Source organism: Meles meles, chromosome 16, assembly GCF_922984935.1.
Source record: "Meles meles chromosome 16, mMelMel3.1 paternal haplotype, whole genome shotgun sequence".
Taxonomy (NCBI): Eukaryota; Metazoa; Chordata; class Mammalia; order Carnivora; family Mustelidae; genus Meles; species Meles meles.
The window spans coordinates 386,515-458,603 of NC_060081.1; positions in this window are offsets into that span (position 1 = coordinate 386,515).

A 72,089-nucleotide genomic window follows, 5' to 3' on the forward strand; every position below is an offset into this window, starting at 1 on the left:
AAGTGCTCCACGTCACTTGGCATCAGAGAAATACAAATCAAAACCACAATGAGATATCACCTCACACCAGTCAGAATGGCTAAAATTAACAAGTCAGGAAATGACAGATGCTGGCGAGGATGCAGAGAAAGGGGAACCCTCCTCCACTGTTGGTGGGAATGCAAGCTGGTCCAACCACTCTGGAAAACAGCATGGAGGTTCCTCAAAATGTTGAAAATAGAACTACCCTATGACCCAGCAATTGCACTACTGGGTATTTACCCTAAAGATACAAACATAGTGATCCGAAGGGGCACGTGTACCCGAATGTTTATAGCAGCAATGTCTACAATAGCCAGACTATGGAAAGAACCTAGATGTCCATCAACAGATGAATGGATAAAGAAGATGTGGTATATATACACAATGGAATACTATGCAGCCATCAAAAGAAATGAAATCTTGCCATTTGCGACGACGTGGATGGAACTAGAGCGTATCATGCTTAGTGAAATAAGTCAATCAGAGAAAGACAACTATCATATGATCTCCCTGATATGAGGACATGGAGAAGCAACATGGGGGGGCAGGGGGATAGGAGAAGAATAAATGAAACAAGATGGGATTGGGAGGGAGACAAACCATAAATGACTCTTAATCTCACAAAACAAACTGGGGGTTGCTGGGGGGAGGTGGGATTGGGAGAGGGGGAGGGAGCTATGGACATTGGGGAGGGTACGTGCTATCGTGAGTGCTGTGAAGTGTGTAAACCTGGCGATTCGCAGACCTGTACCCCTGGGGATAAAAATACATTATATGTTTATTAAAAAAAAAAATTTGGAAGGGGAGGCGAACCATAAGAGACTATGGACTCTGAAAAACAACCTGAGGGTTTTGAAGGGTCAGGGGTGGGAGGTCAGGGGAACAGGTGGTGGGTAATGGGGAGGGCACGTTTTGCATGGAGCACTGGGTGTTGTGCAAAAAGAATGAATACTGTTACGCTGAAAAAATAAATAAAATGGAAAAAAAAATAAAAAAAAATCTATTAGCAAAGGAATAACTGAACTGATAATTGCCTGTCTCAAAGTTTTAATGGGCAATTGTTAAAGTAGCTTTCAAAATCTTTGGTAACTGGAAACTTTAAAGGTTTGCTTGGATAACAAATGGAATTAAATTTGTTGGATATCTAGGTCTTAACCAAATAGGATAAAATACTAAAGCATTAATTACTGGAACCAGGTTTGTGCTTTAAAATTTTTACTGCAAAAAAATTTAAGTCTGTTGGTAAACATGTTTTGTGCTTAACTGATTAATAAATTTGCCATCTATGGAATTCTATTGTAACTGTTCACAATTGGTTAATACTTAGCCGTCACTAAAAACTAAAATGTTTCTAAGAATAAAAAATTCTGCTAACTGTAACTAAGACTGAGGGAAGTAAGAAAAAAACTTATATGTAAAAAAAGGTAGGAAATACATGAAAAAATAATAAGAAATGGAAATATATTTTGTTAAAGATAAAAGGTACTTTTTTCCTAAATGAGAGAATTATTTAGAAAAAAATGACTTGGGACAAAACCTAGATGCAAAAAAATCATAAAATGTTTGTAAAGGAAAATCTTCAAAAAAGAAATTTAAGGTATGGTCAGGACAGACTAAGATTAAAATGAATTTTTAAATGTAGCCTATCAGAATGATAAATGCACATAAAATGATTCCATTTATTCTAGACTACCCAAAAAAAGCTGTTAAGATTTTTATTAAAAGTTTTAATGTTGTCTAAAAAAACAGAGGAAAGGCAATTAACTGATAACTGATAGTAAGTTTAGAAAAACTACACACACAAAAAAAGAGGGCCTAAGAGAGTAAATAGGTTTGTCTTAAAATAAAAATATCTGGTTGCACCAGAACTTGAAAGGAAATAATAAAAAAATAAACTTGATGGTATTTAGTAAGTCATAGAAGGCTTGGGGAAAGTGAACTTTATTTGCCTTGGTTTATAGGTTTGATAGAGAACAATAAAATATATTGGAACTTTAACCATGTTAGATCAGTTTTGATGGATATATTCATGAAAAAGAAAAAAAAAACTAATAAATCTTTTCCTGTAAAATGTTTCTGTACAAATGAGACATAGTATTTTTTTAAAAAAAGAAAGACTAATTCCCTGTGTCATGGCAAATCTATACTGGTGATCCACTCAAGTAAATATTGACTATCATGTATACTAAAAAAAAAAAAAAAACTGGTATAAAAAAATCTGCTTTCTCTCTGTTCAAAAAGACAAAGTTTTCTTAGATTAATTGATCTGCTGTGAAGAGAATATAAATGGCTTCTCTTTGCCTGCTGGAGAATCCAGTTTCTATGTTTTCTTTCATACATAATCTTATTTAGTCGAGTGCTTTAAAACTTAGATCTTGGGGCGCCTGGGTGGCTCAGTGGGTTAAAGCCTCTGTCTTCAGCTCAAGTCATGATCTCAGGGTCCTGGGATCGGGCCTCACATCAGGCTCTCCAGCCTGCTTCCTCCCCTCTCTCTCTGCCTGCCTCTCTGCCTACTTGTGATCTCTGTCTATCAAATAAATAAATAAATATTTTTTAAAAACCTTAGATCTTAACATTTGTCAATAAGATTTAAATTGTAAATGAGATCTCTTTGACTCATAAGGCTCTTCCTTTGTATACTAAGTTACTCAGAAAGTACTGCTAAACCAATAAACCTTGGGTTACATTTGGGTAAATACTATAACTATTATAAAAATTCTATGCATTTCCTGAAGTTTTAACCTTTTGATAAGGTTATCCCTTGATATTGCAATTATTGAAATGTTATGTATCACAGAAGTCACCTGATTTTCTTTCCAGTTAAATTGTAAAACCACATCTATTCTGAGTTTTTGTCACTTATAATTGTTTTAATTCTCTTGTAAAATAAGTTTTATCTTAAAGGAGATTCATAAAAAGGACTTTCAGGACAAATACAGGTATTTAATATGTTAAAAATCCTAGAACTAAAGTGGGTAAGAATTTCCAGAACTAAGTAAAAACTGCATTCAGACTAAACCAGAATCAGTAACATGGAACTAGACGAACTTATATTTGCTCTTCCAGACTAGGGAAACTTTTTCTTAAGTTATCTGTAACTTACAGAGATGTAAAAATATTCATTTGTAAACAAATCAAAGCATTCAACTTTTCCCTTTATCTGAACCCTCTAAAATTCAAAAGGTCTCAGCAAGTATTCTTTCTTCCATGGCAATCAGTCATTTGCATAAACTTAATAAGAATCTGTTCTCCTTGTAACAGGACACCGTTGGAAACACTGGAATTTTACCAAGGCTATGACTGGAATATCATATTTGAGAAAGACTCAGATATGATCAGACAGCTTAAAGGAACTAAGGTTGACTTTATAAAACCTGGAGGCATAAATCCCCTTGAAACTGTTGGTCTGATACCTTACTTACAGAGTTCCCAGCACCCTCACCAGGTGAGTAAAGAATGTCACTTCCTGGTAGGATACTTTGGGGACCTCAGGAAGAAGAATTCACCCAAATCGGCAAGTATTGCAGGCATGTCTGATGGCAAGTATATGGCTTGGCTTCTGGCCTGAAGAGGTTACTAAAACTTCAACCTAGAAGATTCCTTATAAGAAGTTCCAGCAAAGCAGATTCTAAAAAACCTATATGATCACTCACTGTTCTTGCTGAGCTTATGTAAATAATTAGGCCACATTTGTTAAAACTGGACTTGTTTTTCAAATAAATTAGTCCTGATTTGACTATCTCTGAAAATGAGGGTTATTTTAGAAAGAAAAATTATGTTTCAGTAACACACCTTTGTAAATATTGAGTTTTATATTTTGTTGTCTTTAAATGTTTGTTTACCTAAACTAGACAACTTGAGATAGACTTCAGAGAATTTACACAATAGCTCACTTAGATGATCTTGCCTAATATTCTGTAGGGATAATAACAGAACACATTGGACACAAATATATGTTAGTTTTTTAGATACCTTTTCAGGCTGGGTAGAGACATTTTCCGCCAAACATGAGATGACAGAAATAGTACCCCAAAAAAGCTACTAAAAAAAAAAGTTCCTAGGTTTGGGTTGCCTCTCACGACCAGGTCAAACAATGGCCCTACCTTTGTGTGTTCAGTCTCACAGGCACTGGCCAAGGCCTTGGGCACTAATTGGAAGCTGCACTGTGCCTACCAGCCCAAAGTTCTGGAAAAATAGAATAAACCAGATTCTTAAAGAGACCTTCACTAAGTTAATTCTGGAAACTGGTGGTGGATGGATGGATCTCCTTCCCTTCGCCCTCCTTCGGGCACGATGTACACCCTACTAAAACAAGGTTACCCCATTTAAAATAATGTCAGGAGACTCCCCCCACAGCTACAAGAGTTTGCCTAGTGGAAATGACTGATCAGTCTATACTATAGTTACTTCAGGCACTAAAGTCTGTCTTAAAAAGAGCTCACACAAGGGATCCAAGCTGCCTACACTGAGATGGAGATGGAGATGGAACCTCATCCTTACCAACCCGGAAATTTGGTTTTGATACACTGTCACTGAATAAAAACTTGAAGCCTCTCTGAAAAGGACCATTCATTCTCATCTTGACCACCCCATGGTAGAAAAAGTAAAAGACATCAGGACCTGGATTGATATATGTCACACCAAACGAGCTGAAAGCAAGAACACCCCCCCAAAATAGGAGCTGCTGCCCATGGATCCAACCAACTGTGTACTAAAACTAAGGCTCAAAAGAGTTTCATAACTTTTAACCCTGCTTCTACTCAGCAGCAACCAGAAAACACCTCATCAGCCTAAAACAGCCCAATGGACCATAATAGTCCCTACTGTCTTCACTAACTTCCTTAAGGCCCCCACCAGAGCCTGGATTGCTTGCAGTTCACAAAATAAGTCAAAGAATTGACTTATCTCCAAAGAAAAGTGGGGAATGTTGGGGCTGATTCCACATTAAAACCTCTAAGGCCTAAGGCCTGCCTGGGATTACTTAGCCATAGTGACTCCATGTTGCCTAGGTAGACATTTTGTTGTTTAATAAATGCCTCAGCAGTTACTGATATCAGTTCCAGGTAACTGTTGCTAAAACACATACCTAAAACAAGGCCATTTTGTTGTATCGGTTCCGGGTAACTGTTACTAAAACACACAGGTAGGAGACCTCCAATCAGCCAAACCCACATATGTAGAGTTCTGCAGTTGTGCCCTATAAAACTAGCCTGTAAGACCAAAGGGGGATCACTCTCTTCAGAGGCGGCCCTGACCAGTCAAACAGAATTCTAATGCTTGGCATAGAATAAAACTTTACATAACTTTCACTTTGTCTCAGACTCTTTCCTTTGATAACGGACCCAACAGGAGGAGCAATTATTTTGACATTTTCAATAGTACTGTAAGGACAAACGAAAGGTAGAAGCCACTGGAAAATGACAAAATTAAAATACTCAAGAGTTCAAACAATGCATTTCTTTCTCAGATGCTGGGGACATTCCCCATCAGTTCTTGCAGAGAAATTCTGGAGGAATGGCAAGACCCATGACCTTGTGTTTTGGCACCTCTGCTCTTCATCTGGAAGAGAGCCTTTTGTCCCATTGATCCTGAGTGGAGGGGGGTGGAAGGGTCTGCTGTAATGCTGGTTCGATTATAGTCCCCAGTCAGGGAAGGAGGAGGATGCCACTATACAGATACTCTGGGGATGCCTGGGGTTTCCCCAAAGGACCTCAGTGTGGTTCTAAGGCAAGGAACTGGTTTCAGTCCCCCTGACCCCTTTCTCTTTCCACTTGTAGGTGTGCAGAAATACCAGCATTTTGCGGTTATCCTGACGGCTTATATGAGCATTGGCCTGAGCCTATCTAGCATACTGTGGAGGTGTTTGTGGGTGAGACTGGTATGCTCCGGGTGCCACTCCCTTCTGGGAGTCCTGGCCTACCTCTCTCAGGGGCCTAGCACCATGCCCTTGTTGCCATTCAAAGGCAGGGAAAGAATCAAGATTAAAGCAGAGATCAATGCATTAGGAACTAGAGATACAATAGAACACATAATGAAATTAGCAGGTGGTTCTTTAACAGAATCGAGAACATTGATAAACCACTGGCCAAAGTATTCCAAAAGAAGAGAGTGTTCCCAAATTAAAATTATGAATGAAAGGAGAGAGATCATGACTAACACCAATGAAATAGGAACAACCATCAGAAATTATGACTAGCAACTATATGCCAAAAAGTTAAGCAACCTAGAGGAAATGGAAAATTAATCAACCTTAGCAAAGGATCGGATTTACATCCTTTGGATCATGGATGGTCCCAGGGGGCATACACTAAAGTGAAATAGATAAGAGAGGTGGGACAAACACTATAGGATTTCACTCCTAGCTAGATTCTGAAAAGCAAACCAAACGAATAAACAAACAGAAATCAGAATGCCAATATAAAAGAATCATTGTACTGGGTGCTCTTGTATGTTCTAACTAATTTAGTTTTCCTATTATCTCCCCAAATGTAAAGAGTGAAATACATAGGGTTGCCACCCTGTTTTTGGCCTAACCTATTTTTTAAAAATAAATTTTAATTTTGAAATAAAAAAAAAAGAATGCCAATATAGATAAGAAAGAGATGGTTATCAGAAAGGAGGTGAGAGGGACATGGGAGAAATAGGTGAAGGGGTATAGGAGACACAGTCTTACCATTGTGGGTTGAGTAAGTCATGGGGATGAAAGGCACAGCATAGGGAATACTATCTGTTGTATTGTAATGGTGTCTCTGGTGACAGATGGTAGCTACACTTCTGGTCATTGTAATATAAGGGAAAAACTTGTCCAATCATTATAATGTTCAACTGACATTAACAAATTATTGTGTGTCAACTATGCTACAAAAAAAATGAGTCATAAAATATACAAATATAACAGGAATGGGTTTTTCTGAGAATGACAGAAACCCAAAGGCAATCCAGCTGGAATTATACTCACTCAACCAGTCTAGGGGCGAAAGGTAACTGGTCTCTGGGGAGACCCCACTATTCACTTCCGTGGTGATTTATTTCTAGTTCAGTCTTTTGCAGATTTCTGTTTCAGCTTCTGTTGCAAATTTTTCCTGTGTGCCACTTTGGTTGGTGTTCAGTCCAAGGCCACATGCTCTTCTATTCTTCATGGACTACACAGGGGCGCCCATCTACTCCCATTTTCCGAGGGTTCCTCTCTGCTCTTATTCATCTTTCCCCTGAGCTCTAGAGCCTGTGGATGGGCACAAGGATGGGAGTTCTCCATCTGGCAGCTTGCTCTTTCAGCAAGTAATTTATGGGACTTTCCTATGTGCTGGTGGGGAAGAGCGATGGAATTCTCCTGAAAACATTATTTTTTTTTAAGTTTCTGGAATACAATTTAGTGTTGCAACAGTTCCATATAATACCTGGAGCTCATTCCATCAAATGCCCTCTGTAATGTCCATCACCCAGTTTCCTCATGTCACAGCTGTCTCTTCTCCAGCAACCCTCAATTTTTCCCTAGTGTTGAGTATCTTTTTTTTTTTTCCATTTTATTTATTTTTTCAGCGTAACAGTATTCATTCTTTTTCCACAACACCCAGTGCTCCATGCAAAACGTGCCCTCCCCATTACCCACCACCTGTTCCCCCAACCTCCCACCCCTGACCCTTCAAAACCCTCAGGTTGTTTTTCAGAGTCCATAGTCTCTTAAGGTTCGCCTACCCTCCCCAATGTCCATAGCCCGCTCCCCCTCTCCCAATCCCACCTCCCCCCAGCAACCCCCAGTTTGTTTTGTGAGATTAAGAGTCATTTATGGTTTGTCTCCCTCCCAATCCCATCTTGTTTCATTTATTCTTCTCCTATCCCCCTACCCCCCCATGTTGCTTCTCCATGTCCTCATATCAGGGAGATCATATGATAGTTGTCTTTCTCCGATTGACTTATTTCACTAAGCATGATACGCTCTAGTTCCATCCACGTCGTCGCAAATGGCAAGATTTCATTTCTTTTGATGGCTGCATAGTATTCCATTGTGTATATATACCACATCTTCTTGATCCATTCACCTGTTGATGGACATCTAGGTTCTTTCCATAGTCTGGCTATTGTAGACATTGCGGCTATAAACATTCGGGTACACGTGCCCCTTCGGATCACTATGTTTGTATCTTTAGGGTAAATACCCAGTAGTGCAATTGCTGGGTCATAGGGTAGTTCTATTTTCAACATTTTGAGGAACCTCCATGCTGTTTTCCAGAGTGGTTGGACCAGCTTGCATTCCCACCAACAGTGGAGGAGGGTTCCCCTTTCTCCGCATCCTCCCCAGCATCTGTCATTTCCTGACTTGTTCATTTTAGCCATTCTGACTGGTGTGAGGTGATATCTCATTGTGGTTTTGATTTGTATTTCCCTGATGCCGAGTGACGTGGAGCACTTTTTCATGTGTCTGTTGGCCATCTGGATGTCTTCTTTGCAGAAATGTCTGTTCATGTCCTCTGCCCATTTCTTGATTGGATTGTTTGTTCTTTGGGTGTTGAGTTTGCTAAGTTCCTTATAGATTTTGGATACTAGCCCTTTATCTGATATGTCGTTTGCAAATATCTTCTCCCATTCTGTCAGCTGTCTTTTGGTTTTGTTAACTCTTTCCTTTGCTGTGCAAAAGCTTTTGATCTTGATGAAATCCCAATAGTTCATTTTTGCCCTTGCTTCCCTTGCCTTTGCCGTTGTTCCTAGGAAGATGTTGCTGCGGCTGAGGTCGAAGAGGTTGCTGCCTGCATTCTCCTCAAGGATTTTGATGGATTCCTTTCTCACATTGAGGTCCTTCATCCATTTGGAGTCTATTTTCGTGTGTGGTGTAAGGAAGTGGTCCAATTTCATTTTTCTGCATGTGGCTGTCCAATTTTCCCAGCACCATTTATTGAAGAGGCTGTCTTTTTTCCATTGGACATTCTTTCCCGCTTTGTCGAAGATGAGTTGGCCATAGAGTTGAGGGTCGATTTCTGGGCTCTCTATTCTGTTCCACTGATCTACGTGTCTGTTTTTGTGCCAGTACCATGCTGTCTTGATGATGACAGCTTTGTAATAGAGCTTGAAGTCCGGAATTGTGATGCCACCAACTTTGGCTTTGTTCTTCAATATTCCTTTGGCTATTCGAGGTCTTTTCTGGTTCCATATAAATCTGAGGATTATTTGTTCCATTTCTTTGAAAAAAATGGATGGTATTTTGATAGGGATTGCATTAAATGTGTAGATTGCTTTAGGTAGCATAGACATTTTCACAATATTTATTCTTCCAATCCAGGAGCATGGAACATTTTTCCATTTTTTTGTGTCTTCCTCAATTTCTTTCATGAGTACTTTATAATTTTCTGTGTATAGATTCTTAGTCTCTTTGGTTAGGTTTATTCCTAGGTATCTTATAGTTTTGGGTACAATTGTAAATGGGATTGACTCCTTAATTTCTCTTTCTTCAGTCTTGTTGTTGGTGTACAGAAATGCAACTGATTTCTGTGCATTGATTTTATATCCTGACACTTTACTGAATTCCTGTACAAGTTCTAGCAGTTTTGGAGTGCAGTCTTTTGGGTTTTCCACATATAGTATCATATCATCTGCGAAGAGTGATAGTTTGACTTCTTCTTTACCAATTTGGATGCCTTTAATTTCTTTTTGTTGTCTGATTGCTGAGGCTAGGACTTCTATACTATGTTGAATAGCAGTGGTGATAATGGACATCCCTGCCGTGTTCCTGACCTTAATGGAAAAGCTTTCAGTTTTTCTCCATTGAGAATGATATTTGCGGTGGGTTTTTCATAGATGGCTTTGATAATATTGAGGTATGTGCCCTCTATCCCTACACTTTGAAGAGTTTTGATCAGGAAGGGATGCTGTACTTTGTCAAATGCTTTTTCAGCATCTATTGAGAGTATCATATGGTTCTTGTTCTTTCTTTTATTAATGTGTTCTATCACATTGATTGATTTGCGGATGTTGAACCAACCCTGCAGCCCTGGAATAAATCCCACTTGATCGTGGTGAATAATCCTTTTAATGGACTGTTGAATCCTATTGGCTAGTATTTTGGCGAGAATTTTTGTGTCTGTGTTCATCAAGGATATTGGTCTGTAGTTCTCTTTTTTGGTGGGATCCTTGTCTGGTTTTGGGATCAAGGTGATGCTGGCCTCATAGAATGAGTTGGGAAGTTTTCCTTCCATTTCTATTTTTTGGAACAGTTTCAGGAGAATAGGAATGAGTTCTTCTTTAAATGTTTGGTAGAATTCCCCTGGGAAGCCATCTGGCCCTGGGCTTTTGTTTGTTTGGAGATTTTTGATGACTGTTTCAATCTCCTTACTGGTTATGGGCCTGTTCAGGTTTTCTATTTCTTCCTGGTTCAGTTGTGGTAGTTTATATGTCTCTAGGAATGCATCCATTTCTTCCAGATTGTCCAATTTGTTGGCGTAGAGTTGCTCATAGTATGTTCTTATAATTGTCTGTATTTCTTTGGTGTTAGTTGTGATCTCTCCTCTTTCATTCATGATTTTATTGATTTGGGTCCTTTCTCTTTTCTTTTTGATGAGTCTGGCCAGGGGTTTATCAATCCTATTGATTCTTTCAAAGAACCAGCTCTTAGTTTCATTGATTTTTTCTATTGTTTTTTTGGTTTCTATTTCATTGATTTCTGCTCTGATCTTTATGATTTCTCTTCTCCTGCTGGGTTTAGGGTTTCTTTCTTGTTCTTTCTCCAGCTCCTTTACGCGTAGGGTTAGGTTGTGTACTTGAGACCTTTCTTGTTTCTTGAGAAAGGCTTGTACCGCTATATATTTTCCTCTCAGGACTGCCTTTGCTGTGTCCCACAGATTTTGAACTGTTGTGTTTTCATTATCATTTGTTTCCATGAATTTTTTCAATTCTTCTTTAATTTCCTGGTTAGCCCATTCATTCTTTAGAAGGATGCTGTTTAGTCTCCACGTATTTGGGTTCTTTCCAGCTTTCGTCTTGTGATTGAGTTCTAGCATCAGAGCATTGTGGTCTGAAAATATGCAGGGAATAATCCTAATCTTTTGATACCGGTTGAGACCTGATTTGTGACCCAGGATGTGATCTATTCTGGAGAAGGTTCCATGTGCACTAGAGAAGAATGTGTATTCTGTTGCTTTGGGATGAAATGTTCTGAATATATCTGTGATGTCCATCTGGTCCAGTGTGTCATTTAAGGCCTTTATTTCCTTGTTGATCTTTGGCTTGGATGATCTGTCCATTTCAGTGAGGGGAGTGTTCAAGTCTCCTACTATTATTGTATTATTATTGATGTGTTTCTTTGATTTTGTTATTAATTGGTTGATATAGTTGGCTGCTCCCACGTTAGGGGCATAGATATTTAAAATTGTTAGATCTTCTTGTTGGACAGACCCTTTGAGTAGGATATAGTGTCCTTCCTCATCTCTTATTATAGTCTTTGGCTTAAAATCTAATTGATCTGATATAAGGATTGCCACCCCAGCTTTCTTCTGATGCCCATTAGCATGGTAAATTGTTTTCCACCCCCTCACTTTCAATCTGGAGGTGTCTTCGCGTCTAAAATGAGTTTCTTGTAGGCAACATACTGATGGGTTTTGTTTTTTTATCCATTCTGATACCCTGTGTCTTTTTATTGGGGCATTTAGCCCATTAACATTCAGGGTAACTATTGAGAGATATGAATTTAGTGCCATTAGTAGCCTGTAAGGTGACTGTTACTGTATATTGTCTCTGTACCTTTCTGACCTACTACTTTTAGGCTCTCTCTTTGCTTAGAGGACCCCTTTCAATATTTCCTGGAGAGCTGGTTTGGTGTTTGCAAATTCTTTCAGTTTTTGTTTGTCCTGGAAGATTTTGATCTCTCCTTCTATTTTCAATGATAGCCTAGCTGGATAGAGTATTCTTGGCTGCATGTTTTTCTCGTTGAGTGCTCTGAATATATCATGCCAGCTCTTCCTGGCCTGCCAGGTCTCTGTGGATAAGTCTGCTGCCAATCTAATATTTTTACCATTGTATGTTACAGACTTCTTTTCTCGGGCTGCTTTCAGGATTTTCTCTTTGTCACTAAGACTTGTCAATTTTACTATTAGGTGACGGGGTGTGGACCTATTCTTGTTGACTTTGAGGGGGGTTCTCTGCATCTCCTGGATTTTGATGCTTGTTCCCTTTGCCATATTAGGGAAATTCTCTCCAATGATTCTCTCCAATAGACCTTCTGCTCCCCTCTCTGTTTCTTCTTCTTCTGGAATCCCAATTATTCTAATGTTGTTTCGTCTTATGGTGTCACTTATCTCTCGAATTCTCCCCTCATGGTCCAGTAGCTGTTTGTCCCTCTTTTGCTCGGCTTCCTTATTCTCTGTCATTTGGTCTTCTATATCACTAATTCTTTCTTCTGCCTCATTTATCCTAGCAGTGAGAGCCTCCATTTTTGATTGCACCTCATTAATAGCTTTTTTGATTTCAACTTGGTTAGATTTTAGTTCTTTAATTTCTCCAGAAAGGGCTTTAATATCTCCAGAGAGGGTTTCTCTAATATCTTCCATGCCTTTTTCGAGCCCGGCTAGAATGTTCAGAATCGTCATTCTGAACTCTTGATCTGACATAGTACCAATGTCTGTGTTGATTAGGTCCCTAGCCTTCGGTACTGTCTCTTGTTCTTTTGTTTGTGGTGATTTTTTCCGCCTTGTCATTTTGTCCAGATAAGAGGATATGAAGGAGCAAATAAACTACTAATAGGGTGGCAAAGACCCTGGAAAAATGCGCTGTAACCAAATCAGAAGAGACCCCAAATTTTGGGGGGGAGAAAGGGGATAAAAACAGGTTCTGAAAAAAAAAAAAAAAAGAAAAAAAGGAAAAATTTAAAAAATAAAACAAATAAAAAAATATAAAAAAGAAAGAAAAAATATATATATTTAGATGAACTAGTCAAAAAACGCTAAAAAAGAAAAGGGTAAAAGTTTTTAAAAAAATTTAGCAGAAGAAGAAAAAAGAAAAAAGAAAAAAAAATTGAAAAAAGAAAAAAAAAATTGAAAAAAGAAAAAAAAATTGAAGTAGCCGCAAGACTAAAGAATCATGGGGAGAAAGCCATGAGTTCCGTGCTTTGCTTTCTCCTCCTCTGGAATTGCTCTGCTGTCTTAGGAATTGAATCTGCTTTCTCCTTGATAGATGAACTTCGTCCTGGCTGGATATTTTGTTGATCTTCTGGGGGAGGGGCCTGTTGTAGTGATTCTCAAGTGTCTTTGCCCGAGGCGGGATTGCACCGCCCTTACCGGCGGCCGGACTAAGTAGTCTGCTCGGGTTCGCTTTTGGGAGCTTCTGTTCCCTGAACACTTTCCGTAGAGTTCCGGAGGACGGGAATGAAAATGGCGGCCTCCCAGTCTCCGGCCCGGAGGAGCCGAGAGCCTGGGGCCCCACTCCTCAGTGCGCCCCCAGAGGACAGCACCCAATCACTCCCGTATCCCCAGCCTCTAGCCGCGCTCCGAGCTCACCCAGCCCGCGACCAGTTCAAGGTAACCCCGAGCTGAGAGTTCAGTCCTCGGCTCTGTCTTTGCAGCCGGTTTCTCCGTTCTAATACCTGCAAGCTCTCCGACACTCTGACACCCCCGATCCTTCTGTGACCTTGCGGGGCCTGGGGCCACGCTGGCCCCGCGTGGGCTTCACCCCGGTTTAGCCCCTGGAGCAATGTCCCTCAGTGGAACAGACTTTTAAAAGTCCTGAGTTTGTGCTCCGTTCCTCCGCCGCTTGCCGGGAGCCGGCCCCTCCCCCCGCGGTCTATCTTCCCATCGTTTTAGATTCACTTCTCCGCCAGTCCTACCTTTCAGAAAGTGGTTGATTTTCTGTTTCTAGAGTTGCTGTTCTTCTCTTCGCTCTCCCGTTGGATTTGTAGGTGTTTGCAATGTTTAGATAAGCTATCGAGCTGATCTCCTCTTACCTGATGTAGTCTCAGGCTGCTACTTCTCCGCCATCTTGACTCCCACTCTAGTGTTGAGTATCTTAAGGTTTGCCTCCCTCCCTATATGTATCTTGTTTTATTTTTTTTTACTCTCCCCTATGTTCATTGGTCTTGTTTCTCATATTACCTTTATGATATCAATCATATGTCATTTTAATTTCTGTGATTGACTAATTCCCTTAGCATTATAAACTCTGGTTCCATCCTCATCCTTACAAATGACAAGATGTCAGATTTTGATGGCTGAGTAATATTCCATTGTATCTATGAACCACATCTTCTTTATCCTGACTTTAAAAGGTTCTGCTTTTGCACCCAACTGTTTATAATACTTTGTGGCATCTTTCTGAAGAAGACTCCCTCCCCTCCACCATATCCTCAGCTATACCACACCATATTCAAGTCTCCAACCTCTTGCCTTCCAAATTGTGGTCACTTTTCTACTTGTAGCCTTGCAGCATTTACATGATCACACCTTTGATTGATTTATTGAGTGTTCAGAATGATTTAATAAGTATGTAGTTGTATTTGATGGAGGAGAAAAAATTAATTCTTCCCCCCAGAATTCTCTGATTGGATGCTGGACATGAAGATTGTGAACCTGGTGACAGGATGGATTTTGTTGTTCCCCTTCTATGAGAGCTAAATGCCACTATGATATTGGCAAGCAGATCCTTACTGGAGACACAGATTCATCCCTTCCAGGCTTAGGTTTACTGTGGGAAGATGTCCTAAACATAATGTCTATCATATTCTCCACTTATATTTAAGCTTTGATTGATGAGCTGGGAGTAATGATTTCTCTATTGCCCTGTTGTCTGACTTAAGTACAACTGTGACCTTTCATGAGGTCTAATGGCCCATGTCTTCATTAATATCCATGTCAGTGTTTTAATTAATGGTGCTTCTGTGTAGCACTTTTACTTTGCAGTATTTATGACCAGCATTGTAAATACAATGCAAATATTAATTTTCCCTCTTGAAGCACAGTTTACCTCTTTTCTTTTAAAGCATGGTTTAAAGGTGATGATATCAGTCAGGGGTGTCACTGAGAAATCCATCAGTAATTGGCCAGCTGACCTGTCTTGTGGCTGGTCACCAGAATGATGCCAATCTGAGAAATCCCTGGTGATTGGCCAAGGCATAGTGGTGATATACAATGCTGGTGACATCACATGAAGAAGACATTCTGGTGTCCCAGGGATGTTAAAAAAAACTTGGCAACAGCCCAGGATCCAGTGAAAATAGAAATGACAGTTCAGTCACAGTCCTTCCTTCTCTCCCTTGATATCTCTGCCCTGTTCCATGCCCCTGCCCTTGGCAGGCACACTGCCCACTCCTCCTGCCATGGCTCTCTCTCCAATAATCTACACACCACCATCATGTTAGAACCCACATTTCCCCTGCTGTGGTTTGGAGAGTCTTCGTACCCATGCACGGCAAAACCTAGACCCATTCCACACTATGAGACTGACCCAGGTCCTCAGGGAGACATTATCATTTGGCACGTGGGAGTGGGACACTTGGCTATCAGAATACCATGGATTCTCAGACAGCTGGGTCCCACACCCCTGGGGTCATGTTTTTCTTCAGTACAGGAAAGCTGAGCCCATGTCTTGAGGGAACATTTGGCACACTACTACTCTGAAGCCCTCCAACCTGACACAGCACAGGGCACATGAGTACTCTGAAAATCCAGCCAACCCAGATGCGCACAATGTGTGGAATATCTGGAGACATCAGGCAGAGAGGGAATTTTACAAAACAAGTAGGTACTGAGAAAAGGAATCGCCACATCTCTGCATGCAGTGTTAGTCCTTGGAACACTGGCCCTCCGTGCATGGACTGTCTGAAACAACTCAGCAGTGGACAAAACAATTCCCCAGAAATATGGCTAACCCAGAGCCCACAGACCATCAGTTCTCAAACACAGCCTAACAAAGAGACATTCAGACCTCAGGACAGAGCACCTCCCAGGAAACCAAAGACTGGAAGGCTTCTGATTCCATTCGACACTGGGCAGATGAGTCACACAGACTCTGGGTGGAAATGGAGCCTCCACACCTCAAGCTGGCCAGCCCTGTGAAGCAGAAGACAAGGAATCCCAGAGAACATGCTTGCCAAGTGCCAACAAACCATGGGTCCTGCATCCCAGCCATATCGGTAAAATGATTCAACTCAACAGAAGCCTTAACATGAGCCTTTGTACCCAGTGGACAAATACTCAGCTTTCCACTAGGCCAAGCAGGCACATGGAAACCAGACTCACCATGTGCCCATGGACCAGAGACCTATAATTCAGATGTCTGATAGGCCAAGCAGGCACCTTGAAGAGCCATCTCACCATGTTCCCATGGACATGGAGACTGACAAATATGCTCTCTATTACAGCAAGCAGGCACCTGGGCAGCAGGTCCACCATGTGCTCTTGGACCTGGAGACTGAAAAATGAGCTCTCTGGTAAGCTAAGCAGGCACCCTGACAGTGGGCTCACCATGGTCCCTTGGATATTGAGACCAAGAAAGGAGCTCTGGTCTAGGCCAAGAAGATAACTGGACTTGAGGCTCACCATGTGCCCTTAGACCTGAGAACCAGCAACTCAGCTCTTTGCTTGGCCAAGCAGGCACCATGAGAGTGGGCTTACCATGTGCCCTTGGACAAGGAGACCAACAACAGAACTGTCTCGTGGGTTAAGCAGGCATGTTGACAGTGGGCTAATCATGTGCCCTTGGACCTGGAAACCAACAATGCAGCTCTGTGATAAGCCAAGCAGACGACATCACAACTGGCTCAACATGGGCCCATGGAATTGGAAACCACAGAATCACCTGGACAGCTGGTTCCCCATGTGCTCTTGGACGTGGAGACAATAATGGAGCTCTGGGCTTGGCCAAGCAGACATATAGACATGTGGCTTACCATGTTCTCTAGGACCTTGAGAGCAACAACTCAGCTCTTTGCCTGGTAAAGGGGGCACATTGACAAAAGGCTCACCAAGTGCCCTTGGACCTGGAGGCCAAAAACTGAGCTGTCTGGTGGGTTAAGCAGGCACCTGATTAGTAGAATAAACCTGTGCCCTTGGACGTTGAGGCCAAGAAAAGAGATCTGGGACAGAACAAGCAGACACCTAGACAGGAGACTCAACAGTACACCTGGACCTGGAGACCCACAACTCAGCTCTTTGATTGGCCAAGTGACCACCTTGGCAACAGGCTTCTCATGTGTCCTTGGACCTGGAGAATGACAACTGAGTTGTGTAATGGGATACACTGGCATGTTGACAGTCAGTTTACTGGGTGCCCTTGGACCTGGAGTCCAACAATGCACCTCTGTGACAAGCAAAGGAGACAGCTTCACAGCTGGCTCACCATGGGCCCATGGACATGGAAGTCATAATATCACGTCTGTACTAGGCCAATCAGACACCCAGACAGGAGGCTCAACATGTGCCTTTGGGCCTCAAGACAAACAACTATTTTCGTAGCTTGGCCAAGGACACACATTGACAGAAAGCTCACCATGTGCCCTTGGACATGGAGACAAGAAACTGAGCTGTCTTCTAGGTTAAACAGTCTCCTTGGCAGTGGGATAAAGATGCCCCCTTGGACCTGTAGTCCAACAATACAGCTCTGTGATAAGCCAAGCAGGAAATTTCACAGTTGGCTCAACATGTGTCCATGGACCTGGAAACCAAAGAATGAGGTCTCTACTAGTCCAAGCAGGCCCCTGGGCATCTGGCTCACCATGTGTCCTTAGACCTCAACACCAACAACACAGCTCTCTATTAGATCAAGCAGCCACTTGGACATCAGGCTTACCATGAGACCTTGGACTTGGCGACAAGTAAAGGAACCCTCAGTTAGGCCAAGCACATACCTTGAGAGTAGGATCACCATGTACCCTTGGACATGAAACAACACAGCACTTTGCTAGGCCAAGAGGGCCCCTGGATAGCAGGCCCACCATGTGTTCTTTAATGGCAATAAGAAACACACATTTCTGCCCAAGACCAAGCAGACAAAGACAGTTGACTTACCATGTGCCCTTCAGCCAAGAGACCAAAAAATTAGCTGTCTGATAGACCAAGCAGACATCTGGGCAGCATGATCACCATGTGCCCTTAGACCTGGAGACAAACTCAGCTGTCTGATATGCCACGTAGGCACCTGGTAAGAGGGGAACCATGGGCTCTAGGACCTCAAAACCAACAACTCAGCTCTGTGCTCAAGGAACTAGGAATGTTGATAGCAGGATTACCATGGGCACTTGGTCCAGTAGACCAAAAAAAAATCAGCTGTATGCTAGGACAAGCGGGCATGATGAATGTGGGTTCACCATGTGCCCTTGGATCTGGAGACCAATAACTGAGCTGCCTGATAGGCCTACCAGGCACCTGGACAGAAATTTCACTGTGTGACCTTGGACTTGGAGAAAAACAATGCAGTTCTGCACTAGGCCAAGAAGACAACTGGACAGCAACTTCAGCATGTTTCTTTGGACACAGATCCTTCCTTCTCCCCAGAGTACAGCACACTCAAACACTCAACTTTCCAGCTGGTGTCATATTATGAGACCTGCAAACCTGTTCAGCATTGCACCAATTTGTCCATTGCAGCCATGGAGACCTGGGAGCCTCCAAATTATGAGCCTTCCAACCCAGGAAAGCATGGGAGTAAGAAGCCACAGGGACACCAACTTGCCCCCCAAATCTATGGTAGTATGCTTTTCACCTCTGCAGAAAAGTGAGCATGCGAGTCTCTTCTTACTTTCGATATCCCTCAGGCTGAGGTCCTTTTAGCCTGCTATCTGTGCAATATTCATTTTGGGGACATTCTCTTCCTGAGAATAAAACTACACCATGCCCTAGGAGATGAAACAGCCCAGTGGTTTGAAGACTTTTATTCAAACTTATGGCACGAAATGAAGAGGGGTGATGGGAGGAGATAGTGGAGGAGGCCCAGGCCATGAACACTGTGAAGTCATTGACTGAAATCCTCCAGCTGAAGGATAAGTGTTACATCATCAAAGGAGAGGTGGAGGCCTTAAAGCAAGAAGCCAAGAAGTGCACTGAGAAGCAGGCTCAGCTCCATGAGGTGGAGAGTTTCTTCATTCAAATGAAGGTCTTCCTGGATATTCCTGCCTTACATGCAGTGCCCAAGTGTTAATGTTTGTGCGCCCACCCACCACTATCCCTTAGGATCCATCACATTCTCCTGAGGTTGGGGTCTCCATGGCTCTGAGAATATGTTTGTCAAGCATGCAGAGTTGTCATTGAGCATAACCTGCCTATCCTCATCAACTTGTTCAGACATACTAATCACTAGAACCAAAGTGGAGGACCAAAGTTAAGTACCATTCTCATTGGAAGGAATAGACAATCCGTGTTTCCGTTCACAGGTATTTCTGCATAAAGCATTGGCAGAGAACAATTTTTCAGATTTTTGATAAATTTGAAGTTGGCCCCTGATGTTATGGCTTCAGACTGTGGTCAGGAAAACAGATGTTGATCCAGGACAGATTCATCTGTGATGCAGTCCTTGGAAGAACAAATGTGACAAGACCATGAAAGAAGGGTAGAACGACTCCAGAGGCAGGTATGATTGCCTGTGTCTAGGTGAGTAGATTTGGGGTCAGAGCAGGAAGCAGAATGATATGAGTGGTCAGGCTGCAGGGTCCATTCTGACCAAAGAAGGGCTGCAGGAATTGGGGAGAAATATGGGATTTCACATTGGGTACTTTAGGTGCGTGGGTGTAAGCACAGAGTAAGGCACAGTGGGAGAGACTTGGCAACAGGGGGACCTTGGAGACTGTAGGGTCTGTATGGGTGTGAAGAATGGGGCCATTTCCAGAAGTCAATACTTACCTTCTGATAAATTGGACACTGGGGGTCAGAATGGAGTTGGAAGGTGAGATTCCTGGGTGGCCCCTCCTGGGCTATGGTCCATATTAGCCTCAGGGATGTGGAGTGGTAGTAAAACCACAGGGATGTGGAGTGTTGTGCAAATACCAGTGATCTGGTGTCTACATTTGACTCCAACTGAGTTTCTAGGGGATGTGCCTAGATCTGTAGCTCCTGGGCTGAACTCAGTAATGACAGTGTGCTCATAGCACCTGGGCATACACGGATGGGAACCATGAGAAAATTTCCTCTGGGGGTTGAAATGAACTTCAAGGGAACTTGGAAAATGGGAGGCATGCAAACATAAGATGGATGATGTCTGAGCTGATGTGAGGATGCTGCTTCCAAGAGCCAATGTGGAGACTGGTAGAGTCCAGGTTACTTAAGTGTAAGGGGGACATGCGTTGTTTATGTGTTCCTATAACTCAGAAACTTCTGTGATTATCTGCTCATACCATGCTCACTGTACCAACTCTTCCACAAGCATCAGACCCCTGTATTGACTGGCACCCCAGAGTTGCTCACCCTTCAGTCCCCATTCCTTCATACCGAAAATGAGGGCAACTTTTGTAGGAGGTGATTGTGTGAGCTGGAGGCAGGAGAAGGCAGGTTTTGGGAGGGAATCTACAAGGGCAGGGACAGATGCAGTCTAGAGAGAAGGGAAGTGATGGTAGACAAAGGTCCTTGTCCTGGCCTTTTCTCCCCAAAGCAAAATATCAGCTTTGGGAAATTAGTGTGTGAGATGACTGTCACATATCCAGCCTTTGCTGCCCCTTTGGACTATAGGGCATCACAGGACAGCATCTACCAAGTCACATACCAGCACCAGACCCATCCTGCCTCCTTCACTGTTGCTTGACAGCCACACCTTAGTGTTCTGGGGATTTTGGGACACTTGGAACTCCCATGACCTGGAGAGGGATTGCTTTACTTAGGGGTGTGCTGACAGGTAGAGCACTACTGCAGATAGGAAGGGAGGTACAGACGTAGATTTATAGATTCACAGAAGCTGTGGGTATTTCAGAAGGTTCCTCAAAAAGTTAAACAGAGAGCTACCCTATGACACAGCAATTGCACTCCTGGGTATTTAGCCTAAAGATTCAGATGTATTGAAAAGAAGGGTCATGTGTACCCCAGTGTTCATAGCAGTAATGGCCACAATAGTCAAACTGTGGAAAGGTCAAGGTGCCCTTCAACAGACGAATGGATAAAGAAGATGTGGTCCGTATATACAGTGGAATTATACAATGGAATATTACTGAGCCATCAGAAAGAAGGAATACCCCACTTTTGAATCAACATGGAAGGGGCTGGAGGAAATTTTGCTAATTATAAGGTGTCAAGCAGAGAAAGTGAATTTCATATGGTTTCACGTAGTTGTGGAAAATAAGGAATAACATGGAGCACATTAGGAGAAGAAAGGGAAAAGGGAAGGTGGGGGAATTGGAGGGAGAGGTGAACCACAAGAGAATGTAAACACGAAGAAAGAGATGGTTTTAGAGAAAAGGGGTTGGGGAGATTGATGAGGATGGTGGTGGCTATTAAGGAGGGCATGTACTGAATGGACATATATATAACATATATAACGTTGTTATACTTAAACCTGAGTCCAAGAACTCTACGTCAAAAACTAATGATGTACCATATGGTAACTAGCATTACATAATCAAAAATTAAAAAAAAAAAAGGATCACATACTGAGTCACAAATCAGGCCTCAACCAATACCAAAATTCTGAGATTTCCCCCTGTGTTTTTCAGATAATAATGCTTTGAAACTGGAACCTGATCAGAAGAAGAATTTTGGAAGTAATTCACACATTTAGAGATCAAGAGCATCCTGCCAGGACGCCTGGGTGGCTCAGTGGGTTAAGCCGCTGCCTTCAGCTCAGGTCATGATCTCAGGGTCCTGGGATCGAGTCCCACATCTGGCTCTCTGCTCAGCCTGCTTCTCCTCTCTCTCTCTGCCTGCCTCTCTGCCTACTTGTGATCTCTCTGTGTCAAATAAATAAATAAAATCTTTAAAAAAAGCATCCTGCCAGGTAATGATTGCATCAACCAAGAAAATAAAGAAGAACTTAAACAATTCATTGCAACTAATGAAAATGAAAACACACTGGTTCAGAACCTATAGGATGCTGAAAAGTTGGTCTTTAGAGTGGATTACACAGCCACCCAAAAAGTTAGAAAAATCCCAAATGCACAAGCTAACCTTACACGTGGAAAAGAAAGCAAATAGAGCTGAAACCAAGCAGGAGAAGGTAAAAAAAAAAATAAAGATTAGAGCAGAAATCAATGAAATTAAAACTAGTATAGCAGCAGAGTCCACTAACAAAACTAGAAGGTGGTTCTCATAACGAATCAATCAGATTGATAAACCTCTGGCCAGAGGCAGTCAAAAGAAAAGATAAAGGACCTAAGTTAATAAAATCAGGAAGGAAAGGGGAGAGATCATGACCAATGCAAAAGAAACAGGGAATTGTTAGGACACATTATCAGCAACTATATGCCAAAAAAGTAGGTCATCTGGAAGAAATAGTAGCATTCCTGGAAATTTGTAATCTACCAATTCTGAAACAGGAAGAAATAAACAATCTTAAAAGACCAATAACCAGCAAGGACATTGAATCAGAATCAAAGAACTCCCCAAAACACAAGAGTCCAGGGCCAGATTCCTTCCCAGCAGAATTGTACCAAACATTTTATTAAAGATTTTATTATTTATTTGACAGAAGTCACAAGTAGGCAGATAGGCAGGCAGAGAGAGAGGGGGAAGCAGGCTCCACACTGAGCAGAGAGTCTGATGAAGGTCTCAATCCCAGGACCCTGAGATCATGTATTGAGTCGAAGGCAGAGGCTTAACCCACTGAGCCATCCAGGCGCTCTGATCTACTAAACATTTTAAGAATAAATCATGCCTATCCTGCTGAAGCTGTTTCCAAAAAATGGAAGTGGAAGGAAAGCTTCCAAATCATTTTCTGAGGCCAAGCAATACCTTGACCCACAAGCAGACAAAGACCCCATGAAAAAGGAGAATTACAGATGAATAACCTTGGTAAGCACTACTACCAAATTATTCAACAAGATACAAGTCGGTAGGATTACATGGTACATTAAAAGAGTTATTCCCCACCACCAGGTGAGGTTTATTCCTGGAATGCATGGGAGGTTCAACATTCACAAGTCAATAGATGTGATTGGTCATATAAACAAAAGAAAGACAAGGAACATATCATCCTCTCATTTGATGCAGAAAAAAGCATTTGGCAAAATACAACACCCTCTCATGATTAAAATTCCTCAAGATACAGGGATAGAGGGGACATATCTCATATTATAAAAGCCATCTAAGAAGAGCCCACAGCAAATATCATTCTCAATGGGGAAAAACTGACAGCTCTTCCCTTCAGGTCAGGAATATGACAGGGATGCCCACTCTCACCACCTTTGTTGAACATAACATTAGAAGCCCCAGCCTCAGCATTTGGACAAAAATATCAAATAAAAGGGATTCAAGTTGTCATAGAAGAGGTCAAATCATGTCTCTTTGCTTATGACAATATGCTTTATGTGGAAAACCCAAAAGATTTCACTCCTAAATGACTGGAACTCATACAGTTCTCTACACGTTTCTCTACAGAAACGTGTAGGATTCCAAAATTAAAGCACAGAAATCTCTTGCTTTTCTTTACACTAACAAAGTGAATGGAGAAAGAGAAATGAAGGTGTCAATTCCATTAACCATAGCACCCAAACCCATAAGATGCCTAGGAATAAACCCAAACAAAGAGGTAAATTATTTCTACTCTAAAAACTACAGAACACTGAGGAAGGACATTGAGGAAGACGCAAAGAGATGGAAAAACATTCCATGCTCCTGGATTGGGAGAATCAACGTTGTAAAAATTCATATGGTGTCCGGAGCACTCTACACATTCAACGCAATCCTTATCAAAATGCCCTCAAGACTTTTCACCCCTAAAACAAACAATCCTACAATTTCCATGTAACCAGAAAGGATCGTGAATAGCCAGTGGACTGTTGAATAAGAAAACCGAAGCTGGGCACATCACAATGCTTGACTTCAAGCTAGTTTACATAGCTGTGGTCATCAAGGCAGCATGGTATTGACACAAAAATAGATCCATAGACCATGTCTATGGTTAACTAATCTTTGACAAAGCAGGAAAGACTACTCAGTGGAAAGAACACAGTGTCTTCAATAAGTGGTGCTGGAAAAATTGGACAGTCACATACAGAAGGATGACGCTGGACCTTCTCTTACACTATATGCAACCATAAATTCAAAAGGGATGAAATACCTCAATGTGAGACAAGAATCCTTCAAAATCCTAGAGGAGAACCCAGGTTGTGATCTCTTCAACTTCAGCCACAACAACTTCTTGCAACACACGTCTCTAAAGACAAGGGAAACAAAAGAAAAACGAACTACTTTTTCTCAAGATAAGAAGCTTCTCTGCATAGCAAAAGGACCAATCAACAGAACTTCTGATTGGGAGAAGATATTTGCAAATTATATATCCAATAAGGGATTAATATCCAAAATATAGAAAGAACTTATACAAAACAGACATAATATTCAAATACCTGAGTAAATATATCTGTTTACCTTCTGAATTAAACTTTAACTCAAATATTCAAGCAACTACACAATGTGTCAGAACTAATTTCTAAACTTTGTCCTAGGAATATGCTGATCAATTGATATTTTCACCTTGTTCACGTCTGTGGACCTTCTCAAGTGAATACACACATAAAACACTAGGTGTTCTCCTTCATCTACAAAGATGTCCTGAAATCACAATTGCTGTTGTTTTTTTTTCCATTTTATTTATTTTTTCAGTGTAACAGTATTCATTGTTTTTGCACAAAACCCAGTGCTCCATGCAAAACGTGCCCTCCATATTACCCACCACCTGTTCCCCCAACCTCCCACCCCTGACCCTTCAAAACCCTCACGTTGTTTTTCAGAGTCTATAGTCTCTTATGGTTAGCCTCCCCTTCCAAATTTTTTTTTAATAAACATATAATGTATTTTTATCCCCAGGGGTACAGGTCTGTGAATCACCAGGTTTACACACTTCACAGCACTCACGATAGCACATACCCTCCCCAATGTCCATAGCCCCCTCCCCCTCTCCCAATCCCACCTCCCCCCAGCAACCCCCAGTTTGTTTTGTGAGATTAAGAGTCACTTATGGTTTGTCTCCCTCCCAATCCCATCTTGTTTCATTTATTCTTCTCCTATCCCCCTAACCCCCCATGTTGTTTCTCCATGTCCTCATATCAGGGAGATCATATGATAGTTGTCTTTCTCCGATTGACTTATTTCACTAAGCATGATACACTCTAGTTCCATCCACGTCGTCGCAAATGGCAAGATTTCATTTCTTTTGATGGCTGCATAAAATTCCATTGTGTATATACACCACATCTTCTTTATCCATTCATCTGTTGATAGACATCTAGGTTCTTTCCATAGTTTGGCTATTGTAGACATTGCTGCTATAAACATTCGGGTACACGTGCCCCTTTGGATCACTACGTCTGTATCTTTAGGGTAAATACCCAGTAGTGCAATTGCTGGGTCATAGGGTAGTTCTATTTTCAACATTTTGAGGAACCTCCATGCTGTGGTTTCCAGAGTGGTTGCACCAGCTTGCCTTCCCATCAACAGTGGAGGAGGTTTCCCCTTTCTCCGCATCCTCGCCAGCATCTGTCTTTTCCTGACTTGTTCATTTTAGCCATTCTGACTGGTGTGAGGTGATATCTCATTGTGGTTTTGATTTGTATTTCCCTGATGCCGAGTGACGTGGAGCACTTTTTCATGTGTCTGTTGGCCATCTGGATATCTTCTTTGCAGAAATGTCTGTTCATGTCCTCTGCCCATTTCTTGATTGGATTGTTTGTTCTTTGGGTGTTGAGTTTGCTAAGTTCCTTATAGATTTTGGATACTAGCCCTTTATCTGATATGTCGTTTGCAAATCGATTGCTGTTAAGTTTTTATGGAGTTATCTAAAAAGTCAAGGGCAGGGATGAAAGAAAAGTATACACACTGGTTTGAAAAATATTCAAAGAAGTCTATTCAGAAAAATGACTTCATCCATAGGATGGTGGAAGGACCAATGTCAGCTCTCCAAACCAATATCTTTGTTACAATGCAAGATAACAAACAGTATATGTCTTATGACATTTTTATTTTTATTTATCATTTAAGGTTGAGATATCTCTCCAAATGCTTAAGATGATTTTAATTAGAATTAATAAAAAATATTTTAATAAAGTATTAGAATTAACAGTTGATACATTCAAGCATTTAAATAACAAAAATCCAAAGGAAAATCTTATCAAAGTCAATTTGAAGATAAATCTGTTTTCTATTTTATACTCTCACATAGATGTATAATTAAATGTTAAAAAGTAAATAAATTATTTACATACTTGTGTGTTAAAAAAACATAAACCTCTCTTTTAATTTCAAACAAAACATGATAGGATTCTTGAAAGAATTGGTGTTGTACCTTCTAATCTCTTATGAACTTGTAGTAAATGTGGTGGAAGTGATATTTTAATCAATGGGTGATATCTACAAGCATCAATGTACTTCTTTACTCAATTTATGGTAAATTAATCTAAGGTCTACATTAAATGATACTATATTGATGTGAATATGATCATTTTAAAGTAAGAATAATTCTTTCCACTGAAATATATAGTAAATAAGCCAGAGAAAACGAACTTGCAAATATGAGACTCTGAACTAAGACGTTTTCAGAAAAATAATTGAATTTGAAACAGACATATTATCGCTGACTGATACAGCTAACAGGAGCCAAATCAAAAGTTCCTATATGTCAAATTAATTCCTAAGACTATTATCTTTTTTATTTAAGTGGGTATTTGTTTTTTGTGTGTTTTTTTTCCCTTTCAATCTTAATCAAGACCTGTAGTGTTGTAAATCTGCCTCACAAAATACATCCTAAGAACGTTTCTTAAAAAAAAAAAAAAAAGTTAAGCCTCCCCCAGTCATTTCAAGTGATGCATTACTCCTTTTTTGAAATTTTATTTATTTTTATATTTTTTTCGGTGTTCCAGAATTCATTGTTTATGCAACACACCCAGTGCTCCATGCAATACTTGCCCTCCATAATACCCACCAACAAGCTCACCCAACCTCCCACTCCCTTCCCCTCTGAAACCCGCAAATTGTTTTCAGAGTCCACAGTCTCTCATGGTTAATCTCACCCTACAATTTACCCCAAATCCCTTCTCCTCTCCATCTCCACATGTCCTCTGTATTATTCCTTATACTCCAAAAATAAGCGAGACCATAAGATAATTGACTCTCTCAGCTTGACTTATTTCACTCAGCATAATCTCCTCCAGTCCCGTCCATATTGATACAAAAGGTGGGTATTCATCCTTTCTGATGGAGGCGTAACATTCCATAGTATATATGGACCACATCTTCCTTATGCATTCTTCCATTGAAGGGCATTTTGGTTCTTTCCAAAGTTTGGAGACTGTGGCCCTCCCTGTTATGAACATTGGGGCAGAGATGGCCCTTCATTTCACTACATCTGTATATTTGGGGTAAATACCCAGTAGTGCAATTGCAGGGTCCTAGGGAAGCTCTATTTTTAATTTCTTATGAAATCTCCACACTGTTTCCCAAAGCAGCTAAAACAACTTGCATTCCCACTAACACTGTAAGTGGGTTCCCCTTTCTCCACATCCTCTGCAGCACACGTTGTTTATTGTCTTGTTAATTTGGGCCATTCTAACTGGTGTAAGGTGGTGTCTCAATGAGGTTTTGATTTGAATCTCCCTGATGGCTAGTGTTGTTGAACTTTTTCTCATGTGTTTGTTAGCCATTTGTATGTCTTCATTGGAGAAGTTTCTGTTTATGTTTTCTGCCCATTTTCTGACATGATTATCTGTTTTGTTTGTGTTGAGTTTGAGGAGTTCTTTATAGACCCTAGATATCAGTCCTTTGTCTATATTGTTATTTGTGAATATCTTCTCCCATTCCGTGGGTTTCCTCTTTGTTTATTGACTGTTTCCTTTGCTGTGCAGAAGCTTTTGATCTTGATGAAGTCCCTAAAATTTATTTCTGCATTTGTTTCCTTTGCCTTTGGAGACATATCTTGAAAGAAGTTGCTGTGGCTGATGTCGAAGAGATTACTGCCTATGTTCTTCTCTAGGATTCTGATGGACTCGTGGCTCATGTTGAGGTCTTTTATCAATTTCAAGTTTATCTTTGTGTATGGTCTAAGAGAATGGTTGAGTTTCATTTTTCTACACATAGCTGTCCAATTTTCCTAGTACCATTTATTGAAGAGAATTTATTTTTCCTCTTGATATTTTTTCCTGCTTTGTTGAAGATTATTTGACCATAGATTTGAGAGACTATATCTGGCCTCTCTACTCTTTTCCACTGGTCTATGTGTCTGTATTTATGCCAGTACCATGCTGTCTTGGTGATCACAGCTTTGCAGTAAAACTTGCAATCAGGCAATGGGATGCCCCCAGTTTTGTTTTCCTTTTTCAACATTTCCTTATCAATTGGGGGTCTCTTCTGATTCCATACAATTTTATAATTGTTTTCTCCAGCTCTTTGAAAAATGCCAGTGGAATTTTGTTCAGAATGGCATTGAAAGTATAGATTGCTCCAAGCAGTATAGAAATTTTAACAATGTTTATTTTTCTGATCCATGAGAATGTAATGGTCTTCCTTGTTTTTGTGTCCACTTCAATTTCTTTCATGAGTGTTCTGTAGTTTCTTGAGTACAGATCATTTACCTCTTTGATTAGGCTTATTCCCAGGTATCTTATGATTCTTGGTGCTATAGTAAATGGAATAAATTCTCTAATTTCCCTTTCTGTATTTTCATTGTTAGTGTATAAGAAAGCAACTGATTTCTGTATATTGACTTTGTATCCTGCCACATTACTGAATTGCTGAATGGGTTCTAGTAGTTTGGGCATGGAGTCTTTTGGGTTTTCCATATAAAATATCATGTCATCTGCGAAGAGAGAGTTTGACTTCTTCATTGCCAATTTGAATACGTTTTATTTCTCTTTGTTGTCTGATTGTGGGTTCTTTGCCTTTTTTTGGGATCAGGATACTACTGGCTTCTTAAAACCAGTCTGGAAGTTTTCCTTCTGCTTCAATTTTTTGAAACAGCCTCAGGAGAGTAGGTATTATTTATTCTTTCAGTGTTTGGTAGATTTCTCCAGGGAGTCATTCATGTACTGGGCTCTTGTTTTTTCGGGAGCTTTTTTGTCACTGCTTCAATCTTGTTACTAGATATCATTCTATTCAGGTTGTCAATTTCTTCCTGGTTCAGTTTTGGAAGTTTACAGATTTACAGGAATGCATCCATTTCATCTAGGGCTCCTAGGCCAGCTTTTCCAATGGCTGATTGGAGGACAGGACTCAGGTTGTGTCAGTTTGAGCATTCCTCTCTGGGGTGGTGTACAAAAGTGGGAAGGCATCAGGGGTCATACACGTTTCCCCTAATCCAGGGTATTGTGCAGTTCCATAGGGCATTGTTTCCTTCTGGACAGCAGGGAGAGTCCTGTTGTGTGGCTCTGGAGGTCCCAAACTGGAGGGCTTATGTTCCAAGATCTGGGGACAGAAGTCTGAAAACCCAAGCTAAGTTTATAGTTAGGTTCTAGGGCATGGATCACCAATCTGCAGATGCTGACAGGAGGTACCCAGATACTGAAGTTGGGACGAGGTTCAGGCATTCGCTCAGTCTAGAATATGTGACCACTAAGGCCAATGTGTGTTGTGTGCTCTATGCTGTATGCTCTATGTTGAGGTGGGCTCCTGAGGACATGGAGGTTTCTCCTGCTCTAGGGGTTTTGTGCAGTTCCAAAGAGCAAGGTTTCATTTTGGGGAGAGGTGTAGTCGTGCTGTGTGACTCTAGGGTCCTCCATATGGAGAGATTCAAGAGCATGGCTCTGGGTATGGATGTCTGAACACTCAATCTAGGATTAGTGTTAAGGCCTAGGGGCATGGAAGGTCTGATCTGCTGACTCTGGTGCCAGCTACATGGGTGGCTGACCGAAGGTCAGGCCTAAGTCTGAGGGACCAAATGTATATTACTGTCCAGGGTCGGCTTCCGCAATGAGGTGGTGGGGCTTCGGGCTTGTGTAGCTTTCTCCTAATGTGTCAGTTTTGTGCAGCTCCATAGGGCACCTTTTCATTCTGAAGGGCAGGCAGAGTCCAGTGTTCCCTATCTGGAGGGCTTGTGAACTGGGACTCTGAGGGTAGAATTCTAAATACCCAAGCTAGGGTTAGGGTTTGGGCCTAGGGCATCACAAGCCAAATCTGTGGACACTGAGGCGAGCTCCCCAATATCTCAGGTTAAGGGGAGTGTGAGGAGATCACTCAGGCTGGAGATTGTGTCAGTGATAACTGCCTTACGTGGGGGTGGCCTTATGGGACATTGGAATTTTCTCCCGCTCTAGGGCTCTCGCACAGATCCAAAAAGCTTATTCTATTCTGGGGGATATATGGTGTCCTGTTTTTGGCTCAGGCGTCCCCCATATTAATGGATTGGAGAGCAGGGCTCCAGATTTGGTTGCCTGAAATCTCACACTAGGGTGAGGATTAGGTCCTCGTGGCATGGAAGACCTTATATCCTGGCTTTGGGGAGAGCTACCCATGGGGCTGTGTTGAAAATGGGGATCAGGCTAAGGGTCACAATAAATGATTGTGGCCAAGGTAGTTTGCAAAAGTGGGTGTGGCCTCAGGTTAGCCCTGGTTTTGTCCAACACTGAGAGGTGATTTTTTAAAAGAGTTTATTTATTTATTTATTTGACAGACAGAGATCACAAGTAGGCAGAGAGGCAGGCAGAGAGAGAGGAGGAAGCAGGCTTCCTGCCAAGCAGAGATCCCAATGTGGGACTCAATCCCAGGACCCTGGGACCATGACCTGAGCCGAAGGCAGTGGATTTAACCCACTGAGCCACCCAGGCACCCCCAACTCTGGGAGGTTTACATAGCTCCAAAAACCAAGGTTTTCTTCTGGGGGCTGGAGGAGTTCTGTTTTATGGCTCGGGGTCCCCCTTGTGGAGGGGTTTGAGAGAAGGGTTCTGGTTATGGATGCCTGAAAACCCAGGCTAGTGTTAGGATTAGGGCCTCGGGGCATGGCAGGTCCAATCTGCTAGCTCTGGTGCTGGCTGTCCTGGTGGTTGATTGGAGGACAGGACTTAAGTTGTGTCAGACTGCACATTAGTGTCTAGGCTGGCATACAAAAGTGGGGTGGTATTGGGGGCCATGCACATATGCCCTAATCTAGGGGTTTGTGCAGCTCCCTAGGACACAGTTTCCTTCTGGAGTGCAGTGACCATCCTTTGGTGTGGCTCCGGAGACCCCAGTGTGGAGGGCTTGTTTTTCTAGTCTCTGGGGACAAAGTTGTGAAAATCCAAGCTAGGTTTATGATGAGGGTCTAGGGAATGGATCACTGACCTTCAGATGCTGAGGCGAGGTCCCTGGTTTCTGAAGATAGGGAGAATGTCAGGCATTCGCTCAGACTAGAATTTGTGTCCATTAGGGCTGTCGTCTGTGGGTGGCCTCCTCGGGCCGTGGAAGTTACCCCTGCACTGAGGGCTTTAAACAGCTCCAAATAGTATGGTTCTATTCTGGGGAACAGGTGCAGTCCTGTTTTATGGCACAGGGGTCCAAAATATGGAGGGATTTGAGAGCAGTTTTCTAAGTATGGATGTCTGAAAACCCAAACTATTGTAAGGATTAGGGACTAGGGGCATATCAGGTCCTATTTGCTGACTCTGGGGCCATATAAGTGTGAGGCGACTGGAGGTCTGGGCTCAGGTTGAGGGACAGAATGTGTATTAGTGTCCAGGGCCAAGTTCCGTAAGTTGGTGTGGCCTCATTGGCCATGCAGGTATCTCCTAATCTCAGGGTTTTGTGTAGCTCCATAGAGCACGGTTTTCTTCTGGAGGGCAGGCAGAGCCCTATGGTGGAGCTCTGGATTTCTCTATCTGTAGGTATTCTGGGCCAGAACTCTGGAACAGAAGTCTAAAAACCAAAGCTAGGGTTAGAGTTCGGACCTACAGCATGCCTGGCCCAATGTGAATATGCTGAGGCAAGCTTCCTGGGATGTGAATGTAGGATGAGTGTCAGGCATTCGCTCAGACTGGAGTTTGTGTCCATGAGTTCTGCGAAATATGTGGATAGCATCAAGTGGCCACGGAGGTTACTGTAGCCCTGACGATTTTACACAGCTCCAATTAGCAAGACTTTATTCCAAGGGATATTACAATTCCTTTTTATGGCTCTGGGATCCTCCGTATGGAGGAATTCCAGGCAAGACTCTAGGTATGTATTCCTGAAAACCCAACCTCAGGTTATGATTAGGGCCTAGGCGTATGTCATGTCCAGTCAGCTGACTCTGGGGTGAGCGATCTGGGGAGTTGAGTTATAAACGTAGCTCAGGCTGAGGGTCACAATGCGGGTTTGTGTCCAGTGATTTCTCTGAAGGTGGGGGTGACCTGGACCATTCAGGTGGACCCTACTCTGGGGATTTTACACAGCTCCAAACAGCAAGGATTACTTTTGGAGGGCAGGAGAGTTCTGTTTCCTGTCTCAGGGGTCTCCCATATGAAGAGATTTGAAAACAGGACACTAGGGACAGATGTCTGGAAACACAAGCTAGTGTTAGAATTAGGACCTACGGGTATATCAGATCTGCTATTGCTTGGACTAGGTTAGTGGGTCCCAGACTGGAGGTCTGGGCCCAGGAGGAGTGACAGAATGTGTATTAGTGTCGAGGGCCGGCTTCTGTCCATGGGTGTGGTTTTGGGGGCCATGAATATTTTTCCTCATCTGGGGGTTTTGTGCAGCTCAGTAAGCATGGTTTCCTTCTGGAGGCAGGGAGAGTCCTGTGTTGTGTCTCCTAAATCCCCAATCTGGAAGACATGTGGGCCAGGACTCTGGGGAAAGAAGTGTGAAAACATGAGGTAAGGTTTGCCTTAGGGCCTAGGGAATAGCAGGCCTTATCTGCAGATATTGAGGTGAGCTCCTCAGGATCTGAAGTGAGGGTGACTGTTAGTCATTCACTCAGACTAGAATATGTGATGACTAGGGCCACCAAATGTTGAGGTGGCCTCCTGAGGACATGGAAGGTTCTCCTGCTCTGGTGGGTTTTGCGCAGTTCCAAATAACAAGGTTTCTTTTGGGGGGCAGGAGGAGCTCTGTTTTGTGGCTCAGGAGTTCCCCCATGCAGAGGGACTCAAGAAAAGGGCTCTGGTAATGAATGCCTGAATAACCAACATAGGGTTAGGATTAGGGCCTTGGGGCATGGAAGGCCTGATCCGCTGGCTCTGGGGCCAGCTATCCTGGTGGCTGATTGGATGACAGGACTCTAGTTGTGTCAGACTGCATATTACTGTCCAGGGTGGCATAACAATGTAGGGCAACATAAGGAGCCATGCAAATTTCCCCTACTCTAGGGGTTTTAAGCAACTCCCTAGGGCACAGTTTCATTCTGGAGGGATGAGAGAGTCCTGTGGTGTGGCTCCAGAGACTCCAGTGTAGGGGGCTTGTGTTCTAAGACTCTGGGGATGGACGTCTAAAAACCCAAGCTAGTTTTATGGTTAGGGTCTAAGGCATGGATCACCTATCTGCAGATGCTGAGGCAAGGTCCCAGATTCTGAAGTTAGGGCGAGTGTCAGGCATTGGCTCAGACTACAATTTGTGTCCTAGGGCTACCGAATGTGTGGGGGGCCTCCTAGCGTCATGGAGGTTTCTCCTGCTCTGGGTGTTTTGTGCACAAAACATACTGTGCACTCCACATACTGTGGTTTCACGCTCAGGGACAAGTGGAGTCCTGTTGTATGCCTCAGGGATGCCCCATATGGAGGGATTTGAAAGCAGGTCTCTGGGTATGGATGCCTGAAAACTCAACCTAGGGTTCTGGTTAGGGCCTAGGGACATAAAAGTTCTTATCTGATGAATCTGACGCCAGCTACATATGTGGCTGACTGGAGGTCTGTATTCATCTTGAGGGACAGAATGTATATAAGTATCCAGGGCCAGCTTCTGTCAGTGGGGGTGGCTTCGGGGTTTCTTCCAGCATTCTCCTAATCTAGGGGTATTGTGCAGCTCCATAGCACATGGTGTCCTTCTGGAAAGCAGGGAGAGTCCTATGGTGTGGCGACTGAGTCCCCAATATGGAAGGCTTGTGGGCCAGAACTCTGGAGAAAAAAGTCTGAAAACCCAAGCTAAGGTTTGGTTTAGGGCCTAGGACATGGCAGGCCCGATCTGCAGATGTTGAGACCAGCTCCCCAGGATCTAAATTTAGGGCACGTGTTAGGCCCTCACATAGACTAGAATTTGTAACAAATGGTGCTGCTGTATATTGAGGTGGCCTCCTGAGGACATGGAGGTTTCTCCTGATCTGGGGTTTTGTGCAGTTCTATATATCAAGGTTTCATTGGGGGACAGGTGGAGGCCTGTTGTATGGCTCAGGGTTCCCCCATGTGGAGGGAATTGAGAGCAGGGCTCTGGGTATGGATGCCTGAAAACTCAATCTAGGTTTATGATTGGGAGCTTGGGGCATGGCAGGTCTGAACTGTTGGCTTTGGGGCCAGTTGTCCCTGTGTCTGATTGAAGGATGTGATTCAGGTTGTGTCAGACTGCACGTTAGTGTCTAGTGTGGTGTGCGAAAGTGGGGTGTCACCGGGTCTGTGCATGTTTCCCCTAATCAAGGGATTTTCTGCAGCTCCATAGGCCATGGATTCATTGTGAAGGGCAGGGAAAGTCCTTTGGTGTGGTTCCGGTGTCCCCATTCTGGAGGGTTTATGTTCCAGGACTCTGGGATGGAAGCCCGAAAACCCAAGCTAGGTTTATGGTTATGGTCTAGGGCATGGATCCCCAATCTGCAGATGCTGAGTCTAGGTCCCGGATTCTGAAGATAGGGAGAGTCAGGCATTCGCTCATACTAGAATTTGTGTTCTAGGGATGCTGAACTTGTCGGGGGCCTCCTGAGGGCATGGAGATTTCTCCTGTGGGAGGGCGCGGGGGGAACTGTGCAGGTCCAAATAGTATGGTATCAATCTGCAGGACAGGTGGAGTCTACCTGTATGGGTCTAGGATTCCTGATATGGAGGGTTTCGAGACAGTGCTCTGGGTATGGATGCCTGAAAACTCAACCGAGGGTTAAGCTTAGGGCCTAGGGGCATGGCAGGTCCTATCTGCTGACTCAGTCGCCAGCTAATGGTGGCTGATTGGAGGTCACTGACCAGGTTGAGGGACAGAATGTGTGTTAATGTCCAGAGCTAGCTTCCCTAAATGGGGGTGGCTTTGGGTTTTCATGCAGCTTTCTCCAATTCTGGGAGTTGCATGCTGCTCCATAGAGCATATTTTCCTTCTGAAGGGCAGAAAGAGTCCTGTGCTGTGGCTCTGGTGTACCCTATCTGGAGGGCTTGTGGACTAGGACTTTGAAGATGGAAGTGTGAGAAACCAAGCTAGGGCTTGGGTTAGGGCCTAGGGCATGGCAGGCCCAAACTACAGATGTTGAACCAAACTCCCTGGGATCTGAGGTTAAGGCGAGTGTCAGGCATTAGCTCCAACTAGAAGTTGTGACCACTAGGGCCCCTGTATTTTGAGGTGGCTTCCTGAGGACATAGATATTTCTCCCGCTCTGGAGTTTTTCTGTGGTTCCAAATATCTTGGACTACTCTGGGGGAAAAGTGGTGTCCTGTTTTTGGCTCTGGTGTCCCCCATATGGAGGGATTAGAGAGCAGTTTTCTGGGCATGGATGCATTAAAATGCAACCTAGGTTTAGGATTACATCCTATTGGCATGGAAGGCCTTATATTCTGGCTCTGGGCCGAGGTACCCATGGGGATGTATACAAATGGGGCTAAGGCCAAGGGTCAAAATGGGTGTTTGAGACCAGGGCATCCTGCAAAATGCAACGCAGATTTCTTCTAACTCTGAGGGTTTTATATAGCTCCAAAATGCAAGGTTTCCTTCTGGAGGGTAGGAGGAGTTCTGTTTTGTGACTCAGGTGTCCCCCATGTGGAGGGATTTGAGACCAGGGCTCTGGGTATGGCTCTAGCTCTGAAAACCCAACCTAGGTTTAGGATTAGGGACTAGGGGCATGGGAGGTCTGATCTGTTGTTTCTGAGTCCAGCTATCCCGGTAGCTGATTGGAGGACAGGACTCATGTTTTGTCAGACTGTGAATTAGTGTTCATGGGGGCATACAAAAGTGGGGTGGCATCAGGGCCCATGCATGTTTCCCCTAATGAAGGAGTTTTGTGCAGCTCCATATGGCACACTTTCCTTCTGGAGTGCAGGGATAGTCCTGTGGTATGGCTCTGTAGTCCCCTATCTGGGGGACCTGTGTTCCAGGATTCTGGGGACAGAAGTCTACAAACCAGAGCTAGGTTTATGGTTATGAGCTAGGGCATGAATTCCTGATCTGCAGATGCTGAGGCAAAGTCCCAGATTCTGAAGTTAAGGAGAGTGTCAGGCATTCGCTCAGACCAGAATTTTTGTCCTAGGGGCGCCATATGTGTGGGAGATTCCTGGGACCCAAGAGGTTTCTCCTCTTCTGGGGGTTTTGCACAGCTCCAAATAGTATGGTTTTATTCTGGGGGAGGGGTGGAGTCCTTTTGTATGATTCAAGAGTCCCTCATATGGAGGGATTCGAGAACAAGCTTGGATATGGATGCCTGAAAAATTCACCTAGGGTTAGTGTTAGGGCCTAGGGGCATGGCAGGTCTGACCTGATGGCTCTGGCTCCAGCTACGTGGGTAGTTGACTGGAGGTCGGTGCTGAGGGTGAGTGACAGAATGTGTATAAGTGTTCAGAGCCAGGTTCCATAAAAAGTGGTGGCTTCAGGGCATCGTGCAGTTTTTTTCCTAATCTGGGTGTATTGTGCAGCTACAAAGGGCATGGTTTCCTTCTGGAGGGCAGGAAGAGTCCTGTGGTGTGACTTCATAGTCCCCAATCAGGAAGGCTTGTGGGCCAGAACTCTGAAGAGAGAAGCCTGAAAACACAAGCTAGGTTTTGGGATAGGGCCTAGGGCATAGCAGGCCCGATCTGCAGATCCTGAGGTTACCTGCACAGCATCTGAATATAAGGCAAGTGTCAGGCATTCACTCAGACCAGACTAGAACTTGAGGGCACTAGGACCGCTGTGTGAGAAGGAGTCCTCTGGAGTTTTTGTGCCATTCCAAATAGTAAAGTTTCATATGGGTGGACAGTACAATCCTGTTGTATAGCTACAGCATCCTCTATGTGGACGGATTTGAGAGCAGGCCTCTGGGTATGGATGCCTGAAAACTCAAACTCGGTTTGGCTTAGGGCCTAGGGGAATTGGTCCGATCTGCAGACACAGTCACCAGCTACTTGGTGGCTGACGAGGTAAGTGCTCTGGTTGACAGTAAAAGGTATATTAGTGTTTAAGGCCAGCTTCCATAAATGGGGTGGCTAATGGGTTTCGAGCAGCTTTCTCCTAATACGGGGGTGCATGCAGCTCCAGAGGGCATGTTTTCCTTTCAGAGGGCAGGAAGAATCCTGTGTTGTGGATCCTGTGTTCCCTATCTGGAGGGCGTGTGGACCAGGAGTTTGAGGATAGAAGTGAGAGAACCCAAGCTAGGACTAGGGATAGGGCCACGGCATGGCAATCTAAGACACTGAGGCAATCTCACCAGGATCAAGGTGAAGGCCAGTGTCAGGAAGTCACACAGGCTGCAGTTTGTGTCCATGAGTTCCACCTAACTCATAGGTGGCCTAATGGTAGCATGGAATTTCCTCCCACTCTGAGGATATTGCAGTTCCAAATAGCTTGGTTTTCTGGGCTGCAGGTGGTGTCCTGTTTTATGGCTCAGGGGTCCCCCATATCGAGGGATTCGAGACCAGCTGTCTGGGTATTGATGCCTGAAAACCCAACTGCGGGTTAGGATTAGGTATTAGTGGCATGGCAAGCCTTATACCCTGGCTCTGGGCCGAGGTACCCTTGGGGCTATCTTCAAAATGGGGCTCAGGCTAAGAGTCACAATGGGTTAAGTTGTCCATGGCAGCCTGCGAAGGTGGGCGTGGCCTCAGCGGCCCAAGCAGATTTCTTCCATCTCTATGGGCTTTCCATAGCTCCAAAAAGCAATGTTTCCTTCCTGGGGGCAGGAGGAGATTTGTTTTGTGGATTGGGGTCCCCCATGTCGAGGGATCCCAGAGAAGAACTCTGTGTATGGATGCCTAAAAACCCAAAGTAGGGTTAGGATTTTGGCCTAGGGGCATGGCAGCTACGGTCACCTGACTTTGGGTCTATCTGCTTTGATGACTGATTGGTAGTCAAGACTCAGGTTGTGCCCCTCTGCGCATTAGTCTCCAGGGAGGCATACAAAAGTGGGGTGACATCAGGGGCTGTGCACTTTTCTGCTAATCTAGGGGTTTTCTGCAGCTCCATAGGGCACGTTTTCAGTCTGAAAGGCAAGGATATTCCTGTGGTGTGGCTCCTGAGTCCCCAATCTAGAGTGTAGGTATTCCAGGACTCTGGGGACCGATCTCTGAAAACCCAAGCTAGGTTTATGTTTAGGGTCTAAGCCATGGATCTCTGATCTGCAGAAGCTGAGGCAAGGTCACTGGATTCTGAATTGAGGGAGAGTGTCAGGCATTCACTGACTGTAGAATTTGTGTCATAGGGCCGCTGAATGTGTGGGTGTCCTGCTGGGTCATGGAGGTTTCTCCTGCTCGGGGTGCTTTGCACAGCTCCAAATAGTACAGTCTCAGTCTGGGGAACAGGTGGACTCCTGTTGTATGGCTCTAGGGTCCGCCAAATGGAGGGATTCCAGAGCAGGGCTCTGGTTATGGATACCTGAAAACTCAAACTAAGTTTAGGCTTAGGGCATGGGGCATGGGATGTCTCATCTGCTGACTCTGGCACCAGCTTTGTGGATGGCTTACTGGAGGTCGGTGCTCAGGTTGAGGGACCGAATGTGTATTAGTATCGATGGTCAGCTTCAGCAATTGTGGATGGCTTATGGGTATCATGAAGCTTTCTCCTAATTTGAGGTTTTCATGCAACTCCAGAGGACACATTTTCCATCTGAAGGGCAGGCAGAGTCCTGTGGTGTGGCTACGGTTTTCCCTATCTGGGGGATTGTAGACCACAACTGTCAGGGCAGAAGTCTGAAAAGCCAATCTAAGGGCTATGGTGAGGGCCTAGGACATGGCAGGGCAAATCTGCGGTCGCAGAGGCAAGCTCCCCAGGATCTGAGGTTAAGGCGAGTGTCAGGAGGTCGCTCAATCTGGAGTTTGTGTCCGTGAGATCCGTTGAATCTGGGAGTGGCCTCATGGGACCATGGAGCTTTCTCCCACTTGGGATTTTTGAGTTGTTAAAAAATAGCTTGATCTATTCTGGGGAACAGGTCCTGTCCTGCTGTATGGCTTAGGGGTCCCCCATATGGAGGGATTTGAGAGCAGGGCTCTGGGTATCCATGCCTAAAAACCCAACCTAGGGTTAGGATTAGGTCCTAGGGGCATCTCAGACCTTAGATGCTGGCTCTGGGCCGAGCTACCCATGGGGCTGTGTTGAAAATGGGGCTCAGGTTAAGGGTCACAATGGGTGTTTATGTCCTGGACGGCCAGCATTTATGGGTGTGGCTTCAGGGGCAATGCAGGTTTTGTCCAGTTCTGGAGGATTTCCATAAATTCCAGAAAGCTTCTGGGGGGCAAGAGGAGTTCTGCTTTGTGTCTCAGGGATTCCCCATGTGGAGGGATTTGAGAGAAGGGCTCTGGGGATTGATGCATGAAAACCCAAACTATTGTTACGATTACTGTCTAGGGGAATGGCCAGTGTGATCTGCTGACTCTAGCACCAGACACATGGGTGGCTGACTGGAGGCTGGGGCTCAGGTTGAGGAATGTGTTTTAGTGTCCAGGGCCAGCTTCCATAAAGGAGGGTGTCTTCGGGGTTTCATGAAGATTTCACCTAATCTGTGGGCCGTGTACAGCTTTATAGGGCACGTTTTCCTTCTGTAGGGCAGGAAGAGTCCTGTGCTGTGGCTCCAGTGTACCATATCTGGAGGGCTTGTGAACCAGGACTCTCTGGAAGGAGGCCTGAGAACCAAGCTAGGGCTAGGGATAAGGCCTAGGGCATGGCAGGCCCAGCGTATGGATGGTGAGGCAAACTCCAGGGAATCTGAGGTTAAGGCAAGTGTCAGGATGTCGCTCAGGCTGGATTTTGTGTCGATGAGATCTGCCAAGTGTAGGTTTAACCTCATGGGGGCAAGAGTTTTCTCCCGCTTGGGGGTGTTTGTGCAGTTCCAAATAGCTTGGTCTCTTCTGGTGGGCAGGTGTGTTGTTTTATGAATCAGGGTTCCCCCTATGGAGGGATTCGAGAGCAGGGTTCGGGTATGGATGCCTGAAAACCCAGCCTAGGTCTTAGATTTGGTTCTAGTGGCATGGGAGGCACTATATCTTGGCTCTGGGGCGGGCTGCCCATGTGGCTTTGCTGGAAATGTGGCTCAGGCTATGGGTCACAATGGGTGTTTGTGTCCAGGATGGCCTGCAAAAGTGGGCGTGGCCTCAGGGGCAGCAGAGGTTTCCACCATCTCTGAGGGTTTTAAATAGCTCCAAAAACCAAGGTTTCCTTATGCGGCGGTTTGGGGGGCAGGAGGAGTTTTGTGTTCTGACTGCAGGGTCCCCCATGCGGAGGGATTCAAGAGAAGGGCTCTGGGTATGGATGCCTGCTAACCCAAGCTAGGTTTAGCTTAAGGGCATAGGAACATGGCAGGTCTGATCAGCTGCCTCTGGGTCTAGCTGCCTTGATGTCTTATTGGTGTTCGGGACTCAAGTCGTGCCCGCCTGCACATTAGTACACAGGGTGGCATGTGAAGTTGGTGTGGCATTGGGGGCCTTGCATGTTTCCCCTAGTCTAGGGGTTTTGTGCAGCTCCATAAGTAACAGTTTCAAACTGGAAGGCAATGATATTCCTGTGGTGTGGCTCCTGAGTCCACAATATGGAGAAATTGTGTTCCAGGACTCTGGGGATTGATATCTGAAAACGCAAGCTAGGTTTATGTTTAGGGTCTAGGGCATGGATCTCTGATCTGCAGATGCTGAGGCAAGGTCACCGGATCCTGAATTGAGGGAGAGTGTCAGGCATTCGCTCACACTGGAATTGGTGTCCTAGGGCCAACAAATGTGTAGAGGCCCTGCTGTGGCATGGGGATTTTTCCAGATCAGGGGGCTTTGCACAGTTCCAAATAGCATTCTTTCAATCGGAAGGACAGGTGGACTCTTGTTGTATGGCTCTAGGGTCCTCCAAATGGAGGTATTCCAGAGCAGTGCTCTGTTTATGGATGTCTGAAAACTCAGCTATGGTTCAGCTTAGGGCATGGAGCATGGGAATTCAGATGTGCTGACTCTGCTGCCACCTATGTGTGTTGGTGACTGGAGGTCTATGTTCATGTTGGGGATAGAATGTGTATTAGTGTCCAAGTTCAGCTTTCTCAACCCTGGGTGGCTTAGGGGTATTGTGCAGTTTTCTTGAAATCCGGGAGTTGTGTACAGCTATATAGAGCACATTTTCTATCTGGAGGGCAGGCAAAGTCTTGTGGTGTGGCTCCAGTGTTCCCTAACTGGTGAGATTGTAGACCACGACTGTGAAGGCAGAAGTCTGAAAAGCCAATCTAGGGGTATGTTGAGGGCCTTGGACATTGCAGGGCTATTCTACAGTCGCTGAGGCAAGCTCCCGGGGATCTGAGGTTAAGGCGAGTGTCAGCAGGCCCCTCAGGCTGCAGTTTGTGCCCATGAGATCCGTCAAATCTGGGAGTGGCCTCATGGGGCCATGGAGTTTTCTCCTGCCCTGGGATTTTTGTGTAGTTAAAAAATAGCCTGGTCTATACTGGGGAATAAGTCCTGTCCTGTTTTATGGCAATGGGGCCCCCCATATGTAGGGATTCTAGAGCAGGGCTTTGGGTATGGATGCCTGAATCCCCATCCAAGGGTTAGGATAGGATTAGGTCTTAGTGGCATTGCAGACCTTAGAATCTTGCTTTGAGCTGAGCTACCCATGGGGCTGTGTTGAAATTGGGGCTCATGCTAAGGGTCACAATGGGTGTTTGTGTTCTGGGCAGACAGCATAAATGGGTGGGGCCTCAGGGTCAATGCAGTTTTCACCCAACTCTGAGGGATTTACATAACTCCAGAAACCTTATGGGAGACAAGAGGAGTTCTGCTTTGTGGCTCAGGGGTTCCCCATGTGGAGGGATTTGAGAGAATGGGTCTGGGGATCGATGCTTGAAAAAGAAATGTATAGTTACGATTAGTACCTAGGGGAATGGCCAGTCTGATGTGCTGAATCTGGGACCAACCCCATGGGTGGCTGACTTGAGGTTGGGGCTCAGGTTGAAGGACAGAATGTGTTTTAGTGTCCAGGGACAGCTTCCATAAAGGAGAGTGGCTTTGGGGTTTCATTCAGCTTTCTCCTAATCTGTGGGCTGCATGCAGCTTCATAAGGCATGTTTTCCTTCTGCAGGGCAGAAAGAGTCCTGTGCTGTGGCTCTGGTGTACCTTATTTGGAGGGCTTCTGGACCAGGACTCTCTGGCTGGAAGCCTGAGAATCAATCTAGGGGTAAGTTTAGGGCCTAGGGCATGGCAGGTCCAACCTACAGACGCTGAGGCAAACTCCAGGGAATCTAAGATTAAGGTAAGTGTCAGGATGTCATGCCGGCTCAAGTTTCTGTCAATGAGATCTGCCCAATGTGGATTTAGCCTCATGGGGGCAAGGAGTTTTCTCCAGCTCGGGGGTTTTTGTTCAGTGACAAATAGCTAGGGTTAGGGTTAGGGTATAGGGCATGGGAGGCCAAATATATAGACACTGTGACATGCTCCCAGGGACTGAGGTTATGCCGAGATTAGGTGGTACACTCAGGCTGGAATTTGTGTCCATGCGATCCGCTGAATCTGCTCAGGAGTTCCCAATCTGGAGGGCTTGCATTCCAGAACTCATGGGATGTAATTTTGAAACCCAAGCTCATGTATGGTTAATGTGTAGGGCCTGGATCCCTGAACTGCAGATGATGTCGAAACCACCCCAGATTCTGAAGTTAGAGCAAATGTCAGGCATTCGCTCCATCCAGACTAGAATTTGTGCCCACTAGGGATACCGAATGTGTTTGTGGCCTCCTGGAGCCATGGATATTTATCCTGCTCTGGGCCATTTGTACGGCTCCAAATACTATTGTTACTTTCTAGGAGGAGAGGTAGAGTCCCATTTTATGACTCAAGGGTCCCCATATGGAAGGATTCAAGAACGGGGTTCTGTGTATGGATTCATGAAAACCCAACCTGGGTTAGCATTAGGGACTAGGGGCATGACATGTCCGATCTGCTGACTCTGGGTTCAGGTACTTGGGTGGTGGGATGGAGGTAAGGCAGAGGTGAGGACAGAATATGCATTAGGATCCAGGTTCGGGTTCTGTAAATGGGGGTGTCCTCGGCCATGCAGTTTTCTCCTAATCTGGGGTTTTGTGCTGCTGCATTGAGCATGGTTTCCTTCTGGAGTGTAGGCAGAGTCCCGTGATGTGGCTCCAGAGTTCTCTTTCTGTACCGCTTGTGGGCCAGGACTCTTAAGACGGAAGTCTGAAAACCCTAGCTAGGGTTCAGGCTAGGGTGTAGGGCATGGGAGGCCCAATGTACAGACACTGTGGTGTGCTCCCGGGGACTGAGGTTAAGCCGAGTGTCAGGAGGTATGCTCAGGCTGGAATTTGTGTCCATGAGATCCGACAAATATGGGGGTGGCCTCAGGAGGCATGGAGTTGACTCCCGCTCTGGGGTTTTTGTGCAGTTCCGAACAATTTGGTATCTTCTGGTGGATACATGGTGTCTTCTTTTATGGCTAAGGGCTGCCCCTTATGGAGGGACTTGGGAGCAGTTTTCTGGGTATGGATGCTTGAAAACCAAACCTACATTTAGGATTACGTCCTTGTGGCATGGTAGGCCTTATATCTTGGCTCTACAGCGAGCTACCCATGGAACTGTGCTGAAAATGCGGCTCAGACTAAGGATCCTAATGTCTGTTTTGTCTAGGGATGGCCTGTAATAGTGGGCATGGTCTCAGGGGCAAGGCTGGTTTCTTCTATGTCTGAGGGTTTTACACAGCTAAGAGCAATTTTCCCTTCTGGGGGCAGGAGGAGGTCCTATTTCTGGCTCAGGGGTCTCCTGTGTGGAGGGATTCAAGAGGAGGGCGAGTGTCAGGATATGGCATAGGCTGGAGTTTGTGACTTGAATTCCACCGAACTCATAGGTGGCCTCATGGTGGCATGAAGTTTCCTCCCACTTGGGGATTTTGCAGTTCTAAATAGCTTGGTTTATTCTGGGATGTAGGCGGTGTCCTGTTTTATGGCTCAGAGGTCCACCATATCGAGGGATTCGAGAGCAGCAGTCCGGGTACCAATGCTTGAAAAACCACCTGAGGGTTAGGATTAGGTCCTCGTGGCATGGCAGGCCTTATACCTGGCTCTGGTCCGAGGTACCATTGGGACTATCTTCAAAATGGGGCTCAGGCTAGGGGTCATAATGGGTGATTGTGTCCATGGCGGCCAGCAAAAGTGGGCCTGGCCTCAGGGGCAAAGCAGATTTCTTCCATCTCTGAGGGTTTTCCATAGCTCTAGAAAGCAAGGTTTCCTTCCTTGGTGCAGGAGGAGATTTGTTTAATGGATCAGGGGTCACCCATGTGGATGGATTCCAGAGAAGGGCTCTGTGGATGGATGCCTGAAAACCCAAAGTAGGGTTAGGATTTCGGCCTAGGGTCATGTCAGGTCCGATCAGCTGCCGCTGGGTCTAGCTGCCTCGATGGCTGATTGGTGGTCGGAACTCAGGGTGTGCCCGCCTGCACATTAGTCTCCAGGGTGGCATTCGTAAGTGGGGTGGCATCGGGGACCCTTCATTTTTCCCCTAATCTAGGGGTTTTGTGCTGCTCCATAGGGCATGGTTTCAATCTGGAGAGCAGGGATCATCCTGCGGTTTGGCTTTGGAGTCTCCAATCTGGAGGACTAGCATTCCAGGACTCTGGAGACCAATATCTGAAAACCCAATCTAGGTTTATGTTTAGGATTGAGGGCATGGATCTCTGATCTGCAGATGCTGACGCAAAGTCACCAGATTCTGAATTGAGGGAGAGTGTCAGGCATTTGCTCACACTAGAATTGGTGTCCTAGGGCTGCAGAATGTGTAGGCAGTCTTGGACACAAACTCCCATCGTGACCCTCAGCCTGAGTCCCATTTTGACAGAGCGCCCAGGGTACGTAGCCCCAGTGCCAGGTCATTAGGCTTGCTATGCCACTAGGACCTAATCTGAACCCTAGGTTGGGTTTTGAGGCATCAATCCTGGAACCCTACTCTCAAATCACTCCTTATGGATTTGAGCCATAAAAGAGGACTATCCCCCAGAATAGACCAAGCTATTTGGAGCTATGCACAAACCCCAGAGCGAGAGAAACCTCCATGTCCTCAGGAAGCCACCTCAACCTATGGCAGCTCTAGTGGTCACAAATTGTAGTTTGAGTGAAAGCCTGACACTCGCCTTAACCTCTAATCCTCGGAAGCAAGCATCAGCATCTGTATATCAAGCCTGTCATGCCATAGGCCCTAATCTTAGCCCTAAGTTGGGTTCTCAGACTCCACCCTCTATGTCCTGCTCCACAAATTTTCCAGATACGGAACAACAGAGCCACGCCACAAGACTCTGCCCACCCCCCAATTGGAAAATATGCCTTATGGATATGCACGCAATCCACATATTACAAGGAAACTGCACAAAACTGCGAAGCCACTCCCAATTACGCAAGCCAGCCCTGGAAACAAACACACATTCTGTCCCTCAGCCTGAGCTCCAAAGTCCAGTTAGCCAGCCACATACCTGGCCCCAGAGTCAGCAGATTGGACCTGCCATACCCCAGGTCCTACGACTAACCCTAAGTTGAGTTTTCAGGCATCAATACCTAGAGCCCCGCTCTCGAATCCCTCAATACGGGGGAACTTAGGTGAAAAAACAGGACTCCACCTGTCCCCCAGAATGAGAACTTCCGATTTGCAATGGCACAAAACCACCAAAGCGGGAGAAACCTCCATGGGCTCAGGAGGCCACTTCAACATACAGTGGCCCTAGTGGACACCAAATATAGTCTGAGTGAAAGCCTGACACTCTCTTAACCTCAGACGCCAGGAAGCAAGCTTCAGCCTCTGCAGATGGGGCCTGCCATGCCCTAGGATCTAACCCTAGCCCTAGCTTGTGTTTTCAGTCTTCCGCCCCAAGAGCGCTTGTGCACAAGCCCTCCACATTGGGAATTCAGGAGCTCCAACACAATAAAATTGGCCATGGGACAGCACAGAAACCCTAAATGAGGATAAACCCGCATGGCCCTCAATGGCACCACAATTTCATAGGCTGCCCTGTGCACTAGTGTTCTCTCTGCCACAGCCTGAGTCCTGACCTACTGTCAACCAACCAGGTAGCTGGCCTCCTATTCACGATCAGACCTGCCATGCCCATAGGCCATCATCTCTACCCAACTTTGGTTTATAGGCATGTCCCCAGAGGCCTGGTCTCCAATCCCTGCATATGGAGGAACATGATCCAGAACATGAAGTCCTCCTGCCTCCAGCAAGAAACCTTACTACTGGGATGTGTGTAAAACCCTCAGAGTAGGAGAAACCTACATAGCCCATGAGGTCCTACCCACTGCTGAGGGTTACCCTGGGCACAAGCCCGCATTGTGAACCTCAGCCTGAGCCACGTTTTCAACTAAGTCCCATCAGTAGGTTGACCTAGAGCCAGCGTATGAGGTCTGACATGACACTAGGCCCAAATCCTAACCCAAGGATGGGTTCCCTGGCACCCCTACCCATAGCCCTGCTCTCAAATCTCTCCTTATGGGAACCCCTGAATCAGAAGACAGGATTCCTCCTTTCCCCCATAATGACACCATGCAATTTGGGCCAGTGCCCAACAAATAGGGAGAATCTTCCATGGTCCATGAGGCCACCATTCCATTCCACGACCATCAGAGACACCAAAACCAGAGGCAAGAGCCTGAGCTTCCGCCTGACACTTAACCTCATTTCAGGTCCCAAAGAGCTCACCTCAGGGTCTGCAGATTGGGCCTGCCATACCCTTGGTCCTAATCCTAAGCCTAAATGGTGTTTTCAGACTTCTGTCAGCAGAGTTCTGCCCCACAAACCCTCCAGCCTGGGTATTCCATAGCCACAACACAGGACTGTGTCTGCCATCCAGAAGGAAACTGGGCCCTTTAGAGCTTCAAGAAATCTCAAGAATAGGAGAAACCTGCAAGGCCCCTGAGGCCACCCCAGTTTCATAGGATGTGTCTGCTTGGAGATAGGTACCTATGGTGTGTCAGATTGCACATTTTTGTTCAGAACACCGTACGAAATTGGGGAGACCTCGGGGGCTTGTGGGATTCTCCTAATTTGGTTTTGGGCAACTGTAAAGGACACTGTTTCCTTCGGCAGGGAGGCACAGTCCTGCCATGGGGCTTTGCAGGCCAAACCTTTAAATTGTGTGGGCCAAGCCTCCGTGGACAGAAGCCTGAAAACACAAGCTCGGGTTAGTGCTAGGCCCAAAGGTTTGGCAGGCCCAAACTGCAGACCCTGATTGCTGCGCCTCAAGATCTGAAATTAAGGCGAATGTGAGGCGGTAGCTCTGGCTTTTGTCTCTGGATTTTGTGTCTCGGTTGGACCCGGAATGTAGGGATGGCCTGATGGGGCCATGGAAGATTCTCTCTCTGGAGATTTTCCCCAGCTCTCAATAGTTTGGTGTCATTTTGGGGGAAGGAAGGAGTCCAGTTTTCTGTCTCAGGGGTCCCCCAAAAAGAGGGATTTCAGAGTAGGGCTCTGGGTATGGGTGCCTGGAAAACCACACTTTGGGTCAGAATTTGGCCTAGGGATATGGCAAGCCCAATATAGGTACCTATCTCCAAGCAGACACAGAGGTAAAATGGCCCTAGAGTCAGAAGATTGAAACAGACATGCCCCTAGGACCTCATCGGAAACCAACCTTAGGTTTTTAGGCATCTGTATCCAGAGGCCTGTTCTCGAATATCAACATATGTTCCAACATGTGGTCCCTGAGCCACAAAACAGAACACCCCCTGTCCCCAGAAGGAAACCTTGCTATTGGGAGCTGTGTCAAACCCTCAGAGTAGGAGAATGTTGGATGTCCCCTGAGCCACCGCCACATTCCAAGGTCTCCCTCAACACAAACCAGAGTTGTGACCAATCAGCATGGGACTCCATGTAAACTCATCCCCCTAGGCACTTCACCCCAGAGCCACCAGATGTAATCTGCCATATTCCTAGGCTGCAATTGTAAGGTGAGTTCACATTTCTAGGCATCCCTGCATAGAACTCTGCTATCAAAACTTCTATATTGGAGATGTTAGAGCCATCAAACCAGACTCCCCATTTCCCATATAAGGACACCTTGCTGTTTGGAGCATCCCACAAGCCCCAGCGTGGAAAAATCTCCATGGCCTCATGAAGTCACCCCTCCATTAGTTGGCCATCATGAACACAATCTCCAGCATGAGCGAACCTCTGAAACTCGCCATTACTCATGTGCTTGAGATCTCGAATAATCAGCTGCACATTGGAATTGGCATGCCCTCGGCCCTGAAGCGAACCCTAGCTTAGCCCCAATCCTAAGCAAAGGTGGGGTTTTCCAGCCGCCCATACCTGGGGCTCTGCTCTGGAATCCCTCTTTTGGAGGGATCCCTGAGACAGAAGACAGGACTCCTCCCTTCCCACACAGTGACCCAAAGCAATTGGAAGCTAGACCAAATCCCCAGAAAGGAAAAATCCCCCATGGCCCATTAGGGCACCTCTATATTCCATGGCCATCCTCGACAAAAAAACCCAGAGAAAAAAGATTGTGCTACCGCCTCACACTTGCCCTTCTTTCATATCCCGAGGAGCTCCCCTCATGGTCTGTATATCGGGATTGCCATACCCTCGGACCAAAACTTAAGCCGAGTTTGTGTTTTCAGAATTCTGTCCACACAACACTGACCCATACACTCTTCAGGCTGGGGCCTCTGGAGCCACACTGCAGGACTGTGCCTACCCCCTCAAAGGAATCTGGGCCCATTCCATTTGCCACAACCCTACAGATAAGGAGAAACCTACAAGACCCCCGAAGCCATCCCAATTCCATAGTCCACCTGGGACAAAAGCATTACTGACACATCCTGCGCAACTTTCTTCACTCAGACATGCAGACAAATGTCCCCAGAGACAGAAGATTGAACCGGACATACCCCAGGCCCTAATCTGAACCCTAGCTTAAGTTGGCAGGCATCTCTCCCCAGAGTATTGTTTGAATGCTGGCATATGTGGGTTTCCTGATGCACAAAACAGAACTCCTCCTTCCCCATGGTAAGAAACCTTGCTGTTGGGATGGGGATCAAAGTCAAATCCTCAGAATAGGAGTAACCTGCATGGCACATGAGGTCATGCCCATTCTTATTTATTTATTTATTTATTTATGTATTTATTTTCAGCGTAACAGTATTCATTGTTTTTACAACACTCCCAGTGCTCCATGTAATAAATGCCATCTCTATTACCCACCACCTGGTTCCCCAACCTCCCACCCCCCGCCCCTTCAAAACCATCAGGTTATTTTTCAGAGTCCATAGTCTCTCATGGTAAATCTCCCCTTCCAATTTCCTTCAACTCCCTTCTCCTCTCCATCTCCCCAGGTCCTCCGTGTTCTTTGTTATGCTCCACAAATAGGTGAAACAATATGATACTTGACTCTCTCTGCTTGACTTATTTCACTCAGCATAATCTCTTCCAGTCCCATCCATATTACTACAAATGTTGGGTATTCATCCTTTCTGATGGAGTCATAATACTCCATCGTGAATATGGACCACATCTTCCTTATCCATTCGTCCGTTGAAGGGCATCTTGGTTCTTTCCACAGTTTGGCGACCGTGGCCATTGCTGCTATAAACATTGGGGTACAGATGGCTCTTCTTTTAACTACATATGTATCTATGGGGTAAATAACCAGTAGTGCAATTGCAGGGTCATAGGGAAGCTCTATTTTTAATTTCTTCAGGAATCTCCACACTGTTCTCCAAAGTGGCTGCACCAACTTGCATTCCCACCAACAGTGGAAGAGGGTTCCCCTTTCTCCACATTCTCTCCAACACACGTTGTTTCCTGTCTTGCTAATTTTGTCCATCTAACTGGTGTAAGGTGATATCTCAAAGTGGTTTTAATTTGAATTTCCCTGATTGCTATTGATGATGAGCATTTTATCATGTGTCTGATAGCCTTTTGTATGACTTCATTGGAGAAGTGTCTGTTCATATCTTCTGCCCATTTTTTGATATGATTATCTGTTTTGTGTGTGTTGAGTTTGAGTTCTTTATAGATCCTGGATATCAACCTTTTGTCCATACTGTCATTTGCAAATATCTCCTCCCATTCGGTGGGTTGCCTTTTTGTTTTGTTGACTGTTTCCTTTGCTGTGCAGAAGCTTTTTATCTTGATGAAGTCCCAAAAGTTCATTTTCGCTTTTGTTTCCTTGGCCTTTGGAGACATATCTTGAAAGAAGTTGCTGGGGCTGATATCGAAGACGTTACTGCCTATGTTCTTCTCTAGGATTCTGATGGATTCCTGTCTCACGTTGAGGTCTTTTATCCAGTTTGAGTTTATCTTTGTGTATGGTGTAAGGGAATGGTCAAGCTTCATTCTTCTTCATATAGCAGTCCAGTTTTCCCAGCACCGTTTATTGAAGAGACTATCATTTTTCCATTGTATATTTTTTCCTGTTTTGTCGAAGATTATTTGACCATAGAGTTGAGGGTCCATATCTGGGATCTCTATTCTGTTCCACTGGTCTATGTGTCTGTTTTTATGCCAGTACCATTTTGTCTTGGTGATCACAGCTTTGTAGTAAAGCTTGAAATCGGGTAACGTGATGCCGTCAGTTTTGTTTTTGTTTTTCAACATTTCCTTAGCAATTCGGGGTCTCTTCTGATTCCATACAAATTTTAGGAATTATTTGCTCCAGCTCTTTGAAAAATACTGGTGGAATTTGATCGGACTGGCATTAAATGTATAGATTGCTCTAGACAGTATAGACATTTTAACAATGTTTATTCTTCTGATCCAAGAGCATGGAATGCTCTTCTTCAATTTCTTTCATTTTTTTCTTCTTCAATTTCTTTCATGAGTGTTCTGTAGTTCCTCAGATCCTTTACCTTTTTGGTTAGGTTTATGCCCGGGTATCTTATGGTTCTTGGTGCTGTAGTAAATGGAATCGATTCTCTAATTTGCTTTTCTGTATTTTCATTGTTAGTGTATAAGAAAGCCACTGATTTCTGTACATTGACTTTGTATCCTGCCACGTTACTGAATTGCTGTATGAGTTCTAGTAGTTTGGGGGTGGAGTCTTTGGGGTTTTCCATATAAAGAATCATGTCATCTGCCAAAAGAGAGAGTTTGAGTTCTCCATTGCCAATTTGGATACCTTTTATTTCTCTTTGTTGTCTGATTGCCATTGCTAGGACTTCTAATACTTTGTTGAACAAGGGTGGTGAGAGTGGGCATCCTTGTCATGTTCGTGATCTCAACGGGAAGGCTGCAAGCTTTTCTCATTGAGGATGATATTTGCTGTGGGTCTTTCATAGATAGATTTTATGACGTTCAGGAATGTTCCCTCTATCCCTATACTTTGAAGAATTTTAATAAGGAACGGATGCTGGATTTTGTCAAATGCATTTTCTGCATCAATTGAGAGGACCATGTGGTTCTTCCATCTTCTCTTATTGATTTCTTCTATCACATTGATTGATTTGCTAATGTTGAACCATCCTTGTAACCTAGGGATGAATCCCACCTGGTCAAAGTGGATAATCTTTTTAATGTGTTGCTGAATCCTGTTTGCTAGGATCTTGTTGAAAATCTTTGCATCCATATTCATCAGTGATATTGGTCTGAAATTCTCCTTTTTGGTAGGGTCTTTGCCTTTTGGGGGGATCAGGGTAATGCTGGCTTCATAAAAAGAGTCTGGAAGTTTTCCTTCTGCTTCAATTTTCAGAAGCAGCTTCAGGAGAATTGGTGTTATTTCTTCTTTGAAAGTTTGGTAGAATTCCCCAGGGAATCCGTCAGGTCCTGGGCTCTTGTTTTTTGGGAGGTTTTTGATCACAGCTTCAATCTCGTTACTAGATATCAGTCTATTCAGGTTGTCAATTTCTTCCTGGTTCAATTTTGGGAGTTTATAGTTTTCCAGGAATGCATCCATTTCATCTAGGTTGCTTAGCTTATTGGCATATAACTGTTGGTAATAATTTCTGATGATTGTTTCTATTTCGTAGGTGTTAGTTGTGATCTCTACCTTTTCATTCATAATTTTATTAATTTGGGCTTTCTCTCTTTTCTTTTGGATTACTGTGGCCAATGGTTTATTGATCTTATTGATTCTTTCAAAAAACCAGCTTCTTGTTTCATTGGTATGTTCTACTGTATCTCTGGTTTCTACCTCATTTATCTCTACTCTAATCTTGATTATTTCCCTCCTTGCATGTGGAGTTGGTTTGATTTGTTGTTGATTCTCCAGTTCTTTAAGGTGTAGAGACAGCTGGTGGATTCTGGAATTTTCAATTTTTTTGAGGGAGGCTTGGATGGCTATGCATTTCCCCCTTAGAACCGATTTTGCTGTATCTCAAAGATTTGGACCAAAGTGTTTTCATCTCATTGGTTTCTATGAATTGTTTAAGTTCATCTTTGATCTCCTGGTTGATCCAAGCATTCTTAAACAAGGTGGTCTTTAGCTTCCAGGTGTTTGAGTTCCTTCCAAACTTTTCCTTGTGATTGAGCTCCAGTTTCAAAGCTTTGTGATCTGAGAATATGCAGGGAATAATCTCGGTCTTTTGGTATCGGTTGAGTTCTGCTTTGTGACCCAGTATGTGGTATATTCTGGAGAAGGTTCCATGTGCACTTGAGAAGAATGAGTATTCTGTTGTTTCAGGGTGGAATGTTCTGTATATGTCTATGAGGTCCATCTGGTCCAAAGTTTCAATTAATGCTTTTATTTCTTTATTGATTTTCTACATAGATGATCTGTCTATTACTGAGAGAGGTGTGTTAAGATTTCCTACTATTAATGTATTCATATCAATATGACTCTTTATCTTGATTAATAGTTTTCTTATGTAATTGGCTGCTCCCATATTGGGGGCGTATATATTTACAATTGTTAGAACATCTTGTTGGATAGACCCTTTAAGAATTATGTAGTTTCCTTCTGTATGTCTGACTACTGTCTTTAGTTTAAATTCTAATTTATCTGATATGAGAATCTCTACCCCGGCCTTCTTTTGAGGCCCATTGGCATAAAAGATGCTTCTCCATCCCTTCACTTTCAGTCTGGGTGTATCTTTAGGTTCAAAATGGGTTTCTTGTAGACAACATATGGATGGGTCCTGTCATTTTATCCAATCTGCAACCCTGTGTCATTTTATGGGTGCATTTAGGCCTTTCACATTAAGAGTGATTATTGATACATACGTTTTTATTGACATCGTGTTACCTTTGAAGTCTTTCTTTCTGTAGGTTGTCTCTTTATTTCTGTTCAATGATATTCTTAGGATTTTTTCTCTTTTATAGAAACCCCCTTAATATTTCCTGCAGTGTCAGCTTGGTGATTGCATAGTCTTTTAAGCATTGCCGGTCTTGGAAACTCTTTATCTCTCCATCCATTTTGAATGTCAGTCTTGCTGGATAAAGTATTCTTGGCTGCATGTTCTTCTCATTTAATGCCCTGAGTATATTTTGCCAGCCCTTCCTGGCTTGCCAGGTCTCTGTGGATAGGTCTGACGTTATTCTAATGGGTTTTCCTCTGTATGTAAGGAACTTCTTTGTCCTAGCTGCTTTCAAGAGGGTCTGCCTACAGTTATAATTCTTCATTCTTACTATCAGGTGTCTTGAGGACTTTCGAGAAACTATAATCTTGGGAGGAAACCGTTCTGCCTCTAGTACACGAACGCTGTTCCCATTCGTGATATTGGGAAAATTTTTATAGACAACTTGTTCCACTATATCTTCTAAACTTCTTTCTTTCTCCTCCCCTTCAGGGATTCCAATAATTCTGACGTTGGAATGTTTCATGGCATCATTTTTTTCTCTGGTTCTGTTTTTGTGGCTTCGGAGTTGTTTTTTTCCAGGCCTCCTCCTAATCCTTTCTCTCTCTCTAATTGTCCTCCAGATCACTAATTCTATCTTCTGTCTCAGTTACCCTAGCTTTTAGAGAATTTAGATTAGATTGAAATGCATTGAGAGCATTTTGAACATCATCCCTGGTGGCTCTGAGTTCTTCCATAACATTGTGATCATCATCCCTGGTGGCTCAGTTCTTCCTTAATCAATTCCATTTGGTCATCCATGGATTTCTAGATCCTAGCTATTGCCTGGATAATTGTTAGCCTGAATTCCTTTTCCAACATATTGTCTATGTCGATAGCCATTAGCTCTGTTGCAGAAGGTCCATCCTCTGTATTTTTCTTCTGTTGGGCATTCCTCCTCCTAGTCATTTTGATGAGAGATGACTGAACGTATATAGTTGGATGTATCGACTGTGGTGCAGTCAGGGTGCACCCCTGAACGCTTCTAAGCAATCAGGATTCCCCACCAAAATGAGAGAAAAAAGAAAAAAAAGAAATAGAGAAAAAAAGTAAAGAAAGAGAGAGAGAGAGAGGAAAAAAAGGGAAGATAAAAGAGAAGGCTCAGCCCAAATGGGCCCCAAGGTAAGATTTATGAAGTGTACAAACCAAAACAGACAAACAAAAAGACTGACAAAATATATGACAAGAGAGAAAAATATATATATACAAATATAAATATAAATATATATATGCAAAAAAAGGAATAACCTCGTCAAAAAGAACCCCAAGTATAAGATTTATATACTATCAGGACAAACACAAATACACAGAAACACTGGGGAAGGAAAAGATGGGAGAGTGGTTATAAATTCTCAGTGGGGGCGAGGATGATTATTTTGATTCTTCTTGGATGTATCTTGATGTCTTTGTTAAAGGACTCAACTTTCCTAAGATATGGGGGATTAAAAATTGGTTTACCTATAGGGGTAGCATTGATTGGGGAAAGGGGATTACCTTTAAGTTTAACTCTATATGTATATTAGAAAATAAAAATTTAAAAAAGAATAAACTAGACTAAACTAAACTAAAATTTAAAAAGAAATTTAAAAAAATAGGAAAGCAAAAGCAAAACACGGGTGTATGTATCAAAAAGTTCAGGTTAGAAGGTTATTAATGAATTTGATGCAGTGGACTTCTCACTGTGATGGTAAGTAGGTTAAAAATGATCTATATGTATAAAAAAATGAACCAGAATAGTGGTAATGAGTTAAAAATAAAAGTTGTATCTATGAAGTACTGGTGGTTGTTCTCTTGTGGTTTTTTTTTTTTCTTTCCTGGTTGGTTTTCTGGAGGAGGGGCCTGCCACGTGGGTTTTCAGACAATGATGTTCCCTGAGTTAGGTCCTCCTGCCCCCCGCAAGGAAACCGTTTTTTTCAGACTTTTGTTCTCTGGAGGTTTTTATGTTCTTTCATCTGTTTTCTCTCGCCTTGACAGCTTTTGATGGTTTTTGGAGGTTTAGAGGACAGAAATCTGCACCCTGACCTCCCTCTCAGAGAGAAGCCTCAGAATGCTCTGCAGAGCTGCTTGCAGAGTAGTTTCTGAGTTACGGCCCTGGGGATGCAGGATCTCCTCCTTGTACCCAATACCACAGCAGCGGCAGCTGTCTGGGCAGCTCCAGACCGCCAGAGATGTTCCAAGCAGTGATTGCACATTGAGATTTTCCCGCTAGCCCGGGCTGGGAGTGCCTGGTTTTTTCGGGTCTGTGAGCTCCCAGCTAGCGCCTGTGAGCACTTCTTCCAGGGGAGGGTGTGGGGCGCGTGCATCTCAGGCTCTGATCCCTCAGCGCGAGTCTAAGTGTGCCAGGTTAATGCCTACCCACACCTCTCTCACGGAGGGTGTGGGGTGCACACGTCTCAGGAATGCCATCTGGTGAGACTCCCAGCCCCTCAGTGGAGCCAGACCCCATGTGTTCTCAGACGCGCTGGTGGCTTAGGCACGTTGGCAGCTCAGGGACCAAGACCTGGTTTCTCAACCGCACTCTCTCTGGCTCAGTGCTTGGGGAGGCTGTCCTGGGTCTGGAGACTTAAGCCCCTGTCTCTAACCACCCTGATTCCCACAATTTCCCCCCGTGATCCATGCTCTTTTTTGAGTGCTTTCAACCAGACTCCAAGTTAATAGTGGTCCCCCTATGCAGGGCACTCTTGTATTGGGGTATTACTTTCCAATCCGTCACCTCTGGTGGCTCCCTCTCCCTTTTGTTTATCTTCCAATATCAGTCCGACGTTCCCACTCTGCTTTACCTGCCCACTGGCATCTTCTGCTCCTGTAGCGATCCAGACGTGTATAATTCTGATCTCATACTGATTTCATGGGTGATCAGAGTTCTTTGGTAGGTAATCAACTCACTTTAGGGTACAAGTTGAAACAGTGCCTCCTTCTACTTCCCCGGTATCTTGACTCCCTCCAAAAAGGTATTTCTAACACAACATGAACAACTAACTCCACTGATATACACAGACATATGTCCCCAGAGACAGAAGATTGAACCAGACAGGCCCCTAGGCCAAAATCTGAAACCTAGCTTAGGTTTGTAGTCATCTCCCCTCAGAGGCCTGGTCTCGATACCATGATATGGGGATTTCCTGAGGCACCAAACAGAATACCTTTTGTCTCTACATGGGAAACGTGCTACTGGGAGCTGTGTAAAACCCTCCGGGTAGGAGAATCCTGCAGAGCCCCTGAGCCACCGCCACATTCCAGGGTCTCTATGGGCACAAACCCGCATTATGACCCATCATCATGAGAGTGCATTTCAAGTCAGCCCCCTGGGTAGCTTGCCAGCAGATCGAAACTGCCTTGTCCCTAGGAGCCATTGGGAATGTGAGGTGGGTTTTCCAAGCATCCATCCTTAGAGCCATGCTCTTGAATCTTTCCATATGGGGCCTCCTTGAGCCATCCAACAGGACTCGCCTCTAACGAAGAAGGAAACCTTGCTGTTAGGAGCAACTCACAAGCTCCAGAGTGTGAAAACCTCCATGGCCTCATTAGGCCACCCTTCTATTCAGGAGCCATCATGGTAGAAAAATCCAACCTAAGCCAATGTCTGATACTCGCTGTAACTTCAGATGCTGGAGTTCTTGATTCAGCCTGTGTAGAGTAGGCCTGCTGTGCCCTCCACCTGAAATCTAACCCTAGTTTGTGGTTTCAGTCTTCCATCCTCACATTCCTGGCCCAGATGCCCTTCACATTGAGAATTCTGGAGCCACCATGCAGCACTCTGCCTGCGCACTCAAGAAAACAGTTCCCTATGGGGCTGCCCAGAATCCTCACATGGAGATCAAACTGCACAAACCTCAACTGCACCCCAATTCCTAGGCCGCCCTGTGCACTAATGCTCTGTCTGAAACAACCTGAGCCCAGATCTCCCATCAGACACCCATACGGTTGGACGCAAAGGCAGCAGATTGGACATGCCATGGCCCTCTGCCGTCATCTCTTCCCAACCTGGGTTTTCAGGCCTCTGTCCCTAGACTTTATCTCAAATTCCTGCATAGGGGGAAACCTGACGCACAAAACAGAACTCCTCCTTCCTCATGGCAAGAAACCTTGCTGTTGGGATGGGGGTCAAATTCAAAGCCACATAGTAGGAGAAACCTGTATGGCCCATGAGGCCACACCCATGCTAGAGGGCCACTTTAAGAACAAACACCCATTGTGACCCTCATCCTGAACACTTTTTTTTTTAAGATTTTATTTATTTGTTTGACAGAGATCACAAGTAGGCAGAGAGGCAGGCAGAGAGAGAGGAGGAAGCAGGCTCCCTGCTGAGCAGAAAGCCCAGTGCAGGGCTCCATCCCTGGACCCTGAGACCATGACCTGAGCTGAAGGCAGAGACTTAACCCACTGAGCCACCCAGGTGCCACCCTGAACCCTTTTTGAATTGAGGTCTCTACATAGGTAGACCAAGAGCTGGCATATTGGGCTTGAGATGCTCCTAGCTCCAATCCTAACCAAAGTTGGTATTTTCCTGTAGCCTGAATGTGGGATTATGTTCTGGAATCCTTCTTTTGGAGGAACACCTGAGACAGAAACAGGACTCCTCCCTTCCCACACAATTACCCCAGATGACTGGGAGCCAGGCCAAATCCTCAGAGAGGGAGAATCGTCCATGGCCAGGAGGCCACCTCTACAATACTCGGCCAACTTTGACACAAAATCCAGAGACAAAAGCCTGAGCTACCACCTCACACTCCCTTATTTCATATCCCGAGGAGCACCCCTCATGGCCTGTAAATTGGGCCTGCAATACACTCGGCACAAGACACAGACCAAGTTTGTGTTTTTAGATTTCTGTCCCCACAGACCTGGCCCACACACCCTCCAGGCTGCAGCCTCTGTAGGCACACCACAGTAATGTGCCTGCACTCTTGAAGGAATCAGTGCCCATTCCATTGGCCACAACCATACAGATGAGGAGACATCTACAAGGCCCCCGTGACAAACCCAATTATGTAGTCTTCCCTGGACAAAAAGTCATTGCTGACACAACCTGAGCAACTACCTCCACTCAGACACACAGACCAATGTCCCCAGAGACTGAAGATTGCACCGGACAGGCCCCTAGGCCCTAATCTGAACCCTAGCTTAGGTTTGCAGGCATCACTACTCAAAGGTCTGGTCTCAATTACCAGCATATGAGGGTCTCCTGAGGCACAAAATAGAACACATCTCGTCTCCACATTTGAACCTTGCCATTGGGAACTGTGTCAAACCCTCCAGGTAGGAGAATCCTACAGGGCCCCTGAGCCACGCCCACATTCCAGGGTCTCCATGGACACAAACCCGCATTATGACCCATCAGAATGAGAGTCTATTTCAACTCAGCCCCCTGGGGGCAGGAGATCAAACCTGCCTTGTCGCTAGGAGCCAATGGGAAAGAGAGGTGGGTTTTCCAGGCATCCATCCTTAGTGCCGTGCTCTCATATCTTTCCGTATGGGGCGGCCTAGGGCCATCCAACAGTTCTCATTTCTAACACAGAAGGAAACCTAGATGTTTGGAGCAGCTCACAGACTTAGAGTGGGAAAAGCTTCATGGCCTCATAAAGCCACTTTTCCATTCAGGGACCATCATGGTCGCAAAATACATCCTGAGCCAACGTCTGATACTCGCCCTTATTTCAGATGTTCGAGATTTCGATTTAGGCTCTGCAGAGTGGGCCTGCTGTGCCTTCCGCCCAAAACCTCACCCTAGCTTGTGTTTTCAGACTTCCATCCTCACAGTCGTGGCCCAGAAGCCCTTCACATAGGGAATTCTATAGCCACAATGCAGCACATTGCCTCCACACCAGAAGAAAAACATGCCCTATGGGGCTCCACAGAAACCCCAAATGAGCATCAACTGGCTTGGCCCTCAAGAGCACCCCATTTTCCGGGGAAGCCCTGTGCACTAATGCTCTGTGTGACATAGCCTGATCCAAACGTCTTGTCAGACACCCAGACAGCTGGTGGCATATGCAGCAGACCAGAACAGCTATGACCCTCTGCCGTCATCTCTTCCCAACCTGGATTTTCAGACCCCTTATACTGAAACCTTATTTCAAATCCCTGCATATAGGGGAACATGGTGCACAAAAGAGTAGTCCTCCTTCCCCATGGCAGGAAACCTGGATGTTGGGATGGGTGTCCAACCCTCAGAGTGGAAGCCAGCTGCATGGCCCGTGAGACCACACCCACACAGGAGTGCTGCCCTGGGCACATACAGGCATTGTGAACCTCAGCCTGAGCCCCCTTTCAAACAAGCTCCCTTGGTAGCTGGACCAGGAGCATGCTGAGCAGGCCTGCCATGCCCCTAGGCCCAAATACTAACCCAGGTTGGAGTTATCCAGGAGCCCGGACCCAGAACCCATTTCTGGAATCCCTGTTTTGGCAGGACCCCTGAGACAGAAAACAGCACTCTTCTTGCACAAAAAGACACCAAACTCTTGGGAGCCAGACAGAATCCCCAGAGAGGAAGAATCTCCCATGGTCCCGTGAGGCCACCCCTACATTCCTGACCCCCTAGACACACAATCCAAACAGAAGAGGCTGCGCTACCACCTCCCAATGGCCCAAATTTCAAATCCTGAGGAGTGCCCTTACAGTCTGTAGATCGGGCCTGCCATACCCTCGGCCCCAAACCTAACCAGAGTTTGTGTCGGCAGACTTCTGGCTCCAAAGCCCTGGCCCACATGCCCTCCAGGATGGGGACTCTGGAGCACCACCTCAGGACTGGACCTGCTCTCCCGAAGGAAACTCTGCCCATCACAGTTGCACAAACCCTCCAGATTAGGAGCAATCTGCAAGACCCATGAGCCCACCCCAATTTCGTAGGCCGCTTTGGGCAAAATTGCACAGTCTGACACACCCTAAGTACCTACTTCAAGGCAGACAGGCAGGTCAATGGCCCTGAGTCAGATTATTGAATCTGATATGCCCCTAGGACCTCATGGGAACCCTACCTTATTAGGTTTTCAGGCATCTGTTCCCAGAGGCCTGCTCTGGAATACCAACTTATGGTCCAACATGTGGTCCCTGAGCCACACAACAGAACCTCTCCTGTCCCCAGAAGGAAACCTTGCACTTGGGAGCTGTTTCAGACCTTCAGGGTAGGAGAATAGTGCATGGCCCCTAAGCCACCACCACATTCTAAGGTCTCCCTGGACACAAAGAAGCATTGTGACCCATCAGCAAGAGACCCCATGTCAACTCAGCCCACTGGGCATTTCGCCCCAGAGCCAGCTGATCGAACCTGCCATGTTCCTCGGCTGCAATGGGAACATGATGTGGGATTTCCAGGCATCCATGCAGAGAGCTCGGCTACCTAATCATTCCATATGGGGGTCCCTGGAGCCATCCAACCATACTCCCCTCTCCCACAGAAGGACAACTTGCTGTTTGGAGCAGCTCACAAGCCCCAGCATGGGAAAATGTCCATGGCCTCTTGAGGCCCCCCATCCATTCGTCGGCTATCATGGACACAAACTCCAGTGTGACCGGACATCTGACACTCGCCCTTACTCAGGTGCTCAACATCTTGAATAAGACGCTGCACATTGCAATTGCCATGTCCAGGCACTGAAATGAACCATAGCTTGTGTTGTCAGACTTCCATCCTCACGCTCACAGTCCGCAAGCCCTCCAGATTGAAAATTGTGGAGCCACAAAGCAGCCTTCCTCCAGCCCACCAGAAAGAAGTGCCCTATGGGTCTTCCCAGAAACCTCACATGAGGATCCAGCTGCACAGCCCTTGACGGCACCCCGAAGTCATAGGCCGCCCAGTGCACTAATGCTCTGTCTGACACAACCTGAGCCCTGACCTCCTGTGAGCCACCCAGATAATGGGCCCCATATCCTGCATGTGTGACCTACTGTGGACCAAGGCCATGATCTCTACCCAACCTGGTTATTCAGGCATCTGTCCCCAGACCATAACTCAAATCCCTGCCTAGGGGGGATCCTGAAGCACAAAAGCATACTCCTCCTTCCCCATGGCAGGAAACCTGGCATTTGGGATGGGTGTCCAACCCTTAGAGTAGGAGCAAGCTACATGGCTCATGAGACCATGCCCAGTCAGGAGGGCTTCCCTTTGCACAAACAGGCATTGTGACCCTCAGCCTGAGCCCGCATTAAAATAAGACTCCTTGGCAGCTGGACCCAGAGCATGTCCAGCGGGCCTGCGATGCCCCTAGGCCCAAATCCTAACCCTCCATGTGGTTATCCAGGCGCCAAGACCCAGAAGCCGTCTCTGGAATCCCTGTTTTGGCGGGACTCCTGAGATGGAAAACAGCACTCTTCCCTTCCCCCAGAAAGACACCAAACGCTATGGAGCCAGGTAGAATCCCCAGAGAGGACGAATCTCCAAGGCCCCATGAGGACAACCCTACATTCTGTCACCATCCTAGACACACAATCCAGACAGAAGAGCCTGCCCTACCACCTCACAGCCGCCCTAATTTCAAATCACGAGGAGCTGCCATCAGGGTCTGCAGATCGGGACGGCCTTCACCCTGACCGAACCCTATGCCAAGCTTGTGTTTCAGACTTCTGTCCCCAAAGCCCTGGCCCACATGCCCTCCAGGATGGGGCCTCAGGAGCCACACCGCAGGACTGGACCTGCCCTCACGAATGAAATTCTGCCTGTCACAGTTGCCCAAACCCTCCAGATTAGGAGAAACCTGCAAGACCCCTGAGCCCCTTCCAATTTCCAAGGTAGATCTGGACTAAAATGAGCAGTCTGACACATCCTAGTCACCTACCTCCAAGCAGACACCTAGGTCAATGGCCCTGAGTCAGAATTTGAAACTGATATGCCCTGAGGACCTCACTGGGACCTAGCTTAGGGTTTCAGTAATCTGTCCCCAGAGATCTGTTCTGGAATACCAACATATGGTCCAACATGTGGTCCCTGAGCCACACAACAGAACCCCTCCTGTCCCCAGAAGGAAAGATTCCTCTTGGAAGCTGTGCTAAATCCTCAGGGTAGGGGAATCCTTCATGATCCCTGAGCCACCACCATATACTATGGTCTCCCTGAACACAAAGCAGCACTCTGACCCATCAGCATGAGAACCTATGTCAACTCAGTCCACTGGGCACTTTACCCCATTGCCAGCAGATTGAAACTGCCATGTTCTTCGGCTGCAATGGAAACGCGAGATGGGCTTTCCAGGTAACCATGCAGAGAGCTCTGCTATCCAATCATTAAATATGGGGGTCCCTGGATCCACCTAAAGGGACTCCTCCTGTCCCACAGAAGAATGCCATGCTGTTTGGAGCAGCTCATAAGCCCCAGCGTGGGAAAACTTCCATGACCTCATGAGGCCACCACTCCATTCTGCCACCACTCCATTCTTCGGCCATCATGGACACAAACTGCAGTGTGAGCGACCATCTGACACTCGCCCTTACTCAGGTGCTGGAGATCTCGAATCAACCACTACACATTGGAACTGCCACGTGCTTGGCACTGAACTGAATCTTAGCTTATGTTTTCAGACTTCCGTCCTCACACTTCTGGCTGGCAAGCCCACCAGACCGGGAATTCTGGAGCCAAAATCCAGCCTTCTGCCTGCCCACCAGAAAGAAGAAGGGCCCTAGGTGTCTGCCCAGAAATCCCACATGAGGATCCACCTGCACGGCACTCATTAGCACCCCAATGTCCTAGGCCGCCCTGTGCACTAATGCTCTGACACAGTATGAGCCCCAACCTCCTGTCAGCCACCCATTTAGCGGGCCCCATATCCTGCAGATGCGACTGGCCATGGCCCACGACCATCATCTCTACCCAACCTGGGTATTCATGCATCTGACCCCAGATCTCAACTCAAATCCCTGCCTATGGGGGACTGAAGCACAAACGAGTACTCCTCCTTCCCCATGGCAGGAAACCTGGTTGTTGGGATGGGTGTCCAACCCTCTTATTGGGAGCCTGCTGCATGACCCATGAGTCCACGCCCACTCATGAGGGCCACCCTGGGCACAAACAGGTATTGTGACCCTCAGCCTGAGCCTACTTTCAAACAAGCCACCTCGGAATCTGGATCAGGAGCCAGCATACCGGGCCTACCATGACCCTTGGCCCATGATAACCCTTGGTCGTTTACTCCAGGTGCCTGACCCCAGAACATATCTCTGGAATCCCTGTTTTGGCATGACCCCTGAGACAGAAAACCACACTCTTCCCTTCACCCAGAAAGACACCAAACTCTTGGGAGCCTGGCAGAATCCCCAGAAAGGAAGCATCTCCCATGGCAGATGAGGCCACTCCTACAATCCATGGCCATCCTAGACACACAATCCAGACATAAGAGCCTGTGTTACTGCCTCCCAGCTTCCCGAATTTCAAATCCCAAGGAGCTGCCCTCAGGGTCTGCAGATCGGGCTTGCCATCACCTCACCCCTAACCCTAACCTTAGCATGTGTTTGCAGACTTCTGTCCCCAAAGCCCTGGACCACATGCCCTCAAGGAGGGGCCTCTGGAGCCACACCTCAGAACTGGGCATGCGTTCCCAAAGGAAACTCTGCCTGTCACAGTTGCCCAAACCCTCCAGATTAGGAGAAACCTGCAAGGCCCTTGATCCCACCCCAATTTACGGGGCCGCTCTGGACAAAAATGTGCATTCTAACACACCCTAGCCACCTACCGCCAGGCAGACATGCAGATCAATGGCCCTGAGTCAGAAGATTGAACCTGACATGCCCCCAGCACCTCATTGGAATCCTAGCTTAGATTTTCAGGCATCTGTCCCCAGAGGTCTGTCCTGGAATACCACCATATGGGCCAACATGTGATCCCTGAGCCACACAACAGAACCCCTGCTGTCCCCAGAAGGAAACTTTGCTCTTGGGAGCTGTGTCAAACCCTCAGTGTAGGAGAATCCTGCATGGCCCCTGAGCTACTGCCACATTCTAAGTTCTCCCTGGGCACAAACCAGCATTGTGTTCTGTCAGCATGAGAACCCTTGTCACAGTCCCCTGGGCCCTTTATGCCAGAGCCAGCAGATCAAACCTGCCATGCTCCTCAGCTGCAATGATAATGTGATGTGGGATTTCCAGATATCCATGGGGAGAGCTCTACTATCCAGTCTTTCCATATGGGGGACCGTAGAGCCTTCTAATCAGACTCCCCATGTCCCAAAGAAGGACACCTTGCTGTTTGGAGCATCTCACAAACCCCAGCGTGGGAAAATCTCCATGGCCTCAGGAGGCCACCACTCTGTGAGTCATGCATCATGGATACAAAGTCCAGTGTGAGTGTACATCTGAACCTCGCTGTTACTGAGGTGCTGGAGATCTCGAATCAGCTGCTACACATTGGAACTGCCATATGCTCGGCACTGAACTGAATCATAGTTTATGTGTTCAGACTTCCATCCTCACACTCCTGGCCAGCAAGCCCTCCAGATTTGGAATTCTGGAGCCACAACGCAGCCTTCTGCCTGCCCACCAGAAAGAAGAAGGGCCTTATAGTTGTGTCCAGAAACCCCACATGAGGATCCACCTGCACAGCCCTTGATGGCACCCCAATGTCCTAGGCCGCCTTGTGCGCTAATGCTTTGTCTGACACAGCCTGAACCCCGACCTCCTGTCAGCCACCAAAATAGTGGGGCCAATATCCTGCAAGTGGGACCTGCTGTGGCCCGAGGCCGTCATCTCTACCCAACCTGCATTCAGGCATCTGTCCCCAGACCTTAGCTCCAATTCCAGCCTATGGGGGAACCTGATGCACAAAAGAGTACCCTTCCTTCCCCATGGCAGGGAACCTGGCTGTGGGGATAGGTGTCCAACCCTCAGAGTGGGAGCCAGCTACATGGCCCATGAGACCACGCCCACTCAGGAGGGCTTCCCTTTGCACAAACAGGCATTGTGACCCTCAGTCTGAGCCTGCTTTCAAACAAGCCCCCTCGGTAGCTGGGGCAGGAGCCCACATATCAGGCCTTCCATGCCCCTAGGCCCAAATCCTAACCCTCAGTTGGGTTCTGCAGGCGCCCAGACTCAGAACCCGTCTCTGGAATCCCTGTTTTGGCGGGACCCCAGAGACAGAAAACAGCACTCTTCCCTTCCCCCCAAAAGACACCAAACTCTTGGAGGCTGGGCAGAATTCCCAGACAGGAAGCATCTCCCATGGGCCCATGAGGCTACCCCTACATTTCGTGGCCATTCTAGACACACAATCCAGACAAAAGCTGCACTACAGTCTCACAGCTGCCCGAATTTCAAATACCGAGGAGCTGCCCTCAGGGTATGCATTTCGGGCATACCATCACCTCGCCCCTACCCCTAAGCCGAGCTTGTGTTTCCAGATTTCTGTCCCCAAATCCCTGGCCCACATGCCCTCCAGAATGGGGCCTCTGGATCCACACCGCAGGACTGGATCATTGAAAACAAGATGAAAGTATGATGTGGGCTTTCAATTCTTCACGTGAAAAGAGGAATTTCCAGATATGGAAATCTGTATTCCCTATAGCACTACACTAGTAGCAATAGAGACAGGAAGCTTACATCCCTTCGTGAGAGAGGAAGGCCCTCTTGAAAAGGACTTATCATCCATGATGATATTGATTTTGCTTCTCTTGCTGTCTTTGAGGTTTGACCTCTACAAAATTTTTGCTTATTTATGTAAAACGATAATAATGACATTTTTCTTGGGTTATGATTGGTAGTTTCTTCTCTCACCAACTTATTTTCTGCATGTCTTCTGCAGAAAGCATGAGCTATGAAAGTTTCTGGAGCCCAGAAGATAGGGTTTAGAGGAATATTTATCTTTCCTGTCCTCCTTCTTTCTCCTAGATCTATTCTCTTTTGTCTCTCAATAAAGTCTTCTCTCACTTTCCTCATTGAATGAATAATGAACAAGCCAATGCGTAAGTGAGACTATAAAATAGTATAGGGAGAAAGCAAGTGGGAAATAATGTTATCCTAGAAATGTAGCTGGAACCCTAGGTATGAGGAAGAATGGAAAATGGAAATCTGTACACACGAAAGTTGTAAATCAGATAGATCAAGGCAAAGTACTGAAAGTCCCCATGAAAAATAATCACACCAGCACTCCTCATTGTTATATATATATATATATATATATATATATATATATAGTCATAGGTATCTATAACTATAGATTAATATATCTATATATTATCTATCTATATAATATATATTATATTATATATTATAATATAATATATTATATTATATTGTGATTATATAATATATAATATATTATAGTATAATATAATATATATTATATTATATATTATATATCTATATATCTATGTAATATAATCTATAATATATAGTTATAGATATCTATATATTATAGATATGTATAACAATATCTCTATATATATCTCCACAAAATATATATATCTCCACAAAAATAACTAGAAATGACAATGTAGGCAAGCATACCATTTCATGTTTATATTGTCATGCCAATAACTTCAATTAACACCTTATTTAGGCTAAACACTTATCCTTCACAGCATTGTTAAACACAAAAAGTGAAGAGAAGTGTGATTATTTCCTTCCTAGTACTGGCTCTTCTCACTCAGTCTTATTCAGCATATTGTTTTCATCTCAGGAGGCAGGTTATACCTCTGACCTGCATTAGAAAATTTAGCAAATGAAATGAGATTTCCTCTAAACCCCTATCAGTGTTATTTGGAGTATATTTGAAGTATATCCTTTAATATAGTAATATCCCATTCTCTATACTTTTATTACTTTGCACTTGAATCCAGTCTCTGTAGTCGAGACAGAGACACACAATGAAATAGTATCTCACTATATATGTTGAGAAACTTGTTAGTGTATAGATACACACACACACACACACACACACACACGTACATATTTTCTATACACTGCCAAGGCATTCATTAGAAAAATGTGGAAGCGAGTAATGAGATCCAGATCCAAATTTAGGTGGAATTAGACCTCAGCTACATATGCACTACTATTTTTGTTTGAGCTCCACTTATAATACATTCATGCACCAATCGTTAACCACAGATTGCCTTCCTCTAGAACAACCTTCCCAATCATTTTCACTTTCTAAATTCTATCTTCATAATATAACAATGGTTATTGATAATTCATGAGTCTGTTCTAGACTAATCCAGAAACATGTCTTTCTTGTCTAAACTTATGGCACTTCTAGTACTATCAGAATCAGAATCAATCATTTGCAAATGATAAAAGGCACCAGGAACATTCTTGTGATACTTTGGATCTTTCTTTCAAATATTGTTCTATTTCACTTATTTTGTATAAATTGAAGCTTATTGATTTCTTCCTATGCATTTTAGTTTCTGCATACGATCCATGGCTGAAAGCCAAGTGATATGTCATGAGTAATATTTCTAGAAAGGTGTTTTCTAAAGTTTCATATGATATTGAACTTTACATTTTACACTAGGGCTGCAAAGGGAAAAGGAAAGAAAAAACATTAATAACGCAGAAAAAGGACTGAGGCAAGAGAATAAAGGTATGTGGTAGATAAGATTCAAATGTCATGTAACAGCAGCACTCAGGAAAGTATGGCATTTAGCTAAGATGTATGAAGGGGATGGAGGCAGTAATGGGTCCCAGAGAGGCAAGAATTGAACCTCAGTGAGAATATTCTTAGCAGAGTAATAGGGACACAAGAGTTCCAACAGTTCTAGAAGGAAAGCTGGGTTGAATGAATCCCTGCCCCTCTGTAACTGTAAGTGATGAAAACATTTAGCTAAACTTTCAGTTTGCACACATCATTCCGTGATTGATTTCTGATTTTTTTTTCCTCCTCACCTTTTCACTACTTTATGTTAAGACCATTTGCCAAAGGGGATTATCTTCTACTCACTATTGCATATTTCCTAGACATGCTGAGTACTAAAGGCTCAGTCGTATACAGTAGGATTTTCCTCAAGCAACTCAAACTTACGGTTCCAGAATTATGCCTTAATGATCTATAACTCTAAAGTGAAGTTCTTGAGATAACAACTATTTTTAGTCATCTGTTATGGACTGAATATTTGTGCCTCTCAAAAATTCATATGTTAAAATCCTAATTCCAGTAAGATGGTATTTGGAGTTGGGGGCCTTTGGAGATAATTAGGTCACAAGGGTGAGCCCTCATGTATAGGATTGGTATCCTTATAGGGAGAGGTCAGAGGGCTAGCAAGCTCTCTTTACACCACATGAGGATACAGTGAGCAGTTAGTAATCTGCAATGTGGAAGATGGCTCTCACCAGAACCTGACCGTGCTGGCACTCTGATATCTGACCTAAATCCTCCAGGATGTTACTCATTTCTATTGTTGAGAAGCTGCTCAGTTTATGGTATTTTTTTATAGCAGCCCAAGCTGACTAAGACATTTTCCTTATATTCCCATAAAACCTATGACAATAATTTTCATATGGTCGATTTTCCATTAATGCTGATTAACATATCCTTTCTAATTCCACATGCTTATCATTTATCTGTGATGAATATTCAAATATCTTTCTCTAAAAGATGCAACTCTGGTCAATTAATAAAAAAAATCATTAAACATTCAACCACATTATTAAGGTATCTTGAGTGCAATGAAAAGTCAGGTGGGTGGAATAGATAATACACCAAAGGATTTGATTTTGCCATTATTTTACAGTTTAGAGCTGTGATGGGAGTTGCCTTTGAAAACATTTGTACTTCTTATTTAGATGAGCTCTGTGTCATGCAGAGAAAGATGAAAAGCAATCTCTGTGTGAATCAGGTATGACTGGTTAGTTCTACATTTACCAGCCACTAATTCCTTTGAGTAATCATATTTGTTCTCTGATTATACATGGTCTGATGGATTTCAAAGCAAAAGAGAAGGAGGGGTTAAAAATACTGGAATCAAACAATAGTCTCAAGTGTTGCCATTGGCAATGAATAGCCAACATTCCATTTCCATGATATATGAGACATAACTAGACTTTGGGCAAATCTGATGCAGCAGCGATAGCCCATACTATACAAGGCTAAATGCCAAGCAGAAGACAGTTTGTTTACTGTGTATAGAAGCCCATGCAGCCCAGACAGGGAGCGTGAAGGGATGAACTAGGAACTCCCTGACTTATGGTTGGTTTCCTGGGGGAAGTTTAATGGTGTTACATAGGAAGTACCCTGTTGGCAATGCCCCTAAAACATGGGAAAGGTCTTTACCAAGCAAGAAGACATTCTTTTTTCAGAAAGAGGGTTAAAACTCTTGCTTACTTTTAAGGAATAAAATAGTATATTCCCATCGAGTGGGCTGGTGATGACCTAGAGCAATCTGGAAAAAGAGAGAAAATCACAGAATGTACTACAAAATATAAATTCTGCCTTAGGAATAAAAGATCAAGTCGTAAAGTCTTGGACTGAGGAAACACATAAAATTATATATTACATCATTTTATTCTATAAAGATGTAATGATTCATTTTTGTGTTTTATACTATGCCACATTTGTTAAGTGATTACTATACGCAGAGTACTAAATTGAATATTTCCCAATATTATTGTTTATAAATCTCATTGACAGTCAGGAAATATGCACAAATGTGAACTCCATTTTGAAAACAGGAAACTAGACTTTAGAGAAATGAAGTAAACAGTTAAATGAAGTAATTAACATTAAGTATGTTGAAGGCAAAGAAAGGTGTCTATGCACTGAGACCCAATACCTCATTTGTAATTTCTGGCCTGCACAAAGGGATAAGAAGAAAAGAATAACAAGTCTAATTAGAGTCCAGCTAAGCTGAAAAACAAAAATGTTTAGTGCAGCCAGTCAGCTTGGTCACAATTAACAGTATGGGATTGGAGTAAAGGAAGCAGATAGTGATCACCAACCTGGAAGTTTTGTTATGTGGGCCTGGCAGGCAGTCAAGAGGTGGAAAGAAATCGGTGTATGAAAAGAACATTCATGAACCTATTGTTGGCAAGCTGAGATAGCCTGGAGATGCACTCATTTCTCTTTCAAGGATAAGTTTATAGAAAGAATAAATAATAGATAAATTAACAGAGATACCAGAATGAGACAAATGAGGCCCCTAGGGTACAAAATTTAAGGAGCCACTCACTTGCAGGGTCATGAAGTTTCATGGGTGAGGCTTGTGCAAACCTAGGTGTGAATGTCTCCTGACATCGTGTGCTCTGGATGCATCAATTGCCCCACTTTAGTGATGGTTCTGGTGTATACACTACATCAAAAGCAATTAGTTATTCTTTCCTCAGATGATATGGCTATTTTTCAGTTTCAGGAAGAAAAGATCTTTGTGAAAAATAATAATGAAAGAGTAGTAAAAAAAAAATCTGGACACTAATGGCCCATTTTGTGATAACAAATTTGCAACCATTTGCTCCAATGAATCATTTTTTATTTCATATTTATATATTTTCAGTTATACTTCCAAACTCTGATACAATTTCACTTTCTTGGTTTATATATTTATTCATTCCAAGGTATTTATTGAGTTCCAACCTAATGTGTCATTGTGCTAGGCAATTGACTATACATTGGTAAACAAAACAGAGTAGGTGACAGCCCTTTTGGCCTTGATAAGTGGGAGAGAAAAAAAAACACTTAATATGTACATAACTAAATTAGTAAGTACTTATCATTGTGGTAAGAACAATTAAAGAAACAAACATGATGCAGGAATGACTACTATGTTTGAGAACACAGTCGAGGATCACCTCCAAGACCTTTGGCGATGCAATGTGGTTGAGGAGAATTCCTGCCAGAAGTCCTAAGACATTTGAGAAAGTAAATTATATAACATCTTTTCTTTAAATATTAAAGATAAAATTGAAATAATTCATGCATGCCTTAAAAATAGGAAGATATGTTTTCAAGTATGTAGAATAAAAACAAAAGACATTTGGTCATACTGCAAAGATATTACTTATACAGTTATTTCTTTCTTTCTAGTTTTGTCTTATGTCACACTTCAGTAAAATTCATATTACTCCTTGACTACTCTTCCTTTTTTCTTGTCTTTCTTCTTTCTCTTCCTTCTCCTACTCTTCCTTTTTATTCTTACATATTTAGGATTGATAGAATTTTAACTTCTTCTCTTGGAGGGGAGCCTAGGTGGCTCAGTTTTGTTGAGTTTCAGCTCAGGTATTATTCTTGCGGACCCTGGGATCCTGCCCATAGTTGGACTCTATGCTCAGTAGGGAGTCTGCTTGAGGATTCTCTGCCTCTGCCCAACACCCCCCCCCACACACACTTCCTCTAATAAAAATTATTTAAAAAGAGATTAAAAATAAAAAAACCTGAAAAAATAAATAAAAGGTTACAAAATTTTAATACAAAGAATGCTACTTAGTGTTTTCCCTAAGCTCTGAAGATTTGCTGCCCTCTGTTATCAGTAAACTTGAGAGCAGTGAGTTGTTTGTGATGGTCTTCTACAGAAGGGATCTCTTGCCCTGATGCTCAAGTGGACTCCAACTGGTGCGCTGCAGCTCTCCTAAGCAGCAAAGACAGGCCTCAGGGTAAG